General features: G+C 41.1%; 2 protein-coding genes across 4 annotated transcripts; one reads left to right on the forward strand and one right to left on the reverse strand.

Annotated features, from left to right (window-relative positions):
- Nucleotides 1-31429: 31429 nt before the first annotated feature.
- On the reverse strand, nucleotides 31430-36325 carry LOC148878384 (indole-3-acetate O-methyltransferase 1-like). The gene is made up of 4 exons (XM_088953969.1): nucleotides 35024-36325; nucleotides 34240-34656; nucleotides 32966-33241; nucleotides 31430-31994 (listed from the first exon to the last, which is right to left on the reverse strand). The coding sequence occupies exons 1-4, from the start codon at nucleotides 35132-35134 to the stop codon at nucleotides 31638-31640; spliced, it is 1161 nt and encodes a 386-aa protein (XP_088810095.1). The 5' UTR covers nucleotides 35135-36325; the 3' UTR covers nucleotides 31430-31637.
- Nucleotides 36326-54011: 17686 nt separating this feature from the next.
- On the forward strand, nucleotides 54012-60240 carry LOC148878385 (uclacyanin 1-like). Of its 3 annotated transcripts, none has more exons than XM_088953990.1 (3): nucleotides 54012-54907; nucleotides 58538-58980; nucleotides 59670-60240. In XM_088953990.1, the coding sequence occupies exons 2-3, from the start codon at nucleotides 58794-58796 to the stop codon at nucleotides 60041-60043; spliced, it is 561 nt and encodes a 186-aa protein (XP_088810116.1). In that variant the 5' UTR covers nucleotides 54012-54907; nucleotides 58538-58793; the 3' UTR covers nucleotides 60044-60240. The 3 variants fall into 3 exon arrangements, with proteins under 3 accessions (XP_088810116.1, XP_088810123.1, XP_088810108.1); XM_088953997.1 differs by having other exon boundaries at nucleotides 54039-54907; nucleotides 58598-58980; XM_088953982.1 differs by having other exon boundaries at nucleotides 54533-54907; nucleotides 58598-59007.
- The last annotated feature ends 708 nt before the right edge of the window (nucleotides 60241-60948 follow it).

The raw sequence follows: 60948 nt of genomic DNA on the forward strand, positions 1-60948 counted from the left end.
TGGTTGCTTACTACTGTAATTTCTTCTTCTTCTCCAACCCTAAATTCTGAAACCTTTTGTTCCGCGTGTATGGAATTCTTTTCTTCTTTAATTTTTCTCCCAGGTCGATTATACGCGATGGAACGGGGGCTAAAGATCCCTCAGAAGGAGTCTACAAAGATGATTAACTCCCTCCTTGTTTCGCTCATGAATCAACTTGAAAAGGTCTGGTTTGGTTTAGTTTCTGCTAGACGTTTATCCGTGTTAGTAATTTATTTATGGTTGGATATAGTTTCTAGTTCTAAAATCTTACTTCTTGCTTGTTACTTTACAAGTTCGAATTTCAATGACTGTTGGTGGACGTTTATGGATTGGTAGGGTGGTTTGGTAGAGTATTGGTTTGATTTATTGGAGGTATCACATTGTATTGTTGAAACTTCGATAATGAAATCTGGAACAGAGATGAAACCATTTATAAATCTACTTCAACTGCAACATCAATGAAAACACTCGTAACATTGATTTCAGAATGTCAACTGTGGGACATGGACGCTGATACGGGAGTTTGAATTTAACTTGTTCCCAGGAGTCTGAATAGGCAAGATCAAAAACCATAAACTCCAGAGCAAATTATCTGTACTTTAGTGAATACTATCCTCGTATATCCATAAGAATGGCTGGAATTCTTTATGTGTTTTGAATACATAAGAAAAGAAGTGTCCCTTCCAGAATCTATGGGGTTTGGAGTCTGCTGCATATATGACATGGATACTTCATTCACTTAGGAGATTACATGTAACCCTAGATCTTAGACATATCCAGAAAGATTTATGGGTTGGATGCATGATGCTCAATGAACCCGTGGATGGTTTGAGATTCTCTTAGGGGATGAAATGGGTCACAATTTTTTTCTAACTATCAACCAGCAATGTGATTGATGAAAATGGTGTGACATTTACTACCTATAGGTGCATTACACTGATTCCAGTATAAGGGTATACAATGAATCTACAAGTGTGCGCAAGTACAGTTGCATATGCAAATGTTACAACCCTAAGTTTCACAACTAAGTTTTTTGGAGATATATTCTTGACACTTCAATCATGATTAATGCAGTTATTTGACTTGGTTTGTTTGTTGACACTGTTTGTTGACCTTCTATTATGGATGTTGGAGATAATGATATTTATCCTTTTCTTGGATTGGATATGGCAACTATTGTGTCATCTTCCACATTCTTTTAACTTTAAGGATATCTTGAATATTTGTGAATTGATAGGCAGGTTCAAATAATTTAAGCTTGGTACCTTGTTTGTATGCATAAGAACTTCAATTTGCATTTTTAAGTAGTCGATCAAGATCAAGACTACAGTCAGTCTTGAATTCCAAAAGATTTCAGATTGAGAAAAGTAGAAGAAAGAGGGAGAAGGAGAAAAAGCAGAAGTACACAAGGGTTTTGAAAGGAGGGACAGATCGAATGAATCTTCCGCCATCACTCTCTCAATATTTATAATGTTTACTAGATGTAGGAAAGGGCAGAATTACCCTTAATGCTTACATGGCAAATAAAACAAATAATAAACTGAAATAACAAGCTGTCTAAGATAACTACCAATTAACACTGACATGACTAAGAAATGTTACATGTGCTGTCATATGAACATAGTGGGGACCACAGCCATGGGGCCCACATCAATGTTTTCTACACTCCCCCTTAAGTTGGGAATAGATATTTGTCATTCCTAACTTGAATAGGTCTGACTCTAATTTCTTCATTGGAACAACCTTGGTGAGAAGATCTGCGGGCTGCATGTTGGAGGTGATATACAGGAGACACACTTCTTGTGATGAGACCCTTTCTCTGACAAAATGTCGGTCAACTTCAATATGTTTAGTTCTGTCATGCTGCATCGATTGTGAGCTATATTAATAGCCGCCTGATTATCAAAATACAACATCAAGGGCTTCTCATAATCAATACCCAACTCTTCAAGTAGTGATTTTAGCCACTCCATTAGCCATTGACCTGTATTCAGCTTTGGCATTAAAGCGGGAAACAACACTTTGTTTCTTACTCCTTCAAGATACAATGTTACCTCCTACAAGGGCACAATATCCAGAGGTAGACCTCCTGTCATCAGCACTCCCAGCCCAATCAGCATCTGTATAGACCTCCACCTTCATGTGGTTATTGTTCTTGAACAGTATACCTCTACATAGGCATCTCTTCAAGTATGCTAATATTCTCTCAACTGCAAGAAGATGAGTAGTTCTAGGGGAATGCATGTACTGGCTAACAATATTGATTGCATAACTGATATCTGGCCGTGTGAGGCAGAGATATAGGAGCTTTCCAACCAACTGTTGGAACATAACTTTGTCTTCAAGAGGCTCTCTACCCTCTGCACTAATCTTGTGATTCTATTCAATGGGTGTATCGACAAGCTTGACACCTAACTTTCCAGTTTCTGCCAACAGATCTAGAACATACTCCGTTTGAGAGATAAAGATCCCCTGTTTAGATCTAACAACCTCAATACCCCAAAAGGGATGGAAATTCCTGGCCAGGATACTTTCGTTTTGGACTAGGCTAGACAAATGGGCCCAGTTGGCCTTTTCAAGAAATGGAAACTTTGATGCAGCCTCAATCACCAAATCGATCATTAATTATAACTAAAATAATCAACTTGGTAATATATAAGATGTGTAAACATAGATACTAGCTAGCTATTCATGATAAAAGGTATGGCAAAAATATACAGTCAAGAATTAGAAGAGATAAGAGACGAGGAAGCTTTACAAATACAAATAATAAATACTTAAATGTGACGGTAATGCTCGATTTGTTTGCAGTGCGAATTTCATTTGCATTGGTGTAAAATGTAAATGTAGGGAGTGCAGAGGGCTGAGTGTAATATCTGGATAATTTTTACTTTATATTGACTTTATTTTATTTGTTTGTAAGAAGTAAACTAGAAACTAAAGTGATGTGGTCTGAAAGAAAATGGAGGCAAAAGGAAGGTTATTAATTTGGCAGGAGTAAGATAGGAGCAAAATGATGTGATCCCCACTTTATAGATAAAACCAAGGTAGAAAGATGGTGGTTATTTATTTGCGCCAGATCAGATTTTTAGATGCAAGATTTGCGGTGCCAATGAGCATGAATAAGATAAAGTGTAAACTTTGTATCAAATAGGAGAGCAAATCAGGGTTATCAACAAATGGATGCAAAACTAAAGTGGGTGTAAATTTTGCATCTAATTTAGATTTACACTGTAAATAAACAGAGCATTTTCTTGAGCACCAATTCCCGTACTAATGACTAAGGTGGTATTTGATGGAGCACTTTCTTAATGGCAAAGGAGTTGAGGTGTACCAATAATTATACTATTAAATTGAACTAAGCATGACCCCTGTACTTAGTATGGGGTCATTAATATGAACTATTTTAAATTTTTAATTTTTAAATCGATTATATTAAAATTTTAGGTTAGGTTTTTCATTTGATTCTTTGATAAATTTTTATTTGATTTAAGAGACTTACCATATTTTCTTTAGTGTTTGGCCCCGTTATGGGGTAGTCACATGTATGTATCATTTGGTTTTTACACTTTTTTGTTTATTACAGTAATATTATTTTATTTGAGTTTCACTATTTATTTAATAATTATATTTATATTCGAATTAAGAAATTAGATTACAAAGATTTAGCTAGTGAATGGGTTAGTATGGGAAAGTTCACTCAAGTTTGATTTCCAACATTTGTATTAATTGTTTAGTCATTTTTATTATTTTCATTCATAATTCATTTATTATTTTTAATCATTTTAAGCTAATTCATTATTTAATAAATTTGTAATAATTTAAGCATATTTACGAATTTTTAATCTATTTTAGTAATTAATTAATCTTTTTTGTTATTTAATAATATTATTAACTATGTTAGTAATCAATGAAATATTTATTTAAGATTATTCCTTTTAAAATATTGACTTAATTAATTATTTAAAGAATATTATTATTTTTAATCAGTGATTTTTATAATTGTTATTATTGTTCTTATTAATAGTGATTATTATTGTAAAGCAAATTGATTTCCAACCAAGTATAATAGTTATTTCTTCTATTTAAATTATTATTTTGCATTTATGAATAATCATTAATGATTATTACTAATATTATTAATTATCATTTATAAATATTGATTACTAATTAATGTGCACAAAAGAAGTAGTGGGACGCAGCATTCTCAATTGAACTGTTGTCTTCTCAGGCAACGGTTCGTGCGAAACTCGACCATCAGCGGCGTCATCAACGATGGTATGACCTTCCCGGCCACTGGAGGCCACCCATAAATGTTCGCCGGTGGTCGACGATCTCATCTAACCTTAAAGAAGAGACAGTGGTCGCCTGTATTTAAAAAAAAATACCTCGTATCTGGCTTCCTGTACACTGGTCGTATGAACTTCCCGGCCACCAACGACCACCCATAAGCGATTGCCCATGGCCGACGATCTCACGTAACGTTAAAGAACAACCAGTATTCGTCTGTATTAAAAAAACGGCTCAGATTCTACCTTCTTCTCAGGCAGGGATTTGCAATTACATTGAACAGAGCCTTTGCATTCTACCTTCATATGACCCTCCCGGCCACAGGCGGCAACCCATAACTGATCACCGGTGGTCAGCGATCTCATATACATTATAATAGTAGCTGTTGTTCCCCGGTAGTGAAAACAAAAACTTCTGGTTTTCTTCTCAGAGGGCCCTGTTTTCTCAGGTAATGATTTGGGCTAAATTTTAACAGGGTTATAGGGCCGACTATTGCTACTTTCTATTCTCCTCCTAGCCACCAGCGGTCACAAAGAAGTTTCTCGGTTGCAGTTTCGATGTAAGGGTGCTGATGACTTCGTTGGAAAATGTTTTAAAATTCAAATAAATGTTTTGAGATATATATATTTCTTTTCATGAGATAGAATTCATGAGACAAAGATGAGAAAATAGAGTTCAACTTGATAAAATAAATGAAACACAAAATAGAAACATGTTTGCCAAACTCAAAACTCTATACGTATAAGATACAATGAGATGAAATGTAAAATTACCTAAGTGGTTGAAGTTGAAGACATCCAAGTAAGAATTCCAATGAAGTGAACATAAGCTCTGAGAAATTACAGATTTGGAGAACATCGTATGCAAAGACTTTGGAGGCTGGTGTAGAATTTAGAGTTTGAAACTGATAGATTGTGATAGATTGAATGAGAATGTAGATTTCTGGACGTGACTTAGAGTCTGACGTGAACGTGGGGTTGACTTGGTTCCAACAGAATTTTTGAATTTGTCTCCTAATATTAATTTCTCTTTGAAAATTTGAAAAGACAACTAATAAGAATGAGATATATGTCTAATTTATTTCATGGTTTGGAAGTACATGTCTAAATAGAGGAGAGCCACAGCCACATGTCTGATTGGGGGAGATTTTGGCCTGATTTTTTATTACTTTAAATATATATATATATATATTAGATGGATAAATAATTGTATTGCAATTGTCTTTCACATATTTTTGTAAGGTTCAGTTTTGAAAGAGTACAAATACAAAAATGTACAGTATAAATACATTCAAAATAATACAAAATACAAGATTTTGCACTCTACACATTTGTATTTGTACTCTTTCCAAACTAAGCGGTAGGCTTTGGGGCACAATGATGCATTGCTCCATAGTGACCCAGGTGATCAGGGTTTAGATATTGGAGCCTCTTTGTATGTGCAAAGGTAAGATTGTGTGCATCAAGGTTTTTAGAACTGAACTAGAAATGAACCAGTCAGGGGTTTGGTTCCCGGATTGAATGGTCTGACCGTTCAAACCAAACAAATGGCCCGTTCTGACAAAAAATTAAAAAATTAAAAAAGCCAAAACCATTGGATGGTCCGAACAGTTTGATCGCCTGAGTCAGCGATTTATTGACTAAATCAATGATTTTTGGCAAAATAACGATTCTAAGATAAAATGGAACAAATCACCTGACTGGTTCTCGATTTTTCCAGTCCAACCATATGGTCCAGTCTGGTTTTTGAAAACCATGGCGTACATCCGTCCCTCCCCAGACCCTACATCTATGGTGGGAGCCTCATGCATTGGGCTGCTTATTTTAATTATGCAACGGATGTGTAAATACATCATACATGCATGCGCACATACATATACATCCATAAATATATGTAAAAGACGTGTATCTATGCATGCCAAAAGAAAAGGGCCATCTTAGGGGGCATAGTTTGTGTTGGGTAGTTAAAATCTAGACACCAAGGATTTGGGTCACCTCCTCCTGAGTTGGAGAGTGGAGGCTGTTCTTCTTAGGGTTGAAATGTGTTGAGTCTTCACAACCTGTAGTTACCTTCTTTGAATAAAAAAAGAAATCCAATTCAAAGTATTTGCAACCCCGTTCTTTATTTTGAATTGCTAGGTGCAAATGTGATGAAGAAAGATTTGGCCCGACCTCATAGTTATCCGACACATGGCAAAAGCAACAGCTCGGCACAAAAGCAAGCCTAAGGCGCGAGCACCAAAGGGAGAAGCCAGCGGTCCGGACTCCCTACTAGGGGCCCGAACTCACCCTTGGCCCCAAACCAGAAAGTAATCCGAACTGGCTTGCCTTGCAACAGTTCGGGACATACCTCACCGAACTGGCCGGCCTTGTAACAGTTCGGGATACACCTCGCTGAACTGGCCTGCCTTGTAACAGTTCGGGATACACCTCGTCGAATTGGCCTGCCTTGTAACAGCTTGGGATACCCCTCGCCGAACTGACCTGCCCTATACATACCTCCGAACTCAAGACTTCGCCTCGCTCACCACTCTACTACATCACCTTTAGGGCACCAAAACCAAACAAACCGTACTATGCCTGACACTGAGGAAGTCCGTACCCGAGGGCCCCGCACCTGACTGACTTGGGATCTGACGCTCGACGGCCACACTCTAAACGACCACCTGCCACAGCCTCCTGACACCGCCATCTCCAGTTAGAGAGACGGTTAGGCAGTGACGGTTCTGTCCCAGCAGAAAGACGATGACCAAATTGACAGACACAAGGGTAATCATACCCGACCTGACAAGGGCCTCGAAGCGAGTGTGCGAAGTGATTATAAAAGCCCCTGCCCCGAACAAACGAGGTATGTGAACTTTGCGCTATCTGGTCTACACTTTGCCTTTGGGAGATTACTGGCTTGAGCTTCGGAGTTATCACATCGGGTTCCCCCCGGAGTTCTCTCATCTTTCTCGTTTCAGGCTCCCTGATGCTCTAGCTTAGAGGCGAGTTCGTTGACAACTAAGACTAGCCAGATTGCGCTCCATCAATTGGCGTCGTCTGTGGGAACGCTTCTAAAAGCCTCCCTCTAAATCTCTTTTACCTACCCTTCTTTCAAAAACTCCAACACCTACTCCAACACCGAAATGGCCTCCTCCAGCAGTGCCGGACGTGGAACTGAAACAGCCACTACCGAAGAACAACTTCATGTCCCGATGGTGTGCATTGGGCAGTTCACCATCCCCCTTTCAGTGGATGGGATCCCAAGTTTGAATGTGCCACATGCGGTAGCACCTCTGAACACTCCCTCGCTGAACATCCCTCTTCCACTCTCCATCGAAACGAACTTCGCGGAACCAACTGCTGTCCCATTGGCAGCCCGCCAAAACTAGATAGATGATCTGATGCAATGCATGCGGGCAATGCAGGCCCAAATGTTGCAATTCCAACAACACCAACTCCATCAACACCAGGTGTTGCACCACCTCTCCCAACACCATTATCAACAACAATTCCCTCAGCTACCCTTGAACCAGCCACTCCTCCCCCCCGACACCCTGTTTCAAAGCCGGTCAAGGCCTCCCCTCAAGGTGGACGACCTCACCAAGGAGAGGCTTCCCGACTGCAGAACCCCCTAACAGTCAAGCCTCGTCCCCGGGTCAAAAGCAAAGAAAGATCACCCCCGCCTCGCAGCCCGCGAGTGGGTCAAGAACCTCGCCAACAAAGTCACCTCGACGCTCCAAGCCCGAGTTCCCACTCACGGAAAACCGCTTCAGCGCCTTAGTAGCAGGCTAGCATTCCGGGCCCATCGAGCTCGGCAACATGGAGGCAAGCAGCGCCAGCACCAGGCCCACTCAAAGAAGGCGCCGGCGAAGTCGCCGAACTGCTACCCGCGTGCTACCCGAGCTCAGAGGCAAGGAAGAAACGAGCTCGGGCGAGTTAAAAACCGTCCCATTCTCTTAGTTCCTTCCCCCCTTTCAGCAGAACTTTTGGCAGTCCCCTTGCCTAGAGATTTCAAACTCCCTTCTATGGACAAGTACGATGGGTCCTTTGACCCCAACGACCACGCCGACGCGTTTCAGTCGCAAATGCACCTCGCTAAGGCAAGCGAGTCGTGCATGTGCGTGGCCTTCACCACCACCTTCAGAGGGGTGGTCCGCACCTGGTACCGGAACCTAGCTTCTGGGTCAATAAGAAGCTGGCCCCAGTTCGTGCAGATCTTTACTGCGCACTTTGTTATTTATAGACCAAGAGTGTAAAAGAACAGCAAAAACGTAGATTTCCTACGCCATAAAAAAATTTCGATCTCCACCGTACGAACAACCCAAAAATCAAGAAAAATATATATAATAATTCTAAATATAATTCAGATTTATAAAATTTAATTTCACATCAATCAACCAAAAATGAGGGAACAAATTTCCCAAAAATTGGTAATCTTCGCAAATCGGGTAGAACGCCTTCTGCCCATTTGCACGGTTCTAGATTTGGTTAATTTTTTTCAAGATTTGAACCTGGCTCTGATACCACTGAAGGGATGAGAGATCCATCACATGGATGGCCGAGCCTTGTAGGTAGGTTGGGCAAAATTTCAAAAATCTCTCTCCCATGTGGGAATCACATTCCCTATTTTAGAAAACTGCATTTTCAAGGATCAAATTTCAAACTAAACCAGACCAGATTTGAAACCAGAAGGGAGTGGAGGTTTATACCTGATATGAAGTAAAAATAACCTCGAATGAAGGTGTTCACTCCCAATGATAGATCCAAAGACTGCTTCCACCAAAGATGACACGGTGCAAGATGAAACAGAATTAGCAGGACTGGTCTTCAACAAGAACCTAATTCTTCAGCAAGAATCTGATGAAGGGCTAGTGAGCATGACTTCTGATTACCTTTTCTACCAAAAGGTAATATCAAGAACCCTTCTTGATTGCTCCCACAGTGGAGATCGAACAGGTATGGCAGCAATAGCAGGAGAGAGCAAGAGTAGAAAATAGAAACAGTCAAACTGTATGCTGTCTTCTCTCTTAAATCAATAGACTGATGGATGAACTGGAGGTTCGCCCTGCTGCTCTATTTATAGCCTTAAAGAGAGGTTTTCCTAATCCCATTAGAAGTTTCCTAATCCAAATCTTGTATTTGGATCTGGACTCTCTTTAAGAGATAAGGATAATCCCTTATCTTATTTGCAGATAATGATCAACCCTCCTAATCTAATTACAAGTTTCCTGATCCAAGTCTCTATTTGGATCTGGACTCTTTGAGTGGATCGGGATAATCCAAAGAGAGGGATAACCCATCCGGAGCTACATCAAACGGTTCAATGAAGCATGTTTGCAGATCCCTCGGTTAGACCCCACGGTACAGCTTGCTGCAGCCGAAAAGAAGGGTGATGCACAAAGAGTTCAAATGGCACATGGTGGCCAGCTAGCCAGCAACCGTGGTCGACTTCCTCAAGCTCGTGGACAAGTTTATGAGAACAGAGGAAGAGATCAACCAGAGAAACGAAGTCGGGGTTGAAAAAAGAAAAAGAGAAGGTGAGCCCTCCAACCCCAGCGATAGAAGAGGCCATAACCGAGAGGCGAAGCCAAGCCAGCCGTCCCGAGCTCCCTTAGCAGTTTGGACGGATTACACGACATTGAACACAAGGCGGACCGAGATCCTGATGACGATCAAGGACGCCCCTTACGTAAAGTGGCCACCTCGCCTGAAGAGCAACCCCAATGAGAGGAACATAAATTTATATTGTAGTTTTCATAAAGATCATGGTCATAGCTCCGAGCAATGTAATAATCTCCGCGACAAGATAGAGTGACTCATCCGTCGTGGGTACTTAAGAAATTTTGTACATTACGACAATAGTAATAAAGCATGTCGGTAAGGGGAACACAGGAAGGATGTCCCCGAGCTGTGCCACAGACCGGCCGAAGCCTTGCATCGACCTCCCCCAGAAGAAAGGCCAGTCCGGGGAACCATCCACGTGATAGTGGGCAGTTCGGTGGTGGCAGATGCACTTCGACGGCAACAAGGACATCAGTTCGCGAAGCAGCCCGAGAGGAGCAAAACCCTCCCAAGAGGCCGAAAAAGGAAGAACCGATCTTTTTTACAGAAGATGACTCTTAAGGTGTTCACTACCCCCCACGACAACGTGCTCGTCATAAAGCTGAGGATCAACGACTTCGAAGTCCGGCACGTACTGGTAGACTTAGGTAGTTCGACAGACATACTATTCAAATCGGTGTTCGACCAATTGCAGTTGCAGAAAAGTGATTTGAAACCCGCTCACACTCCTCTGGTAGGCTTCAACAGAGAGGAAGTCAGGCCCTTGGGAAAAATAACAGTACCTGTGGAAGTCGGCACATGGCCGTGCGCAGTAAAACTCAACCACGATTTCCTGGTGGTCGCGACCCCCTCCCCATACAATGCCATAATAGGGTGACAAATTACGCATATTCTGCATGCGGTGGTCTCCACCTATTATCTGGCAATGAAGTTCCCCATGGACTTCGGTGTGGGGGTAGCGCGGGGTGACCAACTTGAGTCCCGCAAATGCTATGTTGCCGCCCTAAAGGGAAAAACCAAGGCAGCCGACGATCTTGAACTAGAGCGACCTGCGGAGTAGGGCGAGGAACTAGCTTTGCCCACTGAGGAAACAGTCGCAGTCCCGGCCTCAGCTACAAATCCGACGCGAATACTACAGATCGGTGCCTCTATCAACGAGCCTTTGCGAACTGAACTGGTGAGTTTCTTATTCCAAAATTTAGACATTTTTGCATGGTTCGCGGTAGATATGCCCGGTATTGACCCTGGCCTTATAACTCACATGCTTAACACTGACCCTGTAGTCAGACCCATTAGACAGAAGAAACGCAACTTAGCCTCGGAGCACTAGAGGGCGGTCGACGAAGAAGTCGAAAATCTCCTCGCAGCAGACTTCATAAGGGAAGTTCATTACCCGAGCTAGGTAGCCAACCCAGTGCTGGTGAAAAAAGCCAACGGCAAGTGGCGCATGTGCGTCGACTACACCGACCTGAACCGAGCTTGCCCAAAAGACTGCTTCCCCCTGCCCCGAATTGACCGCCTGGTGGACGCGACCTCGGGACACGAGCTACTAAGCTTCCTGGATGCCTACTCAGGCTACAACCAGATTAAGATGGACCAGTCTGACCAAGAAAAAACCAGATTCATTACCGAGTTCGGCCTGTACTGTTACAAGGTCTTGCCCTTAGGGATAAAAAATGATGGTGCGGCCTTTCAAAGACTTGTAAATAAACTTTTTCGGCCTTTAATTGGCACGAAAATCAAATGTTATGTAGACGACATGGTCGTCAAAACACAGTTTTCGCGAGAATTAGTAAAAGACTTGGATTCTTTCTTCAAAATTCTGCGTCAATATAACATGAGACTAAACCCAAACAAGTGTGTCTTCAGTGTCACCTCGGGTAAGTTTCTAAGGTACATTGTCAACTGGCGCAGTATTGAGGCCAACCCGGATAAGATAAAGGTCATCCTTGATATGAGACCACCTCGAAAAGTAAAAGAAGTTCAAAGGCTAAACGGCCGCATAGCCGCTCTGAGCCGCTTCATGTCCAAGTCGGCAGACCACTGCTTGCCTTTCTTTAAGGCAATCAAAGGCAAAGGGTTCAAATGGACCCAAGATTGCCAGCTCGCATTCGACGAGCTAAAGACCTACCTCGCCTTAGTGCCAACCTTAGCCAGACCCGAGGAGGGCGAGGTCTTAGAACTGTACCTCTCGGCGAGCGACGAGGTGGCCAGTTTGGTATTAGTAAAACAAGTAGATCGGGTCCAGCGGCTTGTCTATTATGTTAGTAAAATTCTCCAGGGAGCAGAAACAAGGTACCCGCAGATAGAAAAAATTGGCTACGCACTGGTGATATCAGCTCGGAAACTCTGCCCGTACTTCCAAGCTCACACCGTCGTCGTCTTAACCGACAAACCCCTAAGACAAGTCTTGCTGAAGCCTGAGGTCTCCGATAGGCTGACGAAGTGGGCCATCGAACTCAGCGAGTACCATCTCCAGTACAAACCACTGACCGCAATTAAGGCCCAAGCTTTGGCAGATTTTATCGCCGAGTGCACTTTCAGCCACGAAGCCCTACAGGTTGAGCCCGAGGTCCCCAATTCGGGTGAACCCGGAGCTCCGAAGCCAATAGAGTCTGAACCCCGTGAAGTAGCAGCCAGTGTGGCATCTCTCCTGGTGAGGCGAAACGCGAACTGGGATGAGGAGCCTTGAATCCTTCACGTGGATGGTTCCTCGAACCAGCAAGGCAGCGGGGCTAGAATAGTCTTATGCGGCCCGGGCGGCACAAAATTAGAGTACGCACTACGCTTTGAGTTCACGACATCAAACAATGAGGCAGAGTATGAAGCACTAATAGCTGGACTTAACCTAGCACGAAAGGTAAAGGCAAAGCACTTAGTCATCTACAGCGATTCCCAGCTCGTGCTCAACCAAGTTACAGGTGAGTATGAAGCACGCGAGCTCTCCATGATCGCATATTTGGCAAAAGTAAAAGAGGCCCTACTCAACTTCCAATCACACATCATCAGGAAAATCCCGATGTCAGAGAACACTGAGGCCGACGCTCTGTCCCGGTTAGCCAGCACAAGTCACAACAACATGAGAACCGTGTACATAGAGGATTTACCTCAGCCTAGTATTTTCGGGGGGGGGGGGCAGAGGAGGCCGCTTCCATCCTCGAAGTAGAGTCGAGTTGGATCGACACACTCGCGAGCTTCTTGATAGATGGAACCCTCCCTGCAGAACGCAATGCGGCCAAGAGGGTGCAGCGCCAGGCAACCAAATACATCATAATAGATGAACGGTTATACTGATGGTCCTACACGCTCCCCTACTTGCGTTGCCTGCGACCTGCCGAAGCCGAGTTCGTACTCCACGACACTCATGAAGGCCTGTGTGGCGGACACTTGGGGGGCAGAGCACTCGCCCAAAAAGCACTTCGACAAGGATACTACCGGCCAACGATGAAGGCAGAAGCTGTCGAGCTCGTCAGAAAATGCGACAAATGTCAGAAGCAGCCAATATCCACCATCAGCCTGCTTCCAACCTCAAATACCTCGCCAGCCCGTGGCCCTTTGCACAATGGGACATCGACCTCCTGGGGCCATTCCTGCCAGCAACATGTGGAAGAAAATTCCTAGTTGTTGCAGTAGATTACTTCACGAAGTGGATAGAAGCCGAACCTTTGGCAACTGTTACGGCCCGAAACATACAGAACTTCTTTTGAAAGAACATAGTATGTCATTTCGGGTTACCTCGTGTGCTAATTTCCGACAACGACAAGCAGTTTGAGGATATCAAGTTCCAAGACTGGTGCCAGAACACGGGGATTCGGCAAAACTTCACATCAGTCGCGCACCCGTAGGCAAATGGTCAGACAGAAGTAATGAACAAAGCCATCTTGCACGGACTGAAAGCATGCCTAGATCGAGCTAAGGGATTGTGGGCCGAAGAGCTACCAAGTGTCTTATAGGCTCACCGAACTACAAAAAAAAACCCCCACGGGAGAAACCCCCTTCAACTTCACCTACGACACTGAAGCAGTGATCCCGACGGAAATCGAAGTACCAACATTGCGACTAGAAACATACGACGATCGAACAAACGAAGATGAGTTACGTACCAAAGTCGGGCATATTATCAGCTCGACAAAAAATCAGTTCGTTGCAAAATCCTTAGCGGAAAAACAGGTCACGGAAGTACAATAACCCGGACAAGAAAGTGGCGTATTATCAGTTCGACAAAGAATCCGTTCGGGAAAAGGAACACTTGGGCAAAAAGATTATCTATTCCGTTGCAAGAAACAAGAGTACATTGGCCATTAGAAAGCACTTCAAAAAAAAAAAAAGATTATCTTTACATGCCTGGAGCTACTTCTTCGCCATCAGAAGGCACTTCAACAACACCCGAAGGCCCTGCCTCTCCTTCAGAGTCTGGCTCGCCATCGGTAGCATTGGCCATCTCCTGAGTTATACGCGAAGTGGATATGGCACTAACATCAAGGTCGGGGTACGTGTTCCGGATCATTCACCGGCTCAGCTTGAACCCCCTTCTATAAGAATCCACCATCAGATCGTCAAAATGTGGAGAGGCAATATAGTCTTCAACGGCCTTCTTCTTGGCGTCTTCAATGCCTTGGGAAAAAATCTGCATTTTCTCCCTGATATCATCTTGAAGATATTCGACTTGATGCTGCAAGTCCAACTTCAAGTCCTCCATGTGCTTGACGACTACCCCCATGGCCTTGGTATCACGTTGAGACCTCGCCTGCCTGGCCATGGCGTCGCGAGCAGCCTCTTCGACCGCATAAGCAGTCGCCTTAGCAGCTCGGGTATTCGCCTCTGCAGCACTGAAAGCCTCTTCAGCAGCATGGGCGGCAGCCTCAACAACTCGTGCCTGTTGCGAGCTCCTCTCCACTTGGGCTGCTAAGGCATGAATTGAAGAATTCACCTACCAAAAGAAACAAGTGAGCAATAACAACAAAAGTGATAGAAAATGAAGAAGGTAGACGAAATCCGACTTACCACCATAGCATGTGTTACGACGCGGCAGGCGACCTGGTTCAAAGGAAGATCGGTCCACGCCGCGATCTCCTCGGGGAAAGTAGCCTCTCTACTCTTCTGAAGAGCGTAGTTCGGCGTTAACACGCTCCTGAACTCCCCTTGAGCTCCCAAACCCGAGGGCCCAGCCCGCGTATGAGCGGACCCAAAGTGAGCAGGAGCACTGGAGTATGCAGAAGCGCCTATATAAGTGGTCTCAGCGTAAGGCACCCCGACAGCTTCATGCATCAGTGGAGTCACCTCGAGCTCCCTGGGCAGATCCTCCGGCGTGTGGCCTGGAACTTGAGGCTCATCATCCGGGGGCAGCTCTGTACGAGTTCGCTTGGCGACCCGCTTCCTCCTCTTCATGCCTTGGAACAGACGCCCCCACGAGTTCTCTCCGCGTCCATCACACCTGCAGAAATGAGTTCGACATCAGAAAAAATGAAGAAACAAAGCAAGCAAGAAACCGCAGAACTAGAAACCTACTCGAACTCAGGCTGGCCGCAATAAGCTTGGCCTCCGTTAAGTACTGATGGTACTTTAAACCTTGCCGTGCCCATTGCCGGAGGCCCTTCACCGTCTCTTTGTCGAGAGTGACACTTGAATCAGGAGCGGCCTCACCCCACCTGGTCTGAAAGGGCCGTCCTTGTGCACTTCGCACACCGAAGTAATACGCCTGTCTTGCCCCAGGAAGATCGTGCAGAAGCTTAAAGCCCGGGCGAGGAGAAAGGTAATACGCCCATCTTCCCCCAGGAAGAGAACCCGCCTGTCTCTTGAGCATCAAGATGGAGGAGAATATCTCCAAGTCTAAAGGGAAATTCTGCTCGCAAAAAAGGGAGATTGTCCCCACCAGGTTCCGAATAGAGTTCGGATGAAGCTGGCCAATGGTGACACCGAAGTGGTTTATGACTTCGATGAGAAGAGGGTGGAAAGGAAGTCACAACCCCGCAGCGAGCTGCTCCTGAAAAATCACGATCTCATCAGGACCATGTTCCCAAGGAAAGCTACCCGAAGGAATGAAATATGTATACCCCCAGGAAGATTGTAAGACATAAGTATAGATTGAAGCCCCTCGGGCGTCATGGTCGAGGGACCAAACTTGTCTAGCATCCGACCTCGGTGAGAGGTAGACGCCAAACTGCCCGAAGCGGCTCAGCCTATGGGTTCATAGTCATCATCGAGTTCCACCTCAGGATCACTAAGGCAGTTGGGGGATACGACTCGGTTTGTAGAACCTACGTCAGCCCTACTTGAAGAGTCGTTTGAGCTATCAAAGCTAGACATCGAGGAAAAGAGGTGGATTCAGGAAGGTACTCACCGGAAGAAAGTTTTGAAGGCTCCGGAGACGGGAACAAGCCAAAAAACCTTGGAGGCTAAGTAACCAGCCTAGACGCGAGCTGAAAAGTTGGACGCGAGCTCAATAGGCAAACCGCAGAAGTGACAAATCGACTGGGGTCGCCCACTATTTATAGCTACAGTAACCAAGAACCGACCGTGCATATCAAAGACGACCCAACAACCCACATTCGCGTTGATCGCACGTCCCCTGAGGTCAAGACGTGATTGACGCGCGTCTTTCCAAAAAAAGCAAAACGTCAGTGCACGTCTTTTTGAAACCGACGTCGTGCTGATGCACGTCTTTCTGAATCTGACCGCGCCGCATGTCTCCCTGCAACTGACAAAACTGCCAGCGCACGTTTCAAATTTAAATGACCCGCTGTCACGTCCCAGTGGTGCGAATTTTTGAAATTTAAACGTGCGCTATCACGACCGTCAACATTTATGAGCAGTAGACACGTTTCTCGCCTTCTTGGAACCGAAGAACCCTAGCAAAAGCAACTCGCGCAGTCAAGATTTGAAGAACGGGACAAATCCACCTACCACATCGCAAAACTCCCCGCACCAGGGCAAGAACCTTGGCGCGAGGAGTGGGGGGCAATTGATGAAGGAAGATTTCTCTCGACCTCACAGTTATGCAACACGTGGCAAAAGCAACAGCTCGGCACAAAAGCAAGCCTAAGGCGCGAGCACCAAGGGGAGAAACCAGCGGTCCGAACTCCCTACTAGGGGCCCGAACTCACCCTTGGCCCCAAACCAGAAAGTTATCCGAACTGGCCTGCCTTGCAACAGTTCGGGACATACCTCGCCGAACTGGCCGGCCTTGTAACAGTTCGGGATACACCTCGCCAAACTGGCCTGCCTTGTAATAGTTCAGGATACACCTCACCGAACTGGCCTGCCTTGTAACAGCTCGGGATACCCCTCGCCGAACTGACCTGCCCTATACATACCTCTGAACTCAAGACTTCGCCTCGCTCACCACTCCACCACATCACCTTCAGGGCACCAAAACCAAACAAACCGTACTATGCCTGACACTGAGGAAGTCCGTACCCAAGGGCGCCGCACCTAACTGACTTGGGATCTGACGCTTGACGGCCGCACTCTAAGTGGCCACCTGCCACTACCTCCTGACACCACCATCTCTAGTTAGAGAGACGGTTAGGCAGTGACGGTTCTGTCCCAACAGAAAGACGATGACCAAATTGACAGACACAAGGGCCTCGGAGCGAGTGCGTGAAGTGATTATAAAAGTCCCCTGCCCCAAACAAACGAGTTATGTGAACTTTGCGCTATCTGGTCTACACTTTGCCTTTGGGAGATTACTGACTTGAGCTTCGGAGTTATCACAACGGGTTCCCCCCAGAGTTCTCTCATCTTTCCCGTTTCAGGCTCCCTGACGCTCCAGCTCAGAGGCGAGTTCGTTGACAGCTAAGATTGGCCGGATTGCGCTCCATCAAAATGGATCCGATCCAAAGTTGTATATATATATATATTTAAATTATTGTATTTTATTTTTCTTTTAATATTTATTATTTTTTAAAATTAAATCAATTTGGATCAGATCTGAATATTTGATTTTCTCATTGGATTCGAATCAATTTTTCTGTTCATAGTATCAAATCAGATTCAGATATTCCTTAATTCAAATCGAATCCAATCTGTTTGCATCCCTATAAATTGCAATGTATTCTATCAAAAAAACCCAAAATCCAAATCGAGTAGTAAGACTTTCATACAGAAAAGTAAAACGACCCACAAAGAATCCTGTACTGCCATTATATATGAATCAGTTTCAGTCTAAACCAGTAGATTGGAGATGGAGATGGCTCGAGGGTTTCTAAAAGCAGGGGCGGAACCAAGGGGTGGCGGAGGCTATGCCTTGAAAATCCCTACAATACCCTCTTAAACCCTCACCGATATTTTGGTCCCATATTCATCTCTACTAACTTTTGGCCCTCCTATCTATGTTTATTATTCTTTTGCCCATTCAATAGAAAATCCTAGCTCCGCCCCTGTATAAAAGGCTATGAATCTTGGCTATCAAATAAATTATCAATGTTCAAATAACAGTTGTATGCCATAATCGTATTGATCAACCCAAAATGTTTGAGGTAGAGACAAGGTTTTTAAAACTGGACTGGACAGCTAGGAAATCGTTCTAGGATCCAGTTCTTAGGTTGAACAGTCCGACAGTCCGGTCCAAACAGACAGTCTACTTTGACAGAAAAAATAAAAGAATTTAATAAAAATAAAAAACAGCCAAAAATTGTTGTCTGAATCGACGATTCAACGGTTTAATTGGCTGGGTCAGTGGTTTGCTAATCAAATGAAAGGTTTTTGGCAAAAAAAAAATTGATTTTGGGTAAAACGAAACCAATTAGTAAAGATAGAAATGGCTAAAATACAAAGAAAAAAAATTAATGTCTTAATCATAGTCCATTTTCCTGGGTAAATAGGTTAATGGTTCAACCAGTAAGGTCATTTGGTTACTGATTATTATCATCATCATTTGATACTACCATGTGCAAAAATAAAAATTACTTTTATTGATGATGAAAATGCAATACATGATTTAAAATCAACCAAAAATGAAAAAAAATGGTTTTTCCATCCAAGTGGTAGATTAGTGGTTCAAGTATCCATGTTAAATGGATCAACACATGATGTTATTATTAAATAATAAAATACATAGAATTTTATAAAATGTAGAAATTTGTAGGTAATTTTGGATACATTCTTTAACATTATATATTCATCATATAAAAAATTTGATTAATGAGAATTATTTTCATTAATGATAGAATTGGGATAAAAATTAGGATAAGAAATAAAGAGCATTAATGTCTAAAACATGACCCTACTAACCATGTCAAATAGTTCAATGGTTTAATTAGTTAGGTCAAAGTAGGCAAGTGGTTTGGTAGGGGTTAAACTTGGTTCGACCCGAAGATATTATTGGATCTCATAAATATTGATTCGAATTTGAATCCGATCAAGATGTTGGACATCCAAATTTGATACGATCAAATTTAATTTAAAAATAATCAATTATTAAAAGGAAAAGAAAATATAATAATTGAAATAAAGAAAAACAAAAATATAAGTATTTTTTCAACTATTTTCATCATATAAGAAGTTTACAAAAATGCAAACAAGAATATATATATAATTATAATTGATTTGGCCACAATATTAAAAACCAATATTCAAACAATATATTGGAATTGCATTTCCTCTTGGTAAATAAGTAATTTTTATCATCTCATAAATTAAATAATAAAAATAAAAATATAGATTTTTTTATAAATTTTATAGAAAAAATGGTTAAAATACAAAGAAAAAATGAATTAATGTCTTAATCATAGTCCATTTTTTGGTTAAATAGGTTAATGATTTAACCAGTAAGGTCATTTGGTTGTTAACTATTATCATCATCATCATTTGATATTGCCACATGTAGACCTGTTCATGGGCTGGGCTAGGCCAGGCTCGGGCCGGGCTTTCACTTGTCACTAATGAAAATATACTAGGCCCGAGCCTGAGCTCGAGCTCGGCCCGACCAATGGGCCTATAACTTGGGCCCGAGCCCGAGCCTGGTAAAAAGCCTGAAACCTGAGCCCAAGCCCGAAGCCCGACCTAATTTAAATGAACAATGGGCCTACAAGATGGTATTTTCCCCTTTCTTTTATATTTTAAAACACAATTTTACATTCTTAAATCAAAAAATTTATTCAAATGGACATAATCATATAACTAATTTTAAGTTTAATATTAGGTTGGGCCGGGCTATTTTGACAAAACTCGAGCCCGGCTCGAATTTATTGCAGGCTGGGCTTTTTGGCCCAAATTTAAGCCCGCGGGCCTATAAGCATGTTCAAGCCAATCCGGGGGTCGGGCCGGCCGATCGGGCCGGGCCAGCCCGTTGGGCCACCCGACCCATGAACAGGTCTAGCCACATGCAACGCGCATGGACTTTTACTAGTTATAACTAAAATAATCAACTTGGTAACATATAAGATGTGTAAACTGATAGGGGTGATTTGGCTCGACCTAATATGTAAGGGACACGTGGAGGCGGCTTGCCAGCCAAACGACAAATCGACATATAGTGTCACGTCAGCAGATCGGGGGACCACGGGTGCTCGGCCACTTCGGACCTGGAGCACCTTGGTACCCATTTGCGCTGAGGTGCCATGTAACTGAACCTAGGAACTCGACAGTCATCTCCAAACTTTTCGGGATCATGCCGCATAACTGTAGGCCTCATCCTTATCCCACCCAAATCAGAGGGAAAGAGTAAGCCTCATTAATTGACGTGTGACCCCCTTTCAAAGCAAAATGGATCCCTACATCACGGGCCGAGAATTTCGGGAGCGTTTCGTGAGACCTACAACAGCCCAACTATATAAGGACATCAACCCCCAAGACTCAGGTACGTGCGATTACTTGCTCATTAGCATTCTAGCATTCAAGCTTTTGACTCGCAACCAGAATACAATACTGACTTAAGCATCGGAGTGACCTCACCGGGTTAGCCTTCCTGGGTTCTCTGATCATTTATCTTGTAGCTTGGTCTAGCTCATTACACGACTAGTGCCCAGGTGATTTTCCATCTAGGAGCTTTCAAATCGTGCACCATCTATTGGCGTCGTCTGTAGGAAATGATCAAAAGGTCAACCTCACACCTCACCTTACTCTCTCTTAATGGCATCCTCAAGAAACACTAGCAAGGGCATCAACATGAGCGTCATTGGGGGCCAGGACCACCCATCATCACTCCCTCAAGGCCCTTCAGTGGCTATCGGCCAGTTCACCATCCCCCTCACTATCTTAGGGGTCTCCACCGTGTCGATGTAGTAGACGAGTCAGTAGATAAACATCCCGCTGCCCCAGGTAAACACCACATTCTCGGAACCCTTGGTGATTCCTCCAAGGGTAGAGCACCACCAGTTCGACGATGCAGATTCAGATGCAGTAGATGCATAAATTCCAATAGTTTCAACAATACTATTTCTATCAACAGTACCAACAACAGTTTCCACCATTGTAGCCGAACCAACAACTAGGTTAGTACTAGAATCAAACCTAGAATCAACAACCTCATCAGAGTGTTCGCTGATCTTCCCATCGGGGTGAGGGAAATTTACAGGTTCCGGTCCCTCCTAGGGGCTGAACCCCACCCCGGAGTAGGATGGATGGCTAGCACCCCCCCCAGTTTCTTAAAGGGAGAACCCGAAAGAAAGGCCCGAGCTTAGCCAACGTGAAAGGAATAGTTAGCAACAACACTCACGACCTGAGAATCGCAAGTCACAACTTGATGATCACCAACTTAGGGCTCGAGGTGCGGGCTTGAGACGAGACCCCTCGACACCTCGCAATAGCCAGCACTGGTCTCACGACCAAGAATAAGTAGAAGGGAAGAACCCTGATCCACCTCGCAATAGTGTTCAAGAGCGAGAGCAGACCAGAATCGAAGTACCCGATAACATAGAAGTTAATAGCACCAACGCGGAGCCAGCAAAGAAGCAGCAGCGGTGACGTTGTTAGACTCACCAGTTTTCCGCCAGTAACAACAAGGAGCAGCCACCTGCTAGAGCAAAGTAGAGAAAAGGGGGAAGTGAGCTCGGTAGCTGCACAACCGACTCTTGCCTTGTTGAGTCGTCCCTCCCCCTTGTCACCCAAGCTACTAGCAACCTCGATGTCAAAGGATTTCAAGGTACCCTCGTTGGAAAGTACGACAAAAGTTTTGACCCCTACGATCATGTAGAAGCGTTTCAATCTCAAGTGTATATCTCCGGAGCAGACAAAATGTGCATGTGCATGGCTTTCTCCACCACTTTCAAAGGACTAGCTTGGACTTGGTACAAAAACATTGCACCGGGCTCGATCAAAAGTTGGGCACAGTTCATGGATATGTTCACAACCCACTTCATCACTAGTAAGAAGTTCCCAAAATCACAAGAGAGCCTTTTGAATGTGGTGCAAAGGGAAAATGAATCAATTTGGATCTTGACCTAGTAGTGCACCTCACCATAGTGCGGAAAGGAGTTAAACACAAGGAGTTCAGATGGTATGTTGGAGTAAATTGCTCGAAAAATATTACGGAGTTCCTAGCATTAGCGGAGAGGTTCAAAAACACAAAAGAAGAGCTTGGCTAAAAATCGAAAACCCAGCAGGGCAAGAAGGGGAAAAGAGAAGATGAAGGAACAAGCAACAACAAGGCCAAATGAAATTAGAGCAAATCTCCAAGAAGAAGCAAGTTACCTCGCTCGAGAAGTAAGTCCTCCTCCAGGAGTTACAGGTCAGGTCAAAGCGAAGCGAGGAGAAATCCTGATGGCAATAAATGACTCCTCTTTCGTCAAGTGGCCACCTTGGCTATGGGGAGACCCAGCAACCAAGAAGCCAAACGTTTATTGTCATTTTCATCGGGACCATGGTCACAACATAGAAAACTATTAGAGTTTCCACGACGAGATCAAAGAGCTCATTCACCACAAATACTTGAAGAAGTACATCTTGCACAAGGAGGAAGAGTAGAAGGATCGACAAGAAGACTAGAGGAGAGTCGCTTCGGAATCGAGCAGACAGAATGAGCAGCCACCTCGGCAGCTATCTTAAGAGAGACCGATCCGTGGAGTAATCAAAATGATCACCGACGGATCCATCATAGCGGGGTGCACCATAGCAGCAGGGAAGACCTCAGTCAGAGAATTGGAGCATGAGTAGAAAACCCACCGGAGCAACCTCGGGTTGAAGAGCCCATTTATTTCATTGAGGATGATGCGTGTGGGATACAATATCCTCACGACGATGCTTTGGTCGTGAAGCTCGTCATAAATGATTTTGATGTAAAGCGGATCTTGGTGGACTCAGGTAGTTCGATCGACATCCTATTCAAAGGGACCTTCAACAGGCTACAGCTGAAGCAGAGTGACTTGAAACCAACAGATACACCCTTGGTGGGGTTTAGCGGTGAAGAAGTCAGACCCCTTGGTCGGGTCACGGTACTAGTAGAAGCAGGAATGTGGAAAAACATAGTGCAATTCGAGCATACTTTCCTAGTGTTTGCGACTCCGTCACGCTACAATGTCATCGTAGGTCGGCCCATCTAGCACGTTTTATGTGCGATAGCATCAACATACTACTTGGCGATGAAGTTCCCGACAGATTATGGAGTAGGGGTCGCATGAAGCGATCAGCTCGAGTCTCGCAAGTGCTACGTGGCTGCACTAAAAGGTAAGGCAAAGTTGGCGGAAGATGTCGAGCTAGAGCAATCGAGGAGCGAGCTGCCCGATGGAGGAGACAGTCCATATACCGGTTTCCAAAACGGAATTAACCAAAACACTCCAGATCGGTGCTTTGATAAATGAACCACTCTGAATAGGGCTATCCTCTGTGGAGTAAAAGCTCGCTTAGCGCGAGGTAAAGGGTTGTAGGTGGATGAGCTACCTAGTGTCCTTTGGGGCTATAAGACAACCATCAAGACTGCAATCAGTGAAATCCCCTTCAACTTGACGTACGGAACGGAGGCCATGATTCTGGTAGAGGTGAGTAACGATGAGCTCTGGACCAACTTGGACCTGATCGAAGAAATACACAACCTAGCCTATATCTAGACTGTGGCCTACCAACAACGGGTAGCTTGGTACTATAATGCCTGGGTCAAAAGGCGATAGTTTCGAGTTGGTGACCTGGTGCTCCGCAAGGTAATGGTACCTGAGCCCGGCGTGGGTGAGCTCAGACCGAATTGGGAGGGTCCGCATCGGTTGAAACGAGTGTTGAGAGATGGCACATATGAGTTCGAGAACATGAAAGGGAAACAAGTACCTTGGGCTTGGAACGTTGACAACTTGAGGAGATACTATCTATGAGCTTGCGACCCCAATGCGACTTAAAAATTTCCTAAGTCCACAAGACCACCAAGCTGGTCAATAGGACATCGAACTGGAGAGAGGACTATAAGTCACTCCCAGAGCCTAAGGGCTATGGTGCCGAGCTGGTAAAAGACCTCGGTACGATATAAGTCTCAGTCACCTCTTTGGCCTGGGAAGATAAGTCCTAGTCGCCTCCTCGGCATAGGCGTGCTAAGACCCAGTCGCCTCTTCGGCATGGGCAACGTAAGACCTAGTCAGTAAGGCATAAACAACCGAGAACCTAGTCGCTTCGGCATGGGCAAATAAGTAGCTTGTGCGCAGACAGGTCGAACATATACCCTACAATGTTTGTTCACTTCGGCATACATTGAGATTGGGTTATTCCTACTCGGGAGTTCGGTAGTAATCCATACTTAGAAAATTTTTGCATAACAAGAATTTTTGAAACTATTACATTGTATTAACGAAAGGAAGTTCAAAGTACATGCAAAAAAAAGCTACTGTCGAGCTTGGAGGCTCGGGGCATCACATATGTACGGGGGGGGGGGGTCCAAGAAAAGAGGTAGATAAAACATCAGTCGATGTGGGGCTCCTCATCCCCATCAGTAACTATAAAGTGCTGGTCGGTCTCCATACGATCCTCGGTGGCACCGTCTCTGTCTCCCTCCTTTGCTGTATCTTCATCAAGGAGGTTGTTGTCACTCAAAGTTCGGGTCATTAGAAGCCTCCTTGGATATCTCTTTGGTGACCCTAGATGTGGTGATAGCACTGACGTCGAGCTTGGGGAACTCACACCATATCTTGTTGAGCTTGAAGCCCTTGTGATAGGCCGCTGTGTCGGTCTCGATCAGTAATTTGCGTTGCCCCTCCGAAGACTTGTACTACTTGACGGCCTAGACCTTAGCGTCCTTGATCGCGTCATCGAAAATCTCCGTGTGCTTCTTCATGAGCACCTCGAGGTTCTCCTTTTCCCTCTAGAGGACCTCCCTTTCCTCCTTGAGATTTTTTTTCTCCTCCCTCAAAAGCACGATCAGCTCCTTTTGAGCTCGTGCATCCTTCTCCAGCTTATGAATCTTGCCACGAGCTAAGTCCAGTTCATGCTGAATGCTCCTGGAGCTTTTCTCAGCCTGGAGGCCCACTTCAGCTGCACTTCGGATTGGCAAGCCAGAGCGTGGATTGCAGAGTTCACCTACCAAGGAAGAAACAAAATCTAAGTACCAAGAAAGAGAAATAATGAGTACAGTCCAAGGATCAGATATCTACCACCATACAGTGAGTCACCGCTCTGGCCCTGAGCTGAGCCACTGGTAGATCGGCTCATTGCATGACCTCCTTGACAAAGACTGCATTCTTACTCTTGAGGAGACTGAACTTCGGGGTTAAAATGCTCCGAGCTGCCCGGGAGGAGTCATCTCTTGAAGGGGTGACCACATGAGCAGGCTGGGGCTCGGACATTGGAGTCTCCTCAGGTAGGTGAGGCGGAGAAGCCCTACCTTGGTCTTCCTCAACCAAGTCAATTATGGGAGGATGCTTGGAAACAGTGGTGTCGATGTTGGATGTGGTGGCAGCCTCATGGTTACGAGCCTTCTTGGAGGCCTTCCTCTTCTTCCCCTTCTTCATGCTTTCGAAGAGCTTGATAGCAGGGATATCAACCATGGCTCTTGCAAAAGGTAACGAACAGATCAATTACAAAATCAAGACAAGCAATGAAGAAGAAAATAAGTGCATGCACCAAGATGGTGACCTACCAGGAGGACTCAGCCCAGCTTGTACGAGCTTCTCTTCGGACATGAAGTTTTCGAACTTCAACCCGAGCATTGCCCAAGATCGGACTTCCTCCTGTGTCTCTTTGTCCAACTTGATGTCGAGGTCTTGAATGACAGGCCTCTAGTGGGTTGGGAATGGCTACCCCGCAGTATTACGAACTACAAAGTAGTGCCTCTTCCAGGCCAAGATTTGTTGGAGAGGTCGTGCAAATTTTGTAGCCAGGACTGGGAGTCATGTAGTAACGTCGCCTATTCTCCAGTAGGACATAGGCAGAGTTCTTTTTGATGGAGTAGATCGAAGAAAAAATGTTGAGGGTCAAAGGCCGGTTATAATCGTGGAAAAGGGAAATGGTACCTACAATGTTGCGGATCTAGTTGGGATAGAGCTGGTCTATGGTGACGTCAAAAAATTTGACGACCTCGATGATAGAAGGGTGAAGTGGGAAACGCAGCCTAGCTACAAGCTACTCCTTGAACACCACGATCTCGTAACGACCATGGTCCCAAGGAAACTATCCTAAAGGGATACTGTACACAAGGTTGTCAGACATGTTGTACTGAGCTACTAGAGACAGGAGCCTCTCAGCCATCATTATGGAAGGGCTGAAGCTATTTGGTCCCCAATCCTGGTGCGAAGTGGAGGCCCCCTTGTCGGAAGCCTCGCGCTCCTGCTGAGGTGAGTTTGCCTCAGACAGGTTGGAGTCCAAACCCTACATTGAGGCATTCACCTCGGCAGGGTGAGACTTTATAGCTTGCACCGAGGTGCCCACCTCGACCCTGATGAACTCTTCACTCTCATCAAAAAGACTACTTAAGCTAATGCTAGACATTTTGAACTAAGAGGAAAAGGACAACAGGAAACGGAAACAAACAGAGACGAACTCACCAAGAAGGCCGAAGGAAGTGAAAAGACCTCGGGTGCAAGGTCAACTAACACTGACCTGGAAGACTGAAGCGCGACCTCAACAAACTTGAGCACGCAGTAAGTGGTGAGAAAAATGGGCCCCTCTGGCCCTTATTTATAGCCACCATGACCGGGACTCAACGGTCAAGATCTACATGATCCGATGACTCCCATGAAAACCGGATGCACCCCTCCTGAGATCAAAATTGGTTGAGCGCACTCTTTGACTTCCGCAAAGTTTATAAATGTCGTGACGTCCGCTCGAAGAGCCACCCTTCGAACTGCTTAGAAGTCATGCCAAATCTACCTGGGCTCGCCATGAACTCCTCGCACCAGGTTAGGACCCTTGGTATGGGGAGTGGGGGGCAATTGATGAAGGGTGATTTGGCCCAACCTAATATTTAAGGGACACGTGGACGCAACTTGCCAACCAAATGACAAATCGGCATGTATTGCCACATCAGCAGATCAGGGGGACCTCGAGTGCTCGGCCACTTTAGACCCGGAGCACCTCAATACCCACTTGTGCCAAGGTGCTATGTAATTGAGCCTAGGAGCTCAATAGTCATCTCTGAACTTCTCAGGATCATGTCGCGTAACTGTAGGCCTCATCCTTACCCCACTTAAATCAAAGGGAAACGGTAAGCCTCATTAATTGGTGTTTTACCCCCTTTCAAAGCGGAACAGATCCCTACATCACGGGCCAAGAATTTTAGGAGTGTTTCACGAGACCAACGACAACCCAACCATATAAGGGCATCAACCCCCAAGACTCAGGTATACGTGATTATTTGCTCACTAGCATTATATCATTCAAGTTTTCAACTCACAACCTGAATACAATGTTGACTTAAGCATCAGAGTGACCTCACCGGGTTAGCCACCCCAGGTTCTCTGATCCTTTGTCTTGGAGCTCGGTCTAGCTCTCTACGCAACTAGTTCCCCGGTGATCTTCCAACTAGGAGCTTCCAGATCACACCCCATCATAAACATGGATACTTGCTAACTCTATTCACGATAAAAGGTATAACAAAAATATACAGTCAAGAATTAGAAGAGATAAGAGATGAGGAAGCTTTACAAATACAAATAATAAATACTTAAATGTGATGGTAAGGCTCAATTTGTTTGCAGTGTAAATTTCATTTGCATTGGTGTAAAATGTAAATGTAGGGAGTGCAGATGGGCTGAGTGTAATATTTGGATTATTTTTAGTTCATATTGACTTTATTTTATGTTTGTTAAAAGTAAATTAGAAAGTAAAGTGATGTGGTCCAAAAGAAAATGGAGGTAAAAGGAAGGTTATTAATTTGGGAGGAGTAAGATAGGAGCAAAATAATGTAATCCCCACTTTATATGAGACTAGTAATTAAGCACATGCGTTGCATGTGAGAAAATTTTCTTCATATTAATTACTTGAATATTAGATATATAGTTAAGATAGAAATTGAAAATTAACAAAAGTAACCGTATGATAAAAATAAACTTAAATGTTTGTAGAAAATAACAATTATTATTATTATTATTATTAAATTTTGTATTGCATTTTTATCATAAATAAAAATAACTTTTATTTTAACAATTATTTGTATTTAATATGATGAATATATAACATCGGAAATGTTCTCAAATGCTTTCGAAAAATTTTTGTACATTTTCATTTTCGGTGTTCTATCATTTTTTAAATATTTATTACTCAATTATGATATCATGGGTTTCTTTAAAAAGTTGGATCATTGACCCACCATCTAGATAAGAAAATAGCTTTGCTTTTGGATTAGCTTTAAGTTTGGGAAAAATATAGTCGGAGCAAGTTAATAATTTAAATGTTGGATTTAATGAGAGAAAGTTGAATGCATTGAATATCTTATAATTACATCTTTTAAAATCATTTAATATCAAGAATTGAATACCTTATTTGCCCTCATTTTTTATCAATAAATTTAAATATAGAGGGATAAATTTTGTACTTAGAAAATTACAGAAATATTCTTGAGGCCATTAGTACTTTTTAAAGTAGTATAGATAGATAAAACCAAGGTAGGAGGATGGTGGTTATTTATTTGTGTCAGATTAGATTTTTAGATGCAAGATTTGCAGTGCCAAAGAGTGTGAATAAGATAAAGTATAAACTTTGTATCAAGTAGGAGAGCAAACCAGGGTTATCAACAAATGGGTGCAAAACTAAGATGGATGTAAATTTTGCATCTAATTTAGATTTACACTGCAAATAAACAGAGCATTTTCTTAAGGAGCATCAATTCCCGTACTAATGACTAAGGTGGTATTTGATGGGGCATTTTCTTAATGGCAAAGGATTTGAGGTGTACCAATAATTATACTATTAAGTTGAATGGGTAAATAATTGTCCTCGAGAAATTGGGATGCAATTAATTGTCTCTCACATATTTTTGTACGAGAAAATTATGAAATGAATGAGTTAGGTTTTGGGGCACAATGGTTGCGTTGCTCCATTGTGACTTGGGTGACCAGGAACCGATAGGGGTCTGATTTCCGGGGTGAATGGTCCAGCTGTTTGAATCAAATGAATGGCCTGTTTTGACAATAAATAATTAAAAATAAAAAACAGTTAAAACCGTTGAACAGTTCAAATGGTTTGACTGTTTGAAATAATGATTTATTGATCAAATCAACGGTTTTTGGCAAAATAATGGTTTTGGATAAAACGGAACCAATCACCTAACCGATTCCTGATTTTTCTGATCCGACCATCCAATCGGATCCAATTTTGAAAACCATGGCGTACATCTGTCCCTCCCCAGACCCTATATCTGTGGTGGGTGCCTCATGCACTGAGCTGCTTATTTTAATTATGCAATGGATATGTAAATACATCGTACATGCATATGCACACATACATATACGCCCATAAATGTATGTAAAAGACATGTATCTATGCATGCCAAAAGAGCCATCTTAGGGGGATAGTCTGGGTTGGGTAGGTAAAATCCAGACACCAAGGACTTGGGACTCCACTTGAACCTGAGCAAAACCAAGAGAGGTTCATGTCAAGAACGGACCTTGGGTCACCTCCTCCTTAGGTGGAGAGTGGGGACTGTTCTTCTTAGGGTTGAAATGTGTTGTGTCTTCAAAACCTGCAGTTACCTTCTTTGAATAAAAAAAAAAAAAAAGGAATTCCAATCCAAAGTCTTTGTAACGCTAGAGTTCTTTAGTTTGAATTGCTGGGGGTGCAAATGAATCCGATCCAAAGTCTTGGATTCGAATATCTCCTATTTCGGATCTTCGGGTCATATATATGTTATTTTTTATTTAAATTGTTGTTTTTTATTTTTCTTTTAATATTTATTATTATTTTTAAATTAAATCGAATCAGATCAGATCCGAATATTTGACTTTTTCATTAGATTCAAATTCAAATCAATATTTGTAAGATCAGATCGGATTTACTGTTTATAGTATCAGATCATATTCAGATATACCCTAATTTAAATCCGATCCAATTTATTTGCATCCCTATGAATTGCAATGTGTTTCATGTTTTTTAAAATCGAATCGGACCAGATGGTCAGACTGGAAAAATTGAAAACCGGTGAGGTGACCAATTTCATTTTCCCCAAAAACCGGATTTTTAACCTGACCCCTGACCAGTTCGATCACCGGGTCAGTTTTAAAAACCATGATGTGTTCTATCAAAAGAGACCCAAAATCTAAATCCAGCAGTAGGGCTTTCATGCAGAAAAGCAAAACCGTCCACGAATAACCCTGTACCGCCACTGTATATGAGGGTTTCTAAAAGCAGGGGCGGAGCCAAGGGGTGGCGGAGGCTATGCGTTGAAAATCCGTACAATACCCACTTAAATCCTCGCCTATATTTTGGTCCCATATAAATTCTTTTGAAGATATATGGGTTGTGTTTGATATCATTGTGTCTGTTTCTGTTTCTACCTGAAATGTCAGTTGAATGTTTCTACAAACAGTTTCCCACACATGTATTTTTAAGGTAGACCTGTTTTAATTATAAATAATTTCAAATAACAGTTGTATGCCATAATGGTATTGTTCAACCCCAAATGTTTGAGGTGAGGTTTTTAAAACTGGACTAAACAGGTAACTGTTTTAGGGTCTAGTTTTCAGGTTGAACAGTTTGACTATTTAGTCTGAATGAACAGTCTGTTCTAATAAAAAAAAAAAAAAGACCAAAATCTATTATCCGGATCGATGGTTCAACGGTTTGATAAGTTGGGTCAGTGGTTTGCTAATCAAATAAAAGGTTTTTGGCCAAAAAACGAATTTAGGGTAAAAGGAAACCAATTAAATGACTGATTGACAGTATTTTCAGTCCGGCCATCTAATCCTGTTTGGAAAACCATGGATAAAGAGAGCAATGGTACCAAACATAACCATAAAGTTGTAAATGAGAATGCCAATAGATTAAAAATTAAAAAAGAAAAGCATGCCCATGCCCATTAATGACATATATCACAATATGGGAGTAACTAGGAAGGGGCCGGATGGAGGAGGGAGGGCCGGCCTCCTCATCGACGTAGCCTGAACATCATTTGGTTTTGCTTCTAGAACCGTTAAGCATGCAAACGTACATGTCTCAATTCAAAAAGGTGGTTGGTACAAAGGAGAGGGCCTCATCAATGTACCTTCACATATATAGACATAATAATAAACTAGAGGAAATGAAAGAGGAGATGTTTACTTCTAGCTTGTATTCCAGGGAACATAAAAACACAAATGCATCAAGTACTACAGAGTCAGCAACGACACCACACATCCACACTCACAAAAGGAAAAAAAAAAAAAAAGTAGTCAGCATGAAAGCTTGCTTTTGCCTTCTCTTTTGTGAGCTTGTTGTGCCTCTCTGTTTTTTTGGCCATGTCTACGCAACAGAGGATAAGGACGCAACTATGTGAAAGAACTGTACCTTCTCCACCAGGTCCTTGGCATGGCTGGTGGCTCGGCGTTCAAGTCTAGCAAACAGCTCATCACTTAGTTGGTCTCCAATGTGTGCATCCACCAGCACCCCGCACACGCTCTTGCAACTATTTGCTAGGGCTCGACCCACCTCCGCCGCATCGTCGGGTCGGTTTACCACAAGCGGGCTTCCTCCTCGGAATACCTGCAGGTTGTTTATGCCAAACGACCCATCCGCTTCCACTACCTCCTTGAAGTCCTGTAGGCTTGGGGCGTAAACCGGGATGTTGAAGCTGTCACGTTTCTCTGCGTCTACTAGCCCCTGCCAAACAACCATAACACCCGACCCGAATCATTGAATTGAAGAATTAAATGGTGAAGCTCACTTCCATATCATGCATGTACATAGAAACAACTATGGTCGGTCATCAACCATCATTATCTGATGAATGATCCGAATCCGATGGGGCAAAAAGGGGTTTTGTCCTTTTGTGGGAAATGATCACATGTCGTACCAACGACATACCATCTCCCAAGCGCCAACAAAGATGGGGACACTCCTATCTGGCATCTGCTATTGGTCTCTCTGTTACATTGCCTACTACTTTGGTGCCAGTGCCACTGCATTGGCCATGCCCCAAGGCCCAAGGCCCAAGGCCCAAGCCCAACCATCTCTCTTTCACTCTTTGCTCTACCCACACCCACTCACTCCTACCCAATCGCTTGCTATATGCAACCCTTACCATTGATTAGTCCTACTCCGGGGCCGGGCCGGGCTAGCCCTAGGCCTTTCATCATAATTTTGTTATCACCTTGCATCATCAATCATCTCTCTCTTCTTTTTCTGTTGGCGGTTTCCTTTAATAATTCTGCCAGTTAATAATTCTGTTGTGTCACCAGGTGGACTCTGAAGTCTGAACCCCAACTTTTATCCATTTGGGCTGGCTTGAATTTCTTGTTCTTATCTAAAAGATGGATGCGAATTCTATACAGTACTGTCCAAACATCTTACACAGTATTGGTACCGGCAACCATTATGGATCTTTGAATTTTTAAATCCAGACTTAACACCCCGGCCGATTTTTAAATCCTGACTTTGGTGCAATAGGGTTTGATCAAATTTGCATTCACCAACCCAAAACGTTTGAGGTAGAAACAGTAATGGCACCAAGCACAACCATAATAAAAGAAGAAAACAGAGTTTTGCAGAGTGAAATGAAAAGTTCTCCGTCCGTCCATAGTCCATTTCACGGTGAAACAGAAGGCACGCACAGATGGGAAAAACATACATACCTCTTGGACAAGGTCGTCCCAAGCGTCCTGAAAGTGGGTCCCAAAGAGTAGGCCGGCACCACCCTGGTCGGTTGGGTCCACCGAGGTTCTTCCCAAACAAACCAGAAACATGGAGCCACCTCTCTTCATCTCAAGCGCTCGACATCTCAGGAACCCTGCCAAGTCTGTCTGGAACTGCTTTTTGTATGCATTGGCTGTGGCCTCATTCGCACCGTGGATGAAAACCCTTCCTTTGTTATACGCCGTTGATCTCTTATCTATCACAATCTCCGGTACCTGTGCATTCACTGTCGGGTTTCAGATGGTGATAAATTAAAGGGAAATACCTTAACACATTAAAATGCATTTACTAATAGGTTATTAATTAGCCAGGTAACGTTTTGGGTAGTTGTTGTACGTTAGGGCCCACCCACTGTTGGACGAGTCCCACACCTAGGTCCTGACTCCTGAGAGCAACAGAGTTCTTCGTCTCAACTGAACTCTCTAGTCTCTACCATACCATGAATCTGAATCTTTCTCTGTAGACTTCAAATCATTCTGATTTATGGCTTCGGCACCCTCGAAATATGATATTCTACGTATCTAGATCGTGTAACCCCAGTTCAGTGTTGTAGGTGGAATCAGAGACCAGATCTACTATGCTGCAAACAACAATGCTTGTTTGCCACCTGTCCTTGACACGTATGATAATACATTGCGTGGTGCATGCCATGTTTTTGAATGTCGAGGACAGGTGGCTAACAAATGTTTGCTGGCAGCAGATCCCAACTAATAATTGGAGGGGCCCGATACTTCCTTGGTTCGCAGAAGGCAGCATAGGGGGCACTCGGGCAAGGGAAGGCCGTGCGTCCATAATTTATCTACGCCTCTTGTGAACGAGGCCCAAGATTTTGCCTGCAAATCAACCTTCTTGACTCGGTATAATTAATTGTCCCCACGTTTCTGCTGAGTGACATAGCACTCCTCCACGTGGCAACTTGTTTCCGGGCCAAACTGAGCTCGTAACTTGAGCCCAAAGCAACTGTAAAAGGTCAACAATTTGGACCGACTGCCGGCAGATACCTCACAGGCAAAATCGCCTACTCCACAGAAGTTAAAGAACATGGCGAACCCACGGTGTCCCTATATGATCGATGGACGAACTGGATCGGCCGACCCGATTAAACAACTTCTATTATTAAGTAAAGTACTAGTATTGACTATAAACAGTCAATGTCTACTTTGAGAACGTACGAACTATGTAAAATAAAGTAAAATTACGTGTTAATGCAGACCTGAGAGAGCCAGTGCAGGGAAAACGCAGAGTGAAAGACATCAACGGAGCGAGCCGGAAAGAGCCGGCGGTAAAATGAACCAGGGACACCGGCGGCAAAGTAAGAGCGGTGGCCCTTGGCAGCTAGGCACTCTTCCATGCTACCCCCGTCAATGGCCAAGGGAGGAAGAAGCTGGAAGAGAGTGTTGAAGTCATTGGAAGGGAGGTCGGAGAAGAAGGCCGAGAACTCGGGGGGTTCATATCCCATGGCTTCAAATCTCTTGGTTATATGTCTGATGATGACTTCCATGATGTAGATGGTGTTACCACCGCATGAACACCCCAGGTCTGCTACCACAAATGGAGTCTCTGGCGACTCTAGTTGCACACTGTCCAGGGCTCCCTCTAGCAGGTGAAGCATGGATCGAGCGTGTTGAGCCTGCAGAGATGCCATCAACAGTTATTTAGAACCAAAGGAACCAGAAATAGAAGCTTGGTTATGAACAACTAACTACATATATATAAAATAACAATTATAAGTAACCCAACTGACAATATTAGCTAGCTCTCTGGTGATATATAATTGCTGAATAACGATAAGTCATTGATATATACTGATACTAATAACCAGTTACTTAGCAGAAGAAAACTTAGAAAAACAGTATATTAATTAATTGATACTGATGATACTGTTACCATGACACTATTCATCATCAGTAGCTAGGTATAATCAGGCGTTCTGTCATAACTTTTAGATAGCAGAAAAAACATAAAAGAGACAGAAGGGAAAAATGAAGGGAAGCAACCTGAGCTTGTGAGTTGTTTGCATAACTTGCTTCTCCTTTGCCACCTTTCATGCTAAACATTCTCTCAAGCTTCCTCGCAGAAACAACAACATTATCTCCTTGGAGGGCCATAACTGCGCTCTTGGGTGTTGGTATCTTGGTGGTGATGTTAGGTAATACTAGGCTATTTTTGGGTGGGGAGGGGGGGCCAAAGTATGCAGTATATATAGACTGACGAGGGGTGGTTTTTGAATTTTGTGTTTTGATTAGGATACAAAAGATTGTCTGTTATTATTATTTCAATAAAGTAAAAAAAAAGGTCCGTTAATTAACCCACACAAATATGAAATATTCAGGTATTCACAAATTAATGCATGCACACAAATGGGCCTCACATGCAGTACTACAAGAAAGAAGACCCAAGATTAACGCCGGATTTTTATATTTCCTTCTCTAGGCAACTTGGGCGTGGCGTCTTATTATCTCGCCGGAATCCGGCCAAAAATCGGAAGAGGAAGAAAAAAGAAGGGAATTAAGCGTGGTAAGAACTAAAAAGTGAGTAGACTCTGCCTCAGTATTAGAATTCATAACACGGTTTGCTCTCTTTTATTTTATCTCAGAGTGTGTACATACGTAGTATCTAATATAAATTAGTTTTGTATTTATTAAATGATTAGTGGTAAGCTTATTGGATCAACGTAACTCTGAAGCTCAGGAACAATCCGTGCTTAATTATCCTTGGGATTGCCCCTGCAGAACTGTTTAGCGAATGGACTGGTTCGACCCCAGCTTTTAAAACATCGAAATTGATGAATATTTTCCTAGTTTGTGAATTGTGTGATGGAACATATTGTACAGATGCAATTATGTAACAATGATACAATGGAATATTGCACAATTAATGAAGCATATAAAATAACTAAGTCACCGTCATTAGAACTGTACTGTGACGGAGCCACAGAATCCGGCCGCGCAAATTGACTGTGTCCAATGACGAAAATGGTGGATTTCACAGTGTGGTAGAACAAATGGTTCAGATGAAAGAATGAAGCATATATACGAGTGCAATCAGATTCATCAGAACTCAGTAGGAGTAGCAGTTGTTTCCATTACAAGTTAGCTTTTTTTTTCCTATAAATTAATGGAATATTGCGTCGGCAGAGAAAGAGCTTTCGGGATAATCGAGATGAAGGAAATCCATTAAAAAGCCAAATGATGATTGATTATTCCGTTTAACAACCATTTTCACCCCCAAATTCAAGGGTTCTCTTTGTACCTAACTCTTTAACTGCTACTGTTGGCAGTCAAGCATCATTACTGTGACCCTCTTTTTCTCCCTCTGGAGACCCGGGATCTTGTTCTCTTCTTTCTCTCCCTCTCCCTCTCCTTCTCAGCTTCTCTTTTTTTGCACGTTTAAGTCCAACCCCGCGTGATGGTCGCCGGTTCACGTGAAACTAGACCGGACCATTTTCTCCTTCAATTCCTTTTATCCATAATAAAGTTTCATTTCATCCCACATAATAAGCTCCCCAACCAACCATATTATTAGACCTAATTAAACACTACTACTTGTGTTTGTGTTGGGTCCCTAGAAACCAAAAACACAGTCCTCGATCCTCACTCCTCACTCCTCAAATGTTAGATCATGGAGATGGTCCACGCGTCAATGGACCCTGATGGCTGGATTTGGTGGGTTAATCAATTCTTGGATATTGGCTCATCTAAGAGGTGAGGCCGTGGGGGGATTATTGGCCCCATAAACTAAAAAAAAAATGGTTGGGTGTTTGGTTTTCTTTATAATTTCTCATTGATTTCCAATTGGGCTCATCTTGTCCAACGCAATCTATTGTAGGACTTCAAAGAGAGTTTCCCTTGTTTATTCGAAGGTGATGATGGTTAAGTTTTGGATTATTCAGGCACTAACAAACAGGGGGTTAGATTTCTAATTACCAGGCAACACGAATAGAGTTAGAGCATTGGAATCATACATTAAGAAGGCTATATATTCTAGGGGTCTTAGTGTTTGATTAATTTAATAAAGCATTCTCGTAATTTCCGGGTTATCAAGTGAGACTTTTGCTGTAGTTGATTGGGTCAAAAGGATCTGAGCCATGGTTTCATGTGTCCGTTTGCGGAATTAATTTAGAATATCTAATGCATACGATCGATGCTTGCGCTTACCGTTGATTAATTATTCTTATTCAGTTATATAACCTTAGTGAAGTATGAACTCATTTTGTCTCAGCTTCATTCCTCAACTGATATTCTAAATTAATTCCCAAAATTCTCTCTCTCTCTCTCTCTCAATATTAATTGAATCACATTCCAACGAATCCTCCCTCCCCGGAGTTCTTCCCTTTGCATCTCTATCAAAGCAAATTAATTCCCCATGTGCTTGATGTTGCAGTATTGAGCACCATGAGTTGATTACTAAGTACTTTGCTGAAATTTCATGTTGAAGACAAGAAAATCACAATTTAAGGCATTAATGATGGCGATCTTGTTTCCAGGTAGACAGTTTATTATTATTTTTTTGTCTACAAAATTTCCATTAGACAGTTAAAATCGATCAAATTTATTTCTATAGGTCCTAACCTCTATATAGAGGTGCCTTTTCTTACAACCACCACCACCCCAAAAGAAATTAAATAGTAGTTGATCAGTTGAGAACACCAAGGAGATGAGAGATGATTTGTATTCTATATTAGAGAAGTAAGAAGTTGGTTCTTGTATAGCTCGGCTCAGCTGTGGCCATGGATTTGGGTGGTGGGAAGAATTTGTTTGGTGGTCAAGGGGCTGAGCTACACTAGGAATTGCCATATACAGACAAATAATTATTCTTGTGGAATCAGCAGGTTCAGGCTGAACCACAACCACTGAATGAAGCCCAATTTGGGCTGGGCTTAACTTGACCCATTAACAGAGATTAACAAGGGGAACATGTGGGGCCCCCAAACCAGCTTGTCACGTCACGCTGAAGATTCATGGGTCGTTCAGTTTTCAGTTCAGTCTTACTTGCTCCCGTATACGTTGGAACTTGGAACCGTTGGCATAAAACTAAAAGCAATCAGAATTTAGAAGTTTAGAACCAACACCGACCAGCTGATTGCGCTTAATGAGTTTTACTAATGGGCCTGGTGGGCTAAATAGACTCTGGATGGGACTGCTTAGGTAGCAAGTACGAAAGAATCTCCATCTTCGTCTTTTTCCTTTGAAAAGTGAAGGCTTTTATTTTCGTCAAATTCTTGTGGGCTCTACGGATCTGAAGATTTCAATTCTAAACGCCCGTCGCTGAAGTGAAGCAAGCCTAGTAGTGTTGGCAGGCAAATTAAACAAGGCTCGTCACGAGACTGAACTATACCTTGGAAAGGCACGAGTCACCTAATTGACAGCCCTAAAAAAGTGCCAATTTATATATATATATATTTTCTGTATATCACTTTATAATGTTCTAAGCAAAAAAAAAGTACAAATTAAGGTTTACTATATATTTGAAAGATTCTCTAGGTTGGCCATTTAATTCCATCATGTGGGATTTTTCTTTTGGTAGGCTTTCATATAGGCTTTGACTACTAACTTCTTTAATTTCTAGGGTTCATCAATTTAAACATCTAGGCTTTCAATTCAAGTTTTCTCAAGATAAAATAAAAAAAAAATCCTTTCAATTCAAGTATTATTATATATATATATATAGTAAAAACACCTGAATTTTTAAATACGATTTCCTAGTGGATTAAAATATAAATGATTTTTACATAGAAAATATTTAACAGATAAAACTTGAAGAACTTTCAGGGTATTTGTTGTTAATCTGAAAAGGTATTAAAAACCCCAGAGACATTGCGGGACCCATGAAAATATAATGCAAAGACAAAGGTTGGATGTGTCTTCTAGGGCCTAGTTTTGTTAGTAGTAGGGGATAATAAAACAAAGAGTTGCATAAACAGGTTTACTAGTAATCCTTTCCCAATGATTATGCAACTCTTTACCCTGTAGCTAGACATGGTGTCTGAACGTTGAAAAGACAGCCAAGAAAAATGAAGAGATGCATAAGCTCATTCATTAACTAGCATTCCTCCTTTTTCCATGGCTGTACTAGTTATTACTTTATCATATTTACAATTAAAAGGATGAAAGATTAGACTCATTATTTCCTGAAAGAATGGTAGGATCTATTTAATGGATGTCATGATGGTTGTGGAATGGGTAGGCAAATTTCAAAAATTTTTCTATCTTCTCCCAACTGAGAATCATATTTCCTAAATTTAGAATACAATATTCAAGGATTCTACTTGAATCATAATTGAACCAGATCTGAACCAAAAAGAAAAATGGAGGATTATACCTGCTCCGGAGAAACAGTATCTCCCAAACTTGGTGTTTACGCCCAAAGAAGACACTAAGATCCGCTCCCGCTGAAGATGACACAACTGTGGGTGGAACGTAACCAGCAGGGTGCGTCCTACACACTAGATCCTTTGCAAGAACCCTCTGGAACTCTAAACACCGAATTTTTTTCAGTCTTTCTTGCAAGACTGATGTCAAGAACTGATTTCTTGACTTCCTATTGCTGTAAAGATCAAATCTTGCAAAAGGGAATGGCGGCAGCTGGAGGAGAACTCCTGGGACGAAGATGGTTGGATTGCTTCTCTTCTCTCTAGAGTCTGTATGAGATCTAATCTCAATTCGTAGGATGTTTTCTTGCTTATTCAAAAACCCTGGTTCAAAATCTGATGTATTTCTCTTAGGGTTTCTCCTCCTTTCTTCTTGATTAAGAAGACCTCCTAATTTGGAGTTACTCCAATCCAAATCAATACTTGGATAGGGGATTATCTTAATCCTATCTGTAGATTAAGATAGTTTACTCCTGATCTTATAAGGAGGTTACCAGATTCAAATCTGATTTGAATTTGGTCTCTCAGGGTGGATAAGGTTAAATGCCCAATTCTTTTACTAACATTAATCTCAGATTTTCCCCATAGATGGGTGATCATATCAGCCCAGCTCGTAATGGGCTTTTGGCCCATCAAGTTTTCAGTATTTAACTAGTTTCCAATCTGCTGCCCAATTAGGCTTCTTTGGATGGCGTGGGACCCAAGCATTGATCTACACACCAGCCACATGGGTTCGGCCCAGCCGAATTCATTGAAAAGCTCAGTGAACCCCTAAGCCCATCACATGGACCTTATGGGCCCAACACTTACATTAAGTGGTCCCTGGGCCAAGCCATTTTATAAAAACCCAGGGACTATGGGCAGGTGCAAGATTAGCCCATCAGGTATTATCCTAAATGGTCTTACACTTAACCTCTCAGCCCTTAATGATCAAGCATTGCCCGACAAGAGAGGACCTCTCCCTCGGCTGCAAGGAACAGTGCCACACTCTCTACCCACACAGATCCCGGGAATTAAAACCATTTGTAAACATTTTTGAAACCGTACATATATATGTATATATATATTGCAAAACAAAATTCCAACGATTGAAATCAACTGCTGGCAGTTTGGTTTTCATCAGAGAGAGTGCATTCCCGATCATTACCATTGTCCGACAAAGGGGCTGATCCTGTCACTATGATCACTCACTCAGATGAATTCTCAGATTGCCCCAACATGCCCAGGTTTTGACCCCCGCTAAGGATCTAACTAATTGACATATCAAAGATAGCCCGATCTGACACCTAGTGAAGTGTCACAATCGAGTCTAAGGGTAAGGTGTAACTTTTCAGTTTTTCCCATCTGTCTCCAAGGTCCAGGGCAATACTGAAAATCTGGTCCGGTTCAAAGATTCAAATAATCTCATACTGCATGTGCCTTGGGTCTTAACCTGGTGGCCGAGACAAGCCATCCCAACACTTGGTGGCACACCAGTATCAGCCTTGGTAGGATAAATCTCCCCAGACTTATCCAATGGCTGTGAATATTTAAAACTAACACGAGTCTTTATAAGTGTCCAGTTTTAGGATCTTACACAGAATTATACTAAACAATATGAATCAAACATGCACTTTATTCATTTACACTAAATATCTAAAGTATATCAAATTAGATTGAAGCTAAAGGCATACAAAACTGTCTAACATTTCCAACTGATCATGGTTCAGTTTCTATTTCCAATTTTAAAACAATCTCTGAACTAGTTTAACCTGTCAGTACCTTTGGGCTTCAATAATTGCAACTAATAACCATCTCTATTTGATTGAGCTTCTTGGTTCAAAGCTTCATAATTGGCAAGGATTCATTTAACCATTTAGAGGTAGGGCATTCATTACTTCATTAGGTAGACTTTATAGTATCATTATTTAGATACCATAGGCTATGCCATATGATTTATTTCTTTTTATTATTTTCTGCAATCAGAAATAGTAGTTGATTTGTAGCTTGTAGGGAAGGGGGGAGTTTTATTAGGATTGGATCAGAGTAGTGGTGGATGCTAAATTATCACCTGGGCCCAGAACTGGATTGGATCAAATTGATACTGTAGATGTACTTGAGTATTGATTGAGTTTTTTTTTTCCTTTTCTTGTTATTAGCTTTTTGTAATGGGTTATCTTTTTCTTTTTCTTTTTTTTTTATGTGCAAAGATTGAGCAAATAGACAGTTGGTTAACTCTAACATGAATTCTTGTTCAAGCATTGATCATATTGAACTACAAATTTTTAACTAATACTAAGAAAAGAATAAGGAATAGAAACTATATGGATGTGAAAATCCCCTAAATTAGTTGTTCAAATATAGTGTGGTTTTTACTATTAATTTAATTAACCATAAGAAGGGATATTGGTGAAATTCGTAGCATAGAAAGTATAGAGTGAAAAGTGAATAAAAATTAAAAAATTAAAAAGCAAAACAATATACAATACATAGAATATAGAATTAATAGAATTGCTTTAATGAGGCTATATTTAGTTATGCAAATCACAAATAAACACATTAAATACTAAGATTAAATGATTAATATATAAGATAGCTCGATTGATAAAAAATAAAGATAGATGATTCAGCTTTTATTCTTTTTCTTTGTTTTCTTTTTTAATATCTTATCAAAAGTGCCATTTCCTTGTGAGAGAGAGAGAGAGAGAACAGAGGGGTTGTTTTTTAATGAAAAATAGAATCAAAAGTTATGGTTCTTAGGAGAGAGATCAGAGAATGCATGGGTTGTCATGGGTATTGAATAGGTTCTTAAATCTTAAATATAAGCAACAAGTTTAAATCGTGTAGGACCCTAGGATCAACTTTGGAAAAAAGTCTGTCTTTCTTATCTTATCAAAGATATCCCAAAATTCTATGGTACAGAGTCTACAGAGACATTACTGTATCAACAGTACTGCAGAGCGCTTCTCCAGTCATGCAGTATGCCAGCATGATTTATATATGTATATTGCAAAACCAAATGGCGCTGTAAAGTTTCACTTCCATCGAATGTGCAATAATCTAGAGCTCAAGGTGCATTTCTCAGTATTGTTAGCAAAAGACGTTTTTTTTTTTTCTATCATAAAATTGCTCTGAACATATCTGTCTTGCCAGAAAATACTAAGCATAAAAAATGAATACCTTTTTCAAAAAGATAAACTAGGTTTAGTTAAATCCTTTCTTTAAATGATAGGAGCCATGACTGAGTTTCATTTTTTTTTTATTTTTTTTGGTTGTAATTTTTACAGAACTGGTGGAATTACAATCAAACCGGTTAACCCATGAACAGAAGGATTTAACAGGTAAAATTCAAGAAAAATAAGGAATAATTACATTAGAGTGAGGCCCACAAGGCAACTTTTATTCTCTCTCTCTCCTTTTTCTATAAATTTCTCTCGTTTCCCTTTACAATTGGAACCGATTCTCTATAGTGTCTTTTTTATATATGGTGTTACGTGTAGGGTTTTAATGCTGACAACTTCAACACAAATTTAATACATTAATACATGGCTGAAACTTCTGATCATGCTTTAATGGAAAGGAAGTTTTCTGGGTAGGACTGGTTTCTGATTTTTATGTTGGATTTCAATTCTCAATACTTGAGATATATGTCCAAAATTTGGTTTGCATGCAGTACCGCTTTTATGCTTTGTCTGTGAAAAGTAGGATACGACATTGGACTTCCTGATTTTGTTGGTAGACCCATTGCCCTCACTTACCGTCTAGTCGGTTTTTGGGCCATCTCTTCTACAGTCTTGTCTGGGAAACTGAAAACCAAGTTTTCTTTCTTTCATTAATTTAACATATAAAACTAGAAATTTGAGACTGTTTCATTTCATTTGAATAAAAATGCCAGTTTCAAGAAAGTAGCTGAGATTTGGAAGGTTTAACCTTCAGGCACCCTCCAAGTTCCAAGAGCCTGTGAACCAAAAGTTTCAATTGAAATTTGATACCGAGAATTAGACCCTAACGTACTATACTAGGCGCCACCCAGGTCTGGTTCATTCATTTATTTATTGTTTTATTGAACTCCATCCTTATCGCATTTCCTTGATTGATGGACCTTTCATGGGTCGGGTCGATATCTAAGCCAAGCTGAATCACATCTACATAGACACAACCTAGGTAGAGATAGCCTCTTCTCCACGTGAATGCGTCATGCATATATTCTTTCTTCTGTTTTTTGGGTTTCGAAATCCAGCACCGTCCATGCATGTTCTAGCTTCACATTTAGAGCACACCTTCACCTTCCTATAATGGTGAAAGATAAAATTGATTCAGTAGGCCGGGTTAATAAGCACTTCGATATTGGAAAAAATGAAAGCCCTTTTTTTTTCCTGGGAATTTTTCAAGTAAAAAAAACAGAAACATCAAGGGAAAGTATTTTAATAGGAAATAGTTATAGTTACTAGGTAGACATCTTACCCTTATTTTGGGTAAAGGAAACAGAAAAAAACAAGACACCGAGCAGAAAAAAAAGCAAGAAAAGACAGTCATCTCAACAAGTTCATCCATTTGGCCTATTTCTCCTATCAGCGTCGCTCCATGGAACTTCAACCAGACATCCAGATCAGGAGATAAAGCTTGGAACAGAGAAGTGTTTCACCTTGGTCCTAGACAGAAGCCTTTCTCTCTCTCTATGGGCTGCAATGTGGGCCACCATGTTTCCCATTTGTTTGACAAAACTGAAATTGATTTTCAGATTTTAAACCGGATGCAAAATGTCCTTAACCAAAAAAACCTCCACATTTATATATACAATGCAAGATAGGATCTGGGTGGCGATTACTCTTCACTACTGCTTTGTCAAATCCGATATATCCTTTCTAACCAACAGCAGCTGGCACTCCTATCAAGGCATGTACTTCTGTTCTGCCTGCCCCGGCTCGCTGCTCTGTAGATTGAGCCAAGCACGGTCCATAGTTTACTGCAACGAAAGATCCACACCTGTCTCTTATTACCACTACATAGCTGCTTTATACTGTGATGCATACATCCGCCATCGATCAATATTAACCTTAGTTGGTCCAGTCTACATCTGGCGGCACTAAAAAATCAAAATTGCTCAGTTCCCATTCTTCTTGACATTCTAACAACAAGGGCTTGGGCGCTTGGCGAAGCTTTTTCTCGAAATCGTCGTCCTCTCTCTCTCTCACACTAATTGATGTGGCCATTCTCGGTCACGTATCATTTTTTCGTGATCTGCTAATTTTTTGGCTGAGTACTTCGTTATCTTATCCACTCCCAAGTGGTCTGTGACTCAGGGGCTGAAGTGGAGCTCCTTGTTGGGGAGTTGCTTAGTGGCGAGCTACCTAATAGCAAACTGCCTGGTGCCGATTGCTTGGTGGTGAGCTATCTAGTGGCGAACTGCCTGGTGGTGAACTACCTTGATGAGCTGCTTGGAGGTGAGCTGCTTGGTGGTGAACTACCTTGATGAGTTGCTTGGAGGTGAGCTGCCTGATGGTGAGCTACCTTGATGAGTTGCCTAGTGGTGAGCTACCTTGATGAGCTGCTTCGTGGTGAATTACCTTGATGAGCTTTGTTGCTCTTTTAGAGACTTGGAAGGAACCAAACGTCAGAGGACCCGGGGTGGCTAACCTAGTGAGGTTACTCCGATGCCTGGTCACGTATCATTTTTTCGTGATGTGTCAAATTTTTGGCTGAGTACCTCGTCATCTCGTCTGCTCCCAAGTGGCCTGTTACTCAAAGGCTAAAGTGGAGCTCCTTGGTGGTGAGCTGCCTGGTGGCAAGCTACCTAGTGGCGAACCACCTGGTGCCGAGCTGTCTGGTGGTGAACTACCTTGATGAGCTTCTTGGAGGTGAGCTACCTTGATGAGCTATCTGGTGGTGAGTTACCTTGATGAGCTGCCTGGTGGTGAGCTACCTTGATGAGCTGCCTGGTGGTGAGCTACTTTGATGAGCTTTGTTGCTCTTTTAGAGGCCTGCAAGGAACCAAATGTTAGAGGACCCAGGGTGGCTAACCCGACAAGGTCACTCTGATGCCTAAGTTAACACTTAGTGGAGAGTTGAGAATGATATTAGAGAATGAGAGAGCTAGAGAGCAGAGATTACCCATCATCCTTTCGCCCCTAGGGGTGAGGTCTTTATATACTAGAGTCCTCGTGGGATAGGTGGAGCATTTCCTGGATTCCCGCTGTGAAGGGACCTGCTTTCGTGCTAGGTGGGGATAAAGCCACCAACTGGTAAGATTGCCCATTTCCACCTGACTCGGGGAGTGGGTGAGCTAATATAGCAGTTACAAGTCATAATCTTGTAAAATGCGGGGTACGGTGGTGAGCTCCTCAGGGTTGTCAGGCTGGCACCTGTGTTAGGTCGCTAGGTCGGTGCCTGGGCCGAGCTGCCAAGTTGCGACTGGGCCAGGCCACCAGCTCGTGCCAGGGCCAGGTCGCACTAGGGCCAGGCCACCAAGTCGCGCCTGTGCCAGGCTACGCTTAGTGGGAGACCATCAATTTAGCAAAAACAAATTATTGCCAAAGTGATATCGGGTATCACCTAGTTGTTCTAAGGTGACAGGTGTTATAATGTAATTAAAGGGCCAAATCGGCCCTCATCACTAATCACATCACAAGAGTGGATTTATTCAATTAATTTCATTTAAATAATGATCTTTGAAGAAATCCTAATATTCTTCTATGATTGTGATATAAGAGTTTATAACTCATGCATACAAATCATCTTTCGCTTCTTTGTTTCTCTACTACACTTCCGTCCAAGATCTAAATATTAGTCTGTTGGTTCCACATACCCAAACGGTCTTAATTAATATCAAGACACAAGAGTCTTCCCAAACCGTATGTGGAGTGGACACTTTGCGTATTGCAATCAAATAGCCAGTGCATTACATCAACGTCTCCAAGAATAATTTTTCTTTTTTCTTATTTCTGGTGGGTGCTCCAAATTGTAAGTATTCAATCACTACTCTATCATCCCAATCCATGGAAAGCCAACCTGATCTCAGCTCTCAGGAATTTGCGAAGGCCCATTACCCTGAAGCCATCAAACTTTTGACAGCCAAATGTGAATATCCTCGCTACATGTTATATATTCATCGCCCAACAAGCTCCTCTCAACATGATTTCCCTCCTCGCCGATCAATTCTTCAAACCTCGAGATTAGGTTTGAGTTCAAAAAAGTTCTTTTGAGCCAAGTAAATGCCACTGATCACTTCTGCTCACAAGCTGTTGGAGTAAAGCACAAAGTTTTTAAGAAAGTTTTGCTAGCCTGGCAGCGCTAGTCAAAAAGCACAATTCTTATCGTAAGAATCTGAATTTCCTTTCTAAACTTTTGGAAGCAAAAAGTGGATTGCATTTTGGGCATGCCTGGCCCGATCCAATTCGAGTTTTTGCATTTCTCAATTCAAATTATATAAATATAAATATGTACAGTGCAAATATATACAAAATACAAGCTGTTGTATTTGTATTTGCAATCTTCCTAAATGGAGCCTCACCAGAAAAAAAAAATAACAATAATAAAAGAGCTTTTGCAAGGGTTAGTCTCTGGACTGGGCCTAGGCCTGGGTCTCATCTAAAACGAGGGTTGGGCTTGGGTCTCGGTCCAACCCAACTTGAGGTTATCTGACATTCTATAACAAACTTACGTGTGGGCTTCGATTGGGCTTGCCCAACCAAACCCAACCAAGCCCAACCAAGCCTCCCCAAACTCAACTGAGCCTGAGGCTGGCCCAAGCTGTATTGTGTGTAGCTTGGGTAGGCAAACTTGGGCTTGACCTTGGGCTAGGCCAGAACCAAGTCCAAAGCCTAAGTCTTAAGGTTGGGCCAAATTGGGTTGACCCAACGACCCTCAACCCAATTCAGGTTATATTTTGTGATTAAGTGGTTTTTAAAAGTATTTGTTGCACAAGTAGTTTTTAGAAGTGCTTATTTTAACAATCACTTAAGGCTGTTTGGTGACCCACTTGCCAAATCACTTATTATGTTTTCTAACCACTTATTGGGGTGGTGATGTTTGGTGAGCTACTTTCCCCACAAGTGTTTATATTGACACAAATAGCAATTGTAGCCCTCACTTTACTCATACATATAAACGATGTTTTTCATATATTATACTATACATTTCAATGAAAAATCACCACATCATGACACTTGAGAGCCCACGTGGGCCCACACATGGAGCGCCATGTGGACCCAATTAATAATAATAATAATAATAATAACTATACTTATAAAAAATAAAGAAAAATGCAATCACAAATCAAGAAAAATATAAACATTTAACTAATACAAAAAATCAAGAAAAAAATCTGTAGCCCATATATTTCAGCATATGTTTTGCATCATTTTTAACAAAACACACATAAAAAAAAAAAAACTCATGCATAAGAATCATCACATAAACAATGCAAGAAAATAACAAATCTCCTCACTTGAAAAATCTGAAAAAACGAATCCAGACAAATATTCACCCAAAAAACAAGAAAATAACATCTAACATGGAGGGGAAGAGTTTGGGCGAACTCACCTTCATTTGCTGGCGGTTGGACGGTTGGGTGTCGCCGCTAAACTTGCCCAATCACAGATCTGCGAATAGAGAGAAGAGTGCATTTTTAGGCATTAAAAAACTCAAGAAAAATGCTTCAAATCGAATGAAATAAGCAAAAAATAGAAACAAGGGGAAAACTGACTGGTCTGCCGGTCGTATTTTCACATCATTGATTGTCGCTAGTGGACATGCAACTGGAGTTTCTGCCCTCTGCTTGCTGTATTCGAATAGGAGAAGAGGGAAGAAAATCCTCACACAAGGGAAAAAATGGGTATTAAATAAATTATTTAGGGACTGAATCGTCTCATGCATTTTGAAAAAGCACTTCTCCAAGAAGTGCTGGAAAAAAAAAGCTAGTGTCAGGTCGTTTTTAGAAGTGAAATCAAACATGACCTCAATCCACTCAAATTGCATCCTTATAACAAAGAAAGACATTAAAAAAAAACCTCTCCAACCAAGGAGAGATGAGCATCTGAGGTATCTGCCTTTTGACCTCCCAATCTCTAGTTTTTACCTCTTGTTTTCAAAGCTTTGCCCACAATATTTTGCAACTTATGGTGGTAGAGTAGTTATAGTAAAGTAGTTGAGTGATACGTGCACTTGGACGAGCAAGTATATCACTCATATTTGATTTAATATAATGATGCCTAGAGATTTCTGATTTCTCACTCTCCTTGGAAACCAACTTGATTATCAAAAATTGGACGAATCAACGTTGAATCAACTCTTTGTTTTTGGATTAGCTAATAGCCAACCTAAAAACCAAGAACTGTAAATCCAGGAGAAATATTAATTGAAGTATGATGTTGGCAGCTTAGCACTCCATTCTCGTCTTTGTTTGGCGAGTACCACTATGCAAATGCTGGGCTAGACTGGGCCAAGTTGAAACCATAAAATGCTTAATTATATTCAAGATATTGGGAGTGTAGCAGGCCTAGGCCCAAACTTCATCTTCCCGGCTCCCCAAAACATAGCCCAATTAAGGTATATTGTTGAGGCAAGGAAGTAGGAAAGGCTGCCCGAAATTCACAGGGAACAAAGGTTATATGTTTCATATGTTTAGATTTGGAAGAAATAGCAACAATTTGACTTTGATCCATGTTACTAAGTTTATGTAAAATGGGTTGGTTGGTATAGTACCTACTGATGCAATATCCATACATCTGATTCGAGAACCCAATAGTTTACTACCTATGCATGTTAAGACGAGGAGACCTATAACTGGGTCTATAATCAGATGCCAACTTGTAAAAGGAAAATCTAGTGGAATCAAATGAAAGAAAAATTGAAAAAAAAAAAAAAGCCTCGGCTGCCTATACCAAAAACATTTTTAATTGTTGGTATGCGCATATGATTATGAGTCCTAGAGATGTCAATGGGTCGGGTTAAACGATAAAACCGGATTGACCCAACCCTATAGGGTTGGATCCGGCCATATTCAACTTTAGGGTTTTGATTCTTTGATCCAAGTCGGGTTTGGTTCAGGTTTGGGTTTTGACTGGTCCGCCCCATTGGGTTATAATGCCCCTGCATATATACAAAGTATCTTTTTTTTTTTTTTTTACTTTTAACTCCATAGCCTTAAAGTTTAGCGTTTTTTATATATTAATTTTGGTTTTCTTCTTTTTTTTAAATGGAAAATGTATCACTTAGAATCTATAAAACAAATTTCTAACTTAAATTAATGGCTTTTAGGTTTTCAACACATGTTAAAAAACTACAATTGAAATGTTATGGGTCAGGTCGGATTGGTATCGGGTTAGGCCCTATATGATCAAGTTGGGTTTGGAACTTATGTTTTTCTCTTTATTTTTTTTAATCGGGTATGAGTTCAGGTTGAGGCAAACCTATGCCAAATTACTTCACTTAATCCTAATCGGAAAGACTAAAACCTTAATAACATATTTTATGTTTTTTGAATACTAGTACGTGTGCCTGTGCAAGGCATTTTTTTATGATAATAGTAAATAATATGTTTTCAATTTTTACAATTTTTTTTTATATTTCTGTCTATAAAAATTAACCATCTTTAGAGTCTTAATTTTGTTTAGTATGATGAATATACAATATTAGAAATGTGTCCAAATGTTTTTTTACAAACTTTTTATTTTTATACTTTTATGTATTTTAAGATATTTTATTTTATTATTATTATTTAATTAGGACACTTTAGGGTTGACACATTTGGCCCCAAAGGTTGAATTGCTAACTTGCCATCAAAGAAAATAAATTCATTTTTATTTGGTTTTAAATTTGTATTTTATTTCTATTATCAATAAAAACAATTATTGATTTTTAATATGGCTAATTAATATAGAATCCAATGAAAGAATGAAAGTTAATACCCTAAATATAAGACTTAATGAGGGAATTAAATTAGTAGAAATGTAATAGTTCAAATTACAATTTGTTCCCTTACAATTAGAGAATGGTCAAATTCGAAAAAGGGGTATTTTTGTCAAGAATAGGATTCAATGAATGTTAATGGGAATTAATACTTTAAATGTAAGACTTAATGAGAGAAATTTGAATGAGGAAAAAAGTGGTTGTTGAAATTAAATTTTGTCCTTACAATTAGAGAGGAACCAGATTAAAGAGAAAAAAGAGAGAGAGAGAGAGAGAGAGAGAGAGAGAGAGATTTTAGTCAAACAAAAGTTTCATAGTATCATTCACACTTATAATAATAATATAGATTTTATTCTTCATCTCCTCTCATATCCTTGCTACCCATAAAAAGATCTACTTTAAGTCATAATTCATAATAAACTGTAGTAATTTCAAACACTTTTTTTTTTTAATTTTGTACTAAAGGAATCAATAAAAACTTCAACAAACAAATACTAATAAAACATAGGATTAATATATGTAGTGAAAGGTGAGTTAAGATTTAAGATTGGGAAGTTCTATGAGATTTTAAGGGATGTGAAGAAAATTAGGTTGGATTCAAGCCAAAGTTGACTTCGGATTGGGCTAAGTTGGGTTAGGGTTGAAGGAATATAGTTAAGATTAGGGTTAGGGGTTAGAACTTAGGATTTGGCTTTGCCTGGCCTCAACCCGACCCAACTTGCAGGCCTACTAATGAGTCTCATGTTAGAAAGACATAAGAGATCTAAAGAACTTAAAGAATATATAAGAATTGGTAGAGAACTTATAGGGTGTTCCACAACATGGTTGGTTATGCTTTTGAAAACAAAAGCAACTACCAAATCAACAAAAGCAATATATTTTGCTTGGTGTTGTTTTCAAAAACATAACCAATCATGTTGTCAAACACCATCTTAGTTAATGCTTAAGCTACTAGGTAAGGTGGTGTCAAACTCATGTGTCAAGTCCGTGTGTGAAATGAATTTTCTAATTCAAGCAATTCTCTTGATGGACAAAATGGTATTAAAGGTGAGTTCCAATCTGCTCCTTACAGAACGCACCTCACACTTACCTCATAGCATGTCTCAGCCGTAGATTGGAAACATCTCCCAAGAATAAAAATTTACAATTACAGAGATATTCCATATACATGGCTAAAACATACTGTGAAGTTAGAGGTTTTCCTATGGTTGAATGGTCAGCCCATCCGAATGGAATATACTCCTCACACAGAAGCACCTCACAAACACATCTCTCATGCATTGAGAACATCTCCCATAAATAATAACTTACAAATACGAGAGATGTTTTCAATATATGATAGGATGTGTGTGAGATCAATATGAGGCGCCTTGTGTGAGGAGCAGATCCAGTCTCAGGTCCATGACCCTGACTAAAACTTCAAGTTGATTGCCCTCCACTTGCAAGCCCTATCTATATCCTACTGGTCCCCATTGCCTGAGAGAAAGTAATTTGTTTTTTTAACGGAATTGAAGAAAACTCATGACTCCAGAATTGTTAATGTTGATCGTCCTTGTCTGAAATTCAAATAAATGATATTTAATGTATCCATGTGTACAGAGTGGACGTGCTGACTCTTGATTGGCTCGGTATTTTGGGTAAATTCAAATGTTAGAAATCTTCACCTACCTCTTGTTCCTAGAATGGTAATGGAAAGCTCCCAGATTAAACTCAATGTAAAATTGAAATAGAAAAATCCAAATTTCCTACTCACTTTCTCTACCCGCGCAAAATGGTCCAGGCCCATCTGATTCTGTTATTTTGGATGGCGCAGACTTGGGCATAAATTGAAATTTGGGAAGTCCGACCCAACATGAGTCCGAGACTAAAAATGAAAATAGTTCTTTTTAGGTAAAATTTATAGTACATTCTATGTAAATTTCTGCAAATTAAACATGAACATAAGCAATCTGTCATGCCTGGTTAAGCTTTGGAAAAAAGAGAAGGCGACATGTCATAATAACATTTTTAACATTAAAGTCTTTTAATGATGAGAACATTGTGTGATATGTAAAAATAGATAATTTAAAGTCTGGTTTACGACAGAATATTTAAAAAAAGTATATTTAATTTACTGCATAAACACTAATGTGGCATTTGATAAATCTGAAATCTGAAAAAAATATATTTTTTCATTTAATTTACTGCATAAACACTAAAGTTAAAAATATATATTTGTCTGAAATCTGAAAAGAAGCATATGTGTTTTTTTACTTTTTAGAGGTTCTGAATCCATAAGTTTGTTTATATTGGATCAACCCTTTACTATCTGAAATTTACTGATTTACTATTTTACCCCTAGAACATACTATTTGAAAATATTGAGTTCAATTTGCATTATCTCATAAAAAATAATTTTCAACCTCAAAATAATATTGAAACAACACAAATAAAAAAATTATTAATTATTAATTAAGAAATTAAACAATTAACATAAAAAAAATAATTAATGACTATAAAAAATATTAAACTAACAAATAATTACTAATTTACACAAATAAAAATTAAAATAATTTTTTAAAAATTAATGAAATAATTAAAAATTACTAGTTAATAAAAATATTTAACAATTAAAAAATAATACAAGTAAATTTAATAAAAATTAAATTTATAATTTATAATTTATAATTAATAATTAATAAAAATATTATTATTACTCACCGAACCACCGCTAGTGACAATGGCGGTGGTGGGAAGACAAGGGGGAAAGAGAGAGACAGAGAGAGACAGAGAGAAAGAGAGAGAGAGAGAGAACCGCTGCTGCAAGTTGCAGCGGTGGTAGCGAAAGACAAGGCAGAGAGAGATGTATGAAGACGAGGAAGAGAGGTCGAATGGGGAGGGGTAGTTTTAACTTTTGGCCACTTTTGAAACACATCTAAACGCGTTAAGTGACAGGCCTGAGTAGGGCTGTTCACGGGTCGGGTTCGGTTGGTTTATTGCGGTTTTTCCAACCGACCTGACCTGGTCGGGTTACCTGACATAGAAACCGAAACCAACCCAATGTTAAACAAAACCGACCTGGTCGGTTTGAATCGGGTTGGGTCGGTTTCGGCTCTAAGTTCATCCCTATGATAAAATCTTGCTAATTTTAAAAACAGTCATAAATTGAACATCATTTCAGCCATCTCCTATGATAAAGTTTAAGTGAAAAGTTAATCACAAAAGTTGTTCATTAATCACTATTCACTAATCCAAAGTTTCTTGCAACCATTTAAAAACTAAGTGGCCTAATGGGCTTTGGAACTTCATGTTTGAACTAGGAAATAAGTCGGTTTGGTTCGGGTCAATTTCGATTTTCTTGTGTGAAAACCAAAACCGACCCAAATCATCGATTTAAGAATTTGCACAACCCGAAACCGACCTGTGCTGATGAAAACCCAGCCAACTCAGGTTGGGTCGGTCCGGGTTGATCGGGTTGGGCCTTCTTACGAACAGCCCTAGGCCTGAATTTAAAAATTTCAGATACGAAAGCAACACCAAACAAAGGTGGCCTCAGAAAATCAACACTTTCATATTGAGAAATCTTTAATGCAATCAAAGGCCACCTAAATTTTAAACTATAATATTTTTAGAGTCCACGTTCTGTGGTCCCGTGGATGCACTGGACGATTGCACCCTCGAATGAGAGTCGACCACGTCAGTTGGGCGAAAAGAAGCTAACATTAACACTTCACATGGCTGTTAATTGAAGTGACCGGTAGAACCGGACACAAAATGAGCTAAAAGAATATCTCAGTTCTAACCCTCCCTCCCATTTTCTGTTTCCCCTCCATCGAACCCTACCCCACGCACCGGCGAGCTCAATCCACACCAGCGCCGTCCACTCGGAAGCCACCGCTGGCGAGAGTGTCCGGCGGTATGTTCCTCTTCTTCTTCTTCCTACAAACATAATGGTCTTTCTGGTTTTTGTTTTTCAACAGATCGAAGGTGAGTGAACCAAAACTCAGCTCACACCGGTGGTTAGTCTTTAGTCGAACGAAGGTGAATAAACCTGAACCGCAGCTCACACCGGCGGTCTCCAGCTATTATTGGGCTGGATTAGTATTTTAATATCCTTAAAGATTGTGGCTACACTCTCGGCGGTGGTTTTAAAATCTTGGTGTTTGCTTCAAAGAATCCATGACAGAGGTCTTGGTTTTCCTTCTCATCACGGTTGGATGTCTTTATCAATGGCCCGAGACAAATTTACAAGTTGGGTTCTCGGAGGGGTGGGATGGCAGCATACACAGAGAGGCTTCGAGACAAGGAAGAACTGTTTGGTTGGTAGACATCCTTGTCCAATTCTTGATTCTTGCTAGAACAATGAAGATCAACCTTACAAGCAATATCGTGACTGTATCAAAGCTTCGTCTCCAGAGAGATCCTTGAGATACTTCACTTCTTGTCTCTGCCAGAAGAGCTTCTGTTGCAGATCAATAATCCTCTTCTCTGTGGTAGACGGGTCCACCGGACACTCTCCCACTGCTGGTGGTTTATGCGTTCACGATCCGGTGTGCAGTGAGTCGCCGATGGATGCTTGGGTTCGATGGAGGAGAGCCAAAAATTGAAAGGAGAGTAAAAAATGGCCAGTTCAACCAGTGAAACGGTTAGTAACAGAGAAAATTTCCATTAATTTGCAGTTAACACAGATGAGATGGCGTGTTCGCTTCTCATTCGAAGGTGCACTCGTCCAGTGCACCCATGAGTTTACAGAACACTAGCTCATATTTTTAAGAGTTCGACCTTGATGCCAGAAAAACATAAAACCGGAAAAAAATTATAACTAATCACCTGGAATAAAAAAAGTGCTAACCAACCAAATGGATATTCATCAAATTAAATTCAGAGGGGGCTTTGATTGGTCAAACCTATTTCAGTGTAATGTTTTTCCGGCATAGATTTTAATAGTAGATATCTATTTGATATATCCATATTATCCAAATTCCATCTGCGTTAACACTCTATTGGGCTTTGATTTAAAGTGTATCAGTGAACACAAAGGTATATGAGATTCACGCTGTGATTAAAATTTATAAATAAATTATTAAATTTCATTTAAAAATTTGATAAGATGAAATAAATCAACCAAATTAAGTTAGAGTGAAATGTTTAGCTCAACATTTCAATCTGACCCACAGAAACAGAAATATCACAAAAAAAATTGTCTACTTTAAAATTAGATCCCCAATGGTTTTGTGATTCACTTTTGCTGTAGGTGTTACTTTTATTTAACTGCAGGTTTTACTTTTTCATTTGTAATGCAAATGAAAAAAACAAAAAATAAAATAAAACCTAGAATAGAAACTAAACCAGAATTTGCTCTCAACACATCTACACATTCATATTTTTACTCCAATACAAATGAAACTGTACTGCAAACAAACGAGTCGTGGAAATGTGGAAATCCCAAAATGGGTGGCACTCTATTCGCTGGGTGGGACAAGAGAGGTTTCCAAATAGCAACAACCACCTCTTGATTAGAGGGTATTGAAAAAGTTGAAATTGTACTAAAAAATCTTGAGTTGAGAATTATTTTTCCTGGAGGGAGAGGTTGAGTATAGAAAGACATGACCAAGAAACTTCTATATATTGAGCTTAGGCAGCTGCAGGAAAGAATTAAACGTGATCACTTCAACCCTATTGATGATGGGACAAGTGCACAGCCCCAATAGCAAAATATAATTCCCCTGCGACATGGTCTTTTATTATTATTATTATTATTATTATTATTATTATTATTATTATTATTATTATTATTATTATTATTGGGTTTCATTGTGATTTGTAAAGTAAAAATATGCTGTGTTAATTCCCTGTTAAAAGTACTGTAGGCCCATTTTTATGGGCCTCTAGCCAGGGAAACTCCTATTGATTCCCTGGCTATTCTAATAAACTCTCCTTTGAAGTTTTTGACTATATACCCAAATATCAGATTTGATCTCACATAATGTGTTCCAATCTCATGTACATCGAAAATGTCTCCTCTATTTGTATATTGTTATTCATGCGATACTTCTAATGCACATCTTTAACATTCTGTTAAGTTGGTGTGAAGCGTGCAAAACCCATTTAATTTAAACAATTTCCTTCTTTAATCATACGCCCAAGGCTCTTCTGAGCTTCCAAATAATCTTGAAGACTCACTCTGCAAAGCTTTAGGTCGTGTTTGGTTGCAGTGCAATTTTATTTGTACTAGTACAAATGGATAAGAGTGCAAATATAAAAAAATGCAAATTAGTGTTTAATTTTATTTTGGATTTTACTTTATTCTACGTTATCTCCTAATTTACTTTATTTTTATTTGTACTGTAATCAAACAAAATAAGCTAAAATTAAAATAAAAATATATCAGAATTTACACTCAAATCATTTGCACTGCTATGATTTTGTATCAGTGCAAATTTATTTGCATTGCAACCAAAGACAACCTTACTAACACTCTCTGCACACACCTAGCTTACTATTAAAAAAAATTTCACTCCTATTGTCCATAGGTACCACGTTATAAAGCTGATCTCCCAGAATTAATCATATATCTTATCTCTATTGTTAGTTATCACATCCACCCACTAGTGGAAATATGGATAGCCCATCCCCCAACCCATGAATTGGGATTGCAGGTCATAAGTCATAACAGGGGTTGCCCACCCTCAACCCATGAATTGGGATCTATTCCTCACAGAGCACGCTTCATATCAATCTTGCATCCACATCCCACCCCGTGTCATGATTATATTTTCATGAATAATAAATATAAATACGAGAGATATTCCCAATATAAAGCCAAGACATATTGTGAGGTCAGTGTGAGGCACAGTGAGAATAGATCCGAACTCCCAACCTATAACCCATATAGAGCTTCTTTAATTGATCACTAGAGAATGACCCCCGTGCTAAGTACAGGGTAACTAAATGTGTGTATAGTTTAGTTTGAAGTTTACTATTTAGTTATCAAAAATTAAATTAAAAAAAACTAATATGGGTTTTACATCTTTGAAGTTGACAATCTATTCTGACCTATTTTATTTGAAACCCATTATTAATTTATGTTTTTTTTTTTAATTTGATATAAGATATTACATAAGATCTTATTGGTAAACAATAGCCCACTTTATTTGGTATTTACTATTTATTTTTAAAGGTTAAATTAGGTTGCTCCCTATAAGTTAAATCAAGTTTGTAATTAATAAAATGCTTTCTTTTTGAAAAAAAATTTATTTAAAAACAAATGTGGGTTTATGGTAATCTTTTAATGGGTCCCACCATTTGTATTTAATAGACTATGGATAAACATGTGTTAAGCTAATGAATAGTTGTCCATTGAGAATATTTAGGAGTGAAACAAATCCACTTTTTGAATCTTGTTTATTGAATTAATAGAATGACACATGTCTGAATGATGATAGTGGGCTATGAGCTTTAACATCAATTTATTAGAAAATGCAACGTGTCTAGCTTTCTAGAAAAATGAAAAGGCCACATGTCTGAATGGTGGGGGCTTGTAGACTGATAGTGGGCAATGAGTTTTAACAGGAATTTCTAAAAAAATGCCACATCTCTAACTTTTTAGAAATTGAGAGAGCCATTTATCTAAATAGTAATAGTGGGTTGTAGGCTTTAACAACAATTTTTCAGAAAAAAAAAAGCTATATTACTGTAGCCTAAACAACTTCCTTTAATATATATATCTTTAACTAACAACATAACATTAGAACTGACCTCCACACCATTTCATCATCTCTATCTTTGAAATTGTACAACATCAAAATGATTCTTCCCCCACTCCCCTTCCCTATATTATTTAAAAGTTTGTTTAACCAATAATAATGTCCCACGTCACAGAAAAAAAGATAGAATCTACACTAATTTAACGAGACAGGATCTGCTCCTCACAAAATGGCTCTCACATGCACATGGACAGTGCATCGAGAACATTTCCCGTAAATAATAATTAATAAGTGCGGAAAATGTGGATGTGCGTGTGAGGCGCCTGATGTGAGGAGCCGATCAGGTCTCCAACCTAACGCAAGCAAAATCTTTAATTGCAGTGGACCACCCAAAAAAATAACCTCATCTAATTCAAGGTGGGGCCATGAAAACCCATCAAAAGTTTTCAACTTTTGATTTAAGCGCAGCGTTACGATACGGTCGTAGCAAATTAATTTGCAAAATGTATGTTTGCCCCACAAGGCCACAACGTTGATGACTGATGTGGGGCGTTTTTATTGGCTAACAGCAATCGATCCGAGCTCATTTATTTTATAAATAAACGAGGGAAAACTACATGCTCCTGCAGAGAAACCTACCAGTCCTCTACTCTTGGCTACCAAAAAGCAAGGAAAGTGGAGTTGTGTTAAAAAAAAAACTTGAAAAGGGAGCATTCAAAGAATGAAGACACTGTAGAAGAGGCTCGCCTCGCCTTACTTAAACAACACTTCAACTACTCCCCTTTCTCTTGAAGATTACAGAGAAGGCCCAACCTCTTTTCTCCGATGGCTGTGCCTGTGCGGGGTTCCCTTATGTTGATGCTTCTTCTGGTCTTAATTTCTGTGAGCGCTGGAGGGAGATGGGTAGTAGCCCAAGTTCACCATGTGGTTGGAGACGATCGTGGGTGGGATTCATCTTCCGATATCGGAGCTTGGTCGTCCGGTAGGATTTTCAGGGTCGGCGATAATCTCTGTGAGTTCTCAATCCCTCTCAGTCGGAGTAAGGTTCTACTTTCTTCCATTTCATATTAAACACGTGGGCAGCCTTTATTTTTGGTTCACTTTACCAATCCTTCCGCATTTTCATTTCAATCGATTTCTTTTATCTTCTTTATAATCTACATATAGTGTTTCAGTTCTAAGCTTTAACAAATAAGAAGGTTCTTCGAAATCTTATTCCTTTGGGAAACAAAAGTAATTCAGATTTCATTGATTGTAGAACAACCAATTAATAACGCACAAAATCTGCTCCATTGGATAATTTTTTGTCTTTCTGGCCTCCTGGGTGTATGTGTATCATTCCTTTTTCTGCGCCACCCGGAAAAACCATCAGTTCGGTCAGGAACTGTGATGAAGGGAACGGAAACTGGCAAACTGGCCAGAGCTCCAGAGTCCAGACAACGTTATTGTCGTTTCCCGTTATCACGTTGTTGATGCCATATGCGTTTTGCCACGTGTACGGTGATGTAAATGGACCGGCCTAAAGAAGAGACCAGAACCGAGGCATCTCCTTCGAGAAAACTCTTTGACTGCCCAGGCTCAACAGCCTGGGCTGTCAAGAGGACTGGGAATTTTTCTTAATGAACCCTTCCTTTTTAAGCAATTAAGCTTAAGCAGCGTTTATTAAGAAGTGATATTGGTATTGGTGTGTGTCTGTGGCAGGGTTTGCGTATTCAATCGCGCAGGAAAGCATTGTGGAGTTGAGAAGCAAAGAGGAGTTGGAATCGTGCGACGTGAGTAATCCCATCAGAATGTACACCAATGGGTTAGACAGCGTCAGCCTCGACGTAGAAGGCACCCGCTACTTCACCAGCGGAAAGCCCGAGAACTGCAAGCAGGGTCTCAAGTTAAATGTGGAGGTTCTGCCCCAGCAAAACACAGAGAACCAGCAGCAGCCCATGATCATCTCCACAGTTGTCGAGGCCACTGGACCCACCCCATCTGCTGCTGCTTCCATATATCTACCACGAGGAGCTCCCTCTGCTTTGTGGGTTGGGTTCGTCTTGCCTTTCTTCTTCTTGGGTTTATACAACTAACTAATTCTGAATTCTAATCGGGGTAGTGTTGCATTGAAAACCTATACTAGCAAGTTTCTTCTGAACTTCTTCAGCTTAAATATATTTTTGTGTGTGTAATGCATCTCTAATCATTAAATGCCTCGTCAATGCTTGGGATGCTGGCTGTATTTAATTTTCCTTGGATGTTAGGTTTTATCAGACTCTTCTTCATCTTATCATCATCATCATCTATGCATTCATTTTCATATAAGTCTCATCACAATTCACTAGAGAGAGCTTGCATTATTGAACATTTCGGAAAATACAAGAAAAGCCAGCAACCGAGCGGCTGCATGGACAATCCAAACCCCCAAGACCTTCACAGGTTTTCTGCCCCATCCTACAGAAAACGTGTGATGGAACCGAAGCCTGGGACAGAGTTTTCGAACACAATCCTGAACTTGTCTTCTTCCCAAGACCCACAACCTACGAGAATGGTACCAACTTCCAAGCACCAACAATGCCCATAGAGAAGAGAGAGAGAGAGAGGTGGGGGGTGGGGGGATGGTACCAACAACAAGGCAACAACCAACAATTAATTGGAGTGGTTGCTAGAGCTAACCCTGTGCTATCATCCATCCAGATCTAGAGATCCAAAAATCTCTTTTGTGTGCCACGAAAGCTACAAACTAGACTGTCTGGCCTAACTTTTCGTGAGAAAGCTCCAAAGCTACAAGCTAGCGGTCTTTCTGTTATGTAATATCTAGGGTAAATTAAATATAGGTACTTTACTTGAGTTAAGGGGCTGAATCTGATCTTTCAAATGCAATACTTAGTGAATTGAGATTTGCTCTCACTGAGCGCTCCTCACACCAACCTCACATCCACATCTCACCGTATATTGGAAACATTTTCCATGAATAATAAATACAAGAGAGATGTTC

Source organism: Nelumbo lutea, chromosome 1 (assembly GCF_056320005.1).
Source record: "Nelumbo lutea isolate HS-2025 chromosome 1, American lotus-T2T, whole genome shotgun sequence".
NCBI classification, from domain to species: Eukaryota; Viridiplantae; Streptophyta; class Magnoliopsida; order Proteales; family Nelumbonaceae; genus Nelumbo; species Nelumbo lutea.

Bases quoted from the DNA above. Each gene is read 5' to 3' on its own strand.
- LOC148878384 (XM_088953969.1), bottom strand. From the start codon at position 35,134: ATGGCCCTCCAAGGAGATAATGTTGTTGTTTCTGCGAGGAAGCTTGAG. The intron at 34,657-35,023 runs GTTGCTTCCCTT...GCATCTCTGCAG, and splicing joins CAAACAACTCACAAGCTCAG to GCTCAACACGCTCGATCCAT. The intron at 33,242-34,239 runs GTCTGCATTAAC...GTGAATGCACAG, and splicing joins CCCTGCACTGGCTCTCTCAG to GTACCGGAGATTGTGATAGA.
- LOC148878385 (XM_088953982.1), top strand. From the start codon at position 58,794: ATGGCTGTGCCTGTGCGGGGTTCCCTTATGTTGATGCTTCTTCTGGTC. The intron at 59,008-59,669 runs GTAAGGTTCTAC...TGTCTGTGGCAG, and splicing joins CTCAATCCCTCTCAGTCGGA to GGTTTGCGTATTCAATCGCG.